We start from the raw sequence: 72089 nt of genomic DNA, 5'->3' as shown, positions 1-72089 counted from the left end.
ATTTAAAGATGTCAAATCTGATTTACCACTCTGCTTACAGTCCGTGACCAAGACTGATTCCTCCACCCTGCCACCACACTTTCCTTGTCTGACGCCTGTCTTCTTCCAACAGCAGGATTTGAGTTTAATGTACCGCAACCCTGTCAGGAGGGGTACTGGCCCCAAGGTCTTATATATAATGTCCGGGTCCGAAGAGGTGTGGCAAAGAAGGTGGACGGACGCAAATGCAAAACTTACAGACACAGGTGTGAGAGTAAAAAAAAGCCATTATCACCAAAAACAGGCTGGGATTCAACACACAGGTGGACAGTCAGAGAAAGAGAGTGTGAACAACACGTGCAAGGGACTTGACACAACACATACACAAGACACAAAGAAGGCACGAAGGCAGTGCACATGTCAGCCACACACACACGAGGTCAGGAGACGGATGGTATATACACACACACACGGACATGTGTGTGGTACACACATGACAATCCAGCAAGGACACACCCACACACATAAACATGTGGAAGGTGCACCCAACAGATGAGGAGAGACACACCCACACAGGAAGCAAGGAGAAGGTGCATGACAGACAAGGGGAGACACACCCGTGCACACACACACACGCACACACCCCAGAGGAATGAGGTGACAACAAATCATAAAGCATAACCATACAGAATAGAGTTGGGTATTGAGAACCGGTTCTTTTCGAGTATTGTTAAGAAATGATTCAATCCACCGATATCAATAGCCTTTTTGCTTAACGATTCCCTTACTGGTCCTTCAGAGCAGCTGTTGTTTTTGAGGGTGTTTGTCTGGAAAATGATGATTCCTCTACTTTGATTACAGACCCTGCAGCGGCTCTAATCAACCGTTTCTGCAGCGCGACACCACTTTAAAGTGTGAACCATTGAATCAATGCTTCAATCCACTAGCTCATTGGTTCTTTGATTCGGTGCTCTTCATAAACGGCAAGTCTGCGTCTTAACCCCTCTCAAAGCCATTAAAATATTGTGAGTCACTTTTATGTGGATTAAAGTAACTAACTGGGACGCTTGTCTTGTTGCAGTCAAGAAACGAGAATCGTCCTCCGTTTCGTTGTCACAGCTCCAAACGCTGCGCGGCTCTCTGCTGAGACAGAGTCCGGTCGGAATTAATAACTTCAAAGCGAATCGGCGCTTTAAATAAAATGACACCTCTTACAAACATTGTAATACAGACAAGAAACTACAATTGCCTAAAATGTTTTTTCTTCCCAAAATGAGACATCCGGCATTCTTTATAAGTTAAACTGATGCTGACGTGAACCGCAGCCAGCTGCAAGAGTTCCGCTCAGATTTATGGAAAGACATTCATGCCAATAATGTCTGAAAGGAAATGCTTTTGACAATAACTACAGATTTTGTTTATTTCTATTTATGTCCAGAGATCAAGGATCCACCATGTAGAGTTTATTATGTACAGTTTATGGATCCAGTGACCAATTTCATATTTATTTACTTTAAGACTCAATAAAATGTTGTTCAATTTCAATTCAATTTAATCAGCTTATAAAGCACCAGATCACAACAAAAGCCATCTCAAGGTGCCTCACATAGAACAGTTCAACATAAAAAATTTAAATGAATAAATAAAAATTTAAAAATTCAAATACATAACTAAAAACAGAAGTAAAAGAATAAAACTGATTAAAAAATAAAAACTAAACATAAGAAAGAGAATAAAAATAGGCTTTAAGTCTTGACTTAAAAATGGCCACGGACTCCAACTGCCTCACGGTCCGACCGTTCCACAGAGTGGGTGCACGATAAGAAAAGGCTCTTTGACCCACTGACACAGACAACCTGTAATGCCTACTTTTAGTACACAAAAAATTCACAAGAGGTATCGAGAAGGGAATTGATAAGGAATCAGATCGATAAAGAATCGGATCGATAAGCGTAATTGATAATGGTCTCGATATCGATAAAATCTTATTGATACCTATCCCTAATACAGAAAACCAAACAACACGAACAGATGGGTGTAACTGCCACATGGGTGGAAATGAGCAATGACAGTTGCATTATGCTCTGTGCTGCTGGTATAAGATCAGGCCCACTGTAATTTATTTTAAAACAAGTACAAAAACACAGTAAAGCCAGTCTTCCATTGCAGATTTTCACCCCAATTGATGATTACAAATATGACGTAATGAAGTCTGATCATCCATAACACCAAAGTTGTGTGTCATACTTTACGCACAAGGTTAGTGCTGATTACAAGTGACTGCGACACGGGACCTACTGGGCATATTCACAATGATACTGTGTACAGTATGCAGTAATGCCTATTGGTTATAACAAAACAACATCTGCAAAGCTACAGTGTATCTGTTAACATCTGGAAACTGCTCTGCTGAAGAGTGCATCATGCCTTTCATGGGATTACAGATGTCCATCCATTTTCTTACGCTTTATCCGGAGTTGGGTCGCGGGGGCAGCAGCTCAAGCAAAGCCGCCCAGACCTCCCGATCCACACACACACCTCCCCCATCTCCTCCAGGGGAACCCCAAGGTGTTCCCAAGCCAGCCGAAAGATGTAGTCCCTCCAGCATGTCCTGGGTCTTCCCCGGGGCCTCCTCCCAATGGGACATGCCCGGAACACCTCTCCAGCGAGGCGTCCAGGGGGCATCCGGAAAAGATGCCCGAGCCACCTCAACTGACTTCTTTCAATGTGGAGGAGCAGCGGCTCGACTCCGAGCTCCTCCCGAGTGACCGAGCTCCTCACCCTATCTCTAAGGGAGCGCCCAGCCACCCTGCGGAGGAAACTCATCTCGGCCGCTTGTACTCGCGATCTCATTCTTTCGGTCATGAGCCAAATCTCATGACCATAGGTGAGGATCGGAACATAGATTGATTGGTAAATCGAGAGCTTTGCCCCCCTACTCAGCTCTCTCTTCACCACAACGGTCCGATACAGCGACCGCATCACTGCAGATGCTGCACCGATCTGTCTATCGATCTCACGCTCCATCCGTCCCTCACTCGTGAACAAGACCCCGAGATACTTAAACTCCTCCACTTGAGGCAAGGACACTCCACCGACCTGAACAGGGCAAAGCACCTTTTTCCGGTCGAGAACCATGGCCTCGGATTTGGAGGTGCTGATTTTCATCCCAGACGCTTCACACTCGGCTGCAAACCGCCCCAGTGCACGCTGAAGGTCCTGATTTGACGAAGCCAACAGAACCACATCGTCTGCAAACAGCAGAGACGAGATTCTGTGGTTCCCAAACCAGACCCCCTCTACACCCTGGCTGCACCTAGAAATTCTGTCCATAAAAATAATGAACAGAACCGGTGAAAAAGGGCAGGCCTGGCGGAGGCCAACGTGCACTGGAAACAGGTTTGACTTAATACCGGCAATATGAACCAAGCTCTTGCTGCGGTCGTACAGGGACCGGATAGCCCTTAGCAAAGGACCCCGGACCCCGTACTCCTGGAGCACTCCCCACAGGGTGCCCCAAGGGACACGGTCGAACGCCTTCTCCAGATCCACAAAACACATGTGGACTGGTTGGGCGAACACCCATGAACCATCGAGCACCTGATGGAGCGTGTAGAGCTGGTCCAGTGTGGTGCGACCAGGACGAAAACCACACTGCTCCTCCTGAATCCAAGGTTCGACCATCGGTCGAATTCTCCTCTCCAGTACTCTGGAATAGACCTTACCGGGGAGGCTGAGGAGTGTGATCCCCCTATAGTTGGAACACACCCTCCGGTCCCCCTTCTTAAACAGAGGGACCACCACCCCGGTCTGCCAATGCAGAGGCACTGTCCCCGATCACCATGCGATGTTGCAGAGGCATGTCAGCCAAGACAGTCCCACAACATCCAGAGACTTAAGGATTTCATCCACCCCAGGAGCCTTGCCACCGAGGAGCTTTCTCACCACCTCAGTGACTTCGGCCTGGGTAATGGATGAGTCCGCCTCTGAGTCCCCAGTCTCTGCTTCCTCTTCGGAAGACGTGACAATGGAATTGAGGAGATTCTTGAAGTACTCCTTCCACCGCCTGACAACATCCCCAGTCAGGGTCAACAGCTCCCCACCCGCACTGTAAACAGTGCGGGTGGAGAGCTGCTTCCGCCTCCTGATGCGTCGGATGGTTTGCCAGAATCTCTTCGAGGCCGACCAATAGTCCTCCTCCATAGCCTCCCCGAACTCCTCCCAGACCTGAGTTTTTGCCTCTGTCAGCTGCCTCTGGGGTCCCACCTACCAACAAAGATAAGTAGGACTCCTTCTTCAGCTTGACGGCATCCCTTACTTCCGGTGTCCACCACCGGGTTCGGGGATTGCCGCCGCGACAGGCACCAGAGACCTTGCGACCACAGCTACGAGCGGCAGCATCGACAATGGAGGTGGAGAACATGGTCCACTCGGACTCCATGTCTCCAACCTCCCCTGGGATCTGGGAGAAGCTCTCCTGGAGGTGGGAGTTAAAGACCTCGCTGACAGAGGGTTCCACCAGTCGTTCCCAGCAGACCCTCATGATACGTTTGGGCCTGCCAGGTCTGACCAGCGTCCTCCCCTCCCAGCGGATCCAACTCACCACCAGGTGGTGATCGGTCGACAGCTCTGCCCCTTTCTTCACTTGAGTGTCCGAGACACGTGGCCGAAGGTCAGATGATACGACTACAAAGTCGATTATTGACCTCCGGCTCAAGGTGTCCTGGTGCCAAGTATACTTATGGACACCGTTGTGCTCGAACATGGTGTTCGTGATGGACAAACTGTGACTAGCACAGAAGTCCAACAACTGAACACCACTCGGGTTCAGATCGGGGAGGCTGTGCTTCCCGATCACCCCCCTCCAGGTCTCACTGTCGCCGCACACGTGGGCGTTGAAATCCCCCGGGAGAACAATGGAGTCCCCAGTCGGAGCGCTATCTAGTACCCCTCTCAGGGACTCCAGGAAGGTCGGGTACTCTGCACTGCTGCTCAGCCCTTAGGCTGAGGCAACGGTGAGAGACCTGTTCCCGACCCGAAGGCATAGGGACGCGACCCTCTCGTTCACTGGAGTGAACTCCAACACATGGCAACTGAGCTGGGGTATTGGCAGATGTATTACATTAATTTCAGACTGTAATTTTAATGCCAGGTTAAAATTACGGTCTGAAATTAATGTAATACATCTGTAATCCTACTAATCTGACTCAGCTCAGTCGGATTACAGATGTATTACATTAATTTCAGACTGTAATTTTAACCTGGCATTAAAGTGACTGCTCATCCAAATCCACATTCAAGCAGGAATAATTTATTTCAAAACGCAGCAACAAAATAAAGACAAAAGCCATCTGTAAAATCAAAGTAGAAGACATATTTCTCACTATGTACACAAATTACATCTGATTGTTTCATTTTCTAATTCACAATTTGTCACAAAGTCACAAATTTTTTTAACATGTTCAGCATATTACCAATTGGTCAATACATTCTACAAAACCATGATTTGCACCAAATACAGTGAGGAAAATAAGTATTTTTTTAACTTTATTTAAACTTTATTAACTTGCTTCTGACAGATTGATTGTTGCTGTGACGCCACTCTGAACTTCACACGGTTGTATACGCTTCTTTTATTTCTGTTTAGCACTCTTCTGGTTATTAATTGTATCGACTCTGAACGTTATTTAACAACAGTCTTGTTGTGAATCGCTAGCAGTTAGCATTCGCTAGCAGTTAGCATTCGCTAGCGGTTAGCTTTCGCTAGCGGTTAGCTTTCGCTAGCTAGGTCGGCACCTCCCCTCTCCGTTGTTACTTTTTATAGCTATTTCTTTTCTACCCGTTTAATACTTCTGTTCGTTTTTCAGTTGAACTGCTGTGTATTTTAAGTAATTTAGGGGATTCTATCACCCGCAAAGTCAGGTTACAGACGCCGGCGGACATTAAATGTTTTCCTGGGGCCAGAGCTCCCGACATTGCATCTCATCTTAGGGTGCTGATGCTGCAGAAGGGAAGACAGACGAAGGAACATGACATGAGATATAGTCACATAGTTATTCACGTTGGCACCAATGATATCAGGATGAAGCACTCAGAGGTCACAAAAATGGACATAGAGAGAACTTGTGACCTTGCCAGAAAGATGTGTCGGCATCGATTAATAGTCTCTGGTCCCCTCCCCTCCCGGGGTACTGATGAGGCGTTTAGCAGTCTGACATCATTAAATAGGTGGCTGGCGCAATTTTGTAGACAGCAAGGCTTTAGCTTTATTGATAACTGGCCTTCGTTCTGGGGCCACCATGGCCTGCTGATGCCAGACGGCCTCCACCCTACTGGGGAAGGTGCCGCCATCTTGTCTGCGAACATAGATAGAGCTCTACAGGGAGGGTAACATTAGGAATCTACAGCAGGCCACAGAGCAGGTGATTAGAGACCCTGCAAGGCTTATGACAAATGTGGGTGTGGAATCCATTATCTTAGCGGGGAAATTAGTGTAGAAAATCCACTATGGTGATAGTGCAGTTTATCTGCCAGGAAGGGAATTTCAACAAGTTGAAACTGTGGCCTGCTCCCGTAGACGTGTCCATAAAAAATCATAGAGGGATATGCTCTGCAAACTTAATACCCATTACTATATTGCATCATGTTGAAATTGAGGATGGCCCAATGGTTGTTCCAGCAATATCAAAGATTTCATGTCTGCTACCTACAACGCGTGTGGAATGTCTCAAACCTAAACCTACTTCTAGGCATCTTATATATGCCACTCGGGAACCACCCCTAAACCCAAACAGCTCAACTGTTAACCCCACTGAGGTCCTTAGACTGGGTCTCATTAACATCAAAATCATTGTTGATTGATTTAATTATTGATCATCACTTAGATATGATTGGGTTATGTGAAACCTGGCTTAAACCTACAGCTGTCCTCCCCTTAAATGAGGCTAGCCCACCAGCATATACATTTAGTCACGTCCCTCGTGATGCGAAGCAAGGGGGGGGGGGGGGGTAGCTCTTATTTATAAATCTAGGTTTAGCTTATTAGCGGTTGGGGGTCACAAATATAACTCATCTGAACATCTGATTCTCCACTCCGCTCAGAATATTACACATTGCTAAGGTCAGAAGAATAAAAATCAGCCGTATTACTTTGTCACTGTATATAGGCCTCCTGGCCCATATTCTGAATTCTTAGATGAATTTGGTGCATTCATTTCTAACTTGTCAACGAGGGCAGATAACATTCTGATCATTGGTGACTTTAATGTTCATATAAATAAGCCTTCTGATCGCCTCTGCAAATCATTTATGGAAATTGTGGAGGCATTCGGATTTCGGCAATGCATTCGGGATTCGGCGCACATTAGTGGAAATACCCTGGATTCTCACATGTGGTATTGCTGTCACGAATACTGACATCATGCCTCTTACATCAGTGGTCTCTGATCACTCGCTTATTAAGTTTACAGTTTCACTGCCGTGTTTAGTGGAACAACAACCTTATTTATCATTACAGCGATGCATCAACTCCTCAACTAAGACTGAACTACAAGCTAGATTGCCTGATGTCTTAGCCTCATTTTTGACAAATACCCAGTCAGTAGACAGACTTGTGGATAGTTTAAACTCAGTGCTCAAAACGACACTTGACATGATTGCACCACCTATGTTGAAACCGCGCTCCCCCAAATCGCAGTCACCTTGGTTCAATGATTACCTGCGTGACCTCAAGCATAAAGCAAGAGGTCTAGAACAGAAATGGCGTCGTTCAACATTAGAAGTATTCCACCTTGCATGGCGTGATGCTATCTTAGACTATAAGAATGCACTATTGGCTACAAAGCAGACCTATTACTCTGATTTGATCAACAAAAACAAGCATAACTCAAAGTTCTTGTTCAACACAGTGGCAACACTTATTCATGGACAACCACCTGTAGTTCGCTCTCCTTTTACAGCACAAGACTTCCTGGATTACTTTGAGAAGAAAATAGATAACATTAGGTTGAACATATCCCAGCATGCCTTAACCCAGCCACTACACCCTGCTATTGAGGTGGGCGCCACTACTGAGGTATTACCTAGATTTACAGAATTTGATGGTATTTCTCTAGATATGCTGACGAAACTCATAATGTCAACAAATAGCACAACCTGTTTATATGATCCTATACCAACAAAACTGTTTAAGGACCTGTGGCCCACTCTTGGGCCAATTGTGCTGGAAATTATTAATCTTTCTTTAACTTCTGGATCTGTTCCTAAATATTTCAAATATGCAGTGATTAAACCATTACTTAAGAAACCTAATCTTGACCCTGGTGTATTGAAAAAATATCGGCCGATATCAAATCTATCATTTTGCTCTAAAATTCTGGAAAAAGTGGTGTCACGGCAGCTTGTAGACTATCTTACTGAGAATAATCTCTTTGAGCCACTGCAGTCTGCTTTTAGAAAATATTCCACAGAAACGGCTCTCACTAAAGTAGTGAATGATCTTCTGCTTACAATGGATTCGGACACCACTACGGTTCTGTTGCTGTTAGATCTCATTGCTGCATTTGATACAGTGGATCATCATATTCTACTTGATAGGCTGGAAAATCATTTTGGGATTACTGGGAGTGCCCTTGCATGGCTGATGTCATACTTGACCAGTTGTTCTCACTGTGTTTTGTACAGTAACACTACCTCTAACCTTAGTGACATGAATTTTGGGGTTCCTCAGGGGTCTGTCTTAGGCACCTTGCTTTTCTCCCTTTATATAGCACCCCTTGGGCACATATTGCGGCATTTTGGGATTACCTTTCACTGCTATGCAGATGATACTCAGTTATATATGCCGATAACTGCTGGTAAGCTTGTTCACATAAAATCCTTAGAAGATTGCCTTGCATCAGTGAGAAGTTGGATGTCTAGAAACTTCCTACTTTTAAACTCTGAAAAGACTGAAATGATGGTTCTTGGTCCAGTAAGATATTGGCATCAATTTGACCAGTTAACACTCAGCCTAGGCTAGTGTGTCATACATCACACTGACAAAGTGAGGAACCTTGGGGTAATTTTTGATCCTTCGTTGTCCTTTGGTCTCCATATTAGAAATATTACTAGGACTGCTTTGTTCTGCCTGCAAAATATAGCGAAGATTCATCCCATCCTGTCTATGGCTGATGCTGAGACCCTGATCCATGCGTTCATCTCTTCTAGATTGGACTACTGCAGTGTTCTATTTTCTGGTTTACCGCAGTCTAGCATTAGGGGTCTCCAATTGGTTCAGCATGCTGCAGCCAGACTTTTGACATGAAGCAGAAAGTTTGACCACATTACACCCATTTTGGCATCTCTTCACTGGCTTCCTGTCCCAGTGAGATCAGATTTGTTGTGAAAGTGTAGTGACACGGACCCACAACAGGGGGCGCAAATGAACGGTCAATAGATGAGCCAAAAAATAACAATTTAATGTTGTGAAGGTGCACAACGAACATACAGACAATCTCAGAATATGATTACAGTCAATCCACAAACGTGACGTGTGGGCAGGCTCGAGGATAGAAGACGTCTGTCCTGAGAAGAGCCGGAACCACACGATTTCCGCCGCCACCGAACCTGGTGAATACTGGAGCCGCCAAGTCCCGAATTCCCAGGTGATCACCGTCCCCGACTTTCGGATCTGGTACTGCTGGCGAAGAACAAAGACAGTCAAGTGTCGGTGTGTGTACACCCCGTAACAACAACGGTGGGAATGCCACCTCCACCTCTCACTCAATATTCTGCAGAGTACCGCAGTGATTCCTCAGGGGAAAAGAGTGCAGTCCTGCACTCACTCAGCTTCCACAGAAAGAGGGACCGGTACTCCTGCAAACACTCACAATATACAGATATATTGCAAAACACAAACGGCTGAGTCTATTACCTCCAAAGAAGTACAATATCTCGGCAATGAGGTGGAGATGACGTCTGGTCTTTATGGAGTGAGATGATGTTGAGTAGATGGGTGACAGCTGTCAAGAGATAATGAGTGACAGCTGTCACCCCCGGCTGTGTCCGTGGCGGCAGCGCCCTCTCGTGCCTGAAGCCTGCACTTCAGGCAGGGCGCCCACTGGTGGTGGGCCAGCAGTACCTCCTCTTCTGGTGGCCCACACAACAAGATTTTAAGGTTCTGCTACTAACCTATAAAATTATTCATGGACTGGCACCTCCCTACCTAGCTGACCTAATTAAACCTTACGTACCGGCCTTTACCTTTACCGGCTTTACGTTCTCAGGGTGCAGGACTACTTTGTGTCCCTAAGGTGAATAAGAAGTCTGCGGGTCACCGAGCTTTCTCTTATCGTGCCCCTGTTCTGCGGATTGATCTCCCTGCATCAATAAAACAATCAGATTCTGTGGAGACTTTCAAGTCCAGACTTAAGAAGCACTTATTTTCCCTTTCATATGGCTAGCATACTGGTGCAGTTTTGTTTTACGCTTTTTACTCTTTTAATTCAATCAATCAATCAATTTTATTTATATAGCGCCAAATCACAACAAACAATTGCCCCAAGGCGCTTTGTATTGTAAGGCAAAAGCCATACAATAATTACAGAAAAACCCCAACGATCAAAACGACCCCCTGTGAGCAAGCACTTGGCGACAGTGGGAAGGAAAAACTCCCATTTAACAGGAACAAACCTCCAGCAGAACCAGGCTCAGGAGGGGCAGTCTTCTGCTGGGACTGGTTGGGGCTGAGGGGAGAGAATCAAGAAAAAGACATGCTGTGTAATTCATGTTATTAGTAATTGAAGTGGGCCGCGGCCTCAACTTCACCTAAATTCTGGGTCTTTTAGTGAAGCTTAGGGCTAGTGTCCGGCGATCACCTTAGTATTTCTTCTGTTTTTCTTGTTGATTAATGCTGGCAAATTATACAGTATTTTGTCTTTCTGATGCCTGATTCTGTTTTTTTTCTGTTTAAGGTGCAGCTCCATCCAGAGATGGGAGTTGTGTTTGTGTTGGCAATCCTCCTGTCCTGTGCACCAACAACAATTCTTGTATATTCGTCTGTGAATTGTTCTGTGAATTATTTCTATAATTTATGTTTGTAGCATGGCCCAAGCAGAGGGTCACCCCTTTGAGTCTGGTCTGCTTGAGGTTTCTTCCTCAGAGGGAGCTTTTCCTTACCACTGTTGCTCTGGGGGTTGGTAAGGTTAGACCTTAACTGTGTGAAGCGCCTTGAGGCAACTCTGTTGTGATTTGGCGCTATATAAAGGAAATAAATTGAATTAAATTGTATTTGAACACCCTGCGGTTTTGCAAGTTCTCCCACTTAGAAATCATGGAGGGGTCTGAAATTTTCATCTTAGGTGCAGGAAATCACAATGTATGATTTTTTTAATAATTTATTTGTATGTTACTGCTGCAAATAAGTATTTGAACACCTACCAACCAGCAAGAATTCTGGCTCACACAGACCTGTTAATTTTTCTTTAAGAAGCCCTCTTATTCTGCACTCTTTACCTGTATTAATTGCACCTGTTTGAACTTGTTACCTGTATAAATGACACCTGTTCACACACTCAATCAATCACACTCCAACCTGTCCACCATAGCCAAGACCAAAGAGCTGTCTAAGGACACCAGGGACAAAACTGTAGACCTGAACAAGACTGGGATGGACTACAGGACAACAGGCAAGCAGTTTGATAGAAGACAACAACTGTTATGATTATTTATTAGAAAGTGGAAGAAACACAAGATGACTGTCAATCTCCCTCGGTCTGGGATTCCATGCAAGATCTCACTTTATGGGGTAAGGATGATTCTGAGAAAGCTCAGAACTACACAGGAGGACCTGGTCAATGATCTGAAGAGAGCTGGGACCACAGTCACAAAGATTACATTAGTAACACATGATGCTGTCATGGTTTAAAATCCTGCAGGGCAGCAAGGTCCCCCTGCTCAAGCCAGCACATGTCCAGGCCCGTTTGAAGTTCACCAGTGACCATCTGGATGATCCAGAGGAGGCATGAGAGAAGGTCATGTGGTCAGATGAGACCAAAATAGAGCTTTTTGGAATCAACTCCACTTACCATGTTTAGAGGATGAGAACAACCCCAAGAAAACCATCCCAACCATGAAGCATGGGGGTGGAAACATTATACTCTGGGGTGCTCTTCTGCAAAGGGGACATGACGATACTGCACCGTATTGAAGGGAGGATGGATGGGGTCATGTATTGCGAGATTTTGGTAAACAACCTCCTTCCCTCAGTAAGAGCATTGAAGATGGGTCATGGCTGGGTCTTCCAGCATGACAATGACCCCAAGCACACAGCCAGGGCAACTAAGGAGGGGCTCCATAAGACGCATTTCAAGGTCACTGCAGGACCTTGAAATGCGCCTGGCCAGTCTCCAGACCTGAACTCAATAGAAAATCTTTGGAGGGAGCTGAAACTCCAAACCTGAATGATTTGGAGAAGATCTGTATGGAGGAGTGGACCAAAATCCCTGCTGCAGTGTGTGAAAACTTGGTCAAGAACTAGAAAATGTTTGACCTCTGTAATTGCAAACAAAGGCTACTGTACCAAATATTAACATTGATTTTCACAGGTGTTCAAATACTTATTTGCAGCAGTAACATAGAAATAAATTCTAAAAAAAAAAAAAAAAAAAAAAAAAAAATCATACATTGTGATTTCTGGAATTTCTTTTTTTAGATTATGTCTCTCACAGTGGACATGCACCTAAGATGAAAATTTCGGACCCCTCACTGTACATATATGTTCATGCCCTGAGTATTTGATTGTTTCATAGCCAAAAACCTAATCGGGTGTCAGACATTGACAAAGAAAGTGAACTTTTGTATGATGTAGATGCACTTAGATCTCTGCATAATTAATATTAAAATGAACGCTTCAGTTACATTTATTTATTTATATATTTATTTATTTGTTGTCACCACAATAATTCTACTGTTTTGCTTTTTACTGAGTGTCTGTTCTGTGGATATGACTCCATCATTTTCTCTTATTGCTGTTTATTCTGGAGCAGCGTTTGTGATTCAAATTAATATTGCCACTTAGTGTTCATGAATTCTAATGAGTAAAATAACCAGTCAATTACAAACATAATAGTCTGTGCTGATTTCAAATTTACCCAGATGTAAATTGTTTACCAGGTTTTATAACCGTTCAGGAGGAAGCTATTAGTTGATCAGATAACATGAAAAATAATCCCATAAATAAAAAATAAAATAATACCCAGGTTTGAAACAGTTGAATCTCATGATCTTAAATAATGAAAACATACAAATCTATTTTAAGATAGTCTCTTATAAATAGACAGCAGCGTACCTCACTGAGCTGCAAGAGCTCTGCCATGTGCTCTGAAGAGTCTAATATAATATGTCTGACTAAAGAATTTATTTTGTAAACATGCTGTTATCTCACAGTCATCACATTAGGTGTACCTCTTATCAGAAACATCCATCAGCTGCAAGTGAAGAAAACAGGAGTAGCTGATGCTTATCACCAAAGGAAAATACAACATTTCTCCCATCGGCAGCATTCTCTCAGATAACATGATTACTTAAGATTCCATATCCTTGTGAAAATAATATTAATGCATAACAAACTGTATCAAATAGCAGCCTAAAACAATCACTGTAATTTTGAGGGAAGGTATGAAGGATTTTTTTTTTTCAGTTTTTATTTTTTTATAATATTGTTATAGCTGCAACATTGCCATGTATAGGGAAGCTGTAATATCATTATGAAGTGAATGATTTTAATTTTGTGCAGCATTAAATTAACCCTTAACAGTATGCAGTATGTGTGTTTTGGTGCAGTTTCCACCAAAATGACACCCAAATGTGAATGTCATGACACTACCAATGTACAGGTTAGTCCAGGTACAGACCGTGTGCTAAATGCAGCTTTTAAACATGAAATTCAAAAACAATGTGATCCTAGTGAATTCATTTTTAATATGTTTCATCTCCAAAGGAAGTAAATCAAATGAAACATTTGTGTAGTGTGGGAATGGAGTGGCTGTGTGCCTGGGTGGTTTCTATCCAAGGGCTGTGGTGTCTTTGATGCAGCAAAGCGCAGACTTACATGCTCCAAGACTTCAAATATGAATTAAGAGTAAATCAGTTGTGCTGCAATGCACCATGGGGGTTCGGGGTTTTGGGGTTTTAAATGTTATTGTGGTTCATGTTAGTTTAACAGTGTTGTCAGTGTTATTGATTAATAAATCAATAACACTAGCAATAATTCCAATTGAACTAAAAGACACAATAGTGTTTTTGTAGTTCAACTGGTCTAGTCAATTTAGTTAAGTGTCATGTTGCCATTACCATGAGTGAGTAAGTATCATGTTGCCATACCATGAGTGAAAAGTGTTGTGCTTTTGATGTCTTCTGCGTGCTTCTACGCATGCGTATAATTTCGATCACAGACAAATTGTGGTTAGCTGACATTTGCCTTTGGTATGCTTAGTTATTTAGGGTCAACAATTCATGCCACCAAAACAGAGTTGATAAGAATAATATTTTGGAGAAACTACGGAGATTAACTAACACCTGAACAATGTGATAATTACATTCTGGACTCACCTGCCTTTCCATCAAGGGGTGATAAATGATCTATATATTAAAAGTATGTGTGTGTGTGTGTGTGGTGTGTGTGTGTGTGTGTGTGTGTGTGTGTGTGTGTGTGTGTGTGTGTGTGTGTGTGTGTGTGTGGTGTGTGTGTGTGTGTGTGTGTGTGTGTGTGTGTGTGATTTTATTTAGTAAGTTCAATGTAAGTACATAATGTAATTGTAAATATGATTAAAAATGCATGGATGACACAAGAAAATAAAAACACTTCTTTTCATTGTGGTCCATTTAAAAATCAAATGACAAAATAGAAGTAATAATAAAATAATAATAATAATAATAATAATAATAATAATAATTAATAATAATAGTGTATAGTATAGGTCCTTTTTATTTTTTTCAAAAACTATATGGATTTCATTCATATGTTTTTACGTCAGACATGCTTGAACCCTCATGCGCATGCGTGAGTTTTTCCATGCCTGTCAGTGACGTCATTCGCCTGTGAGCACTCCTTGTGGGAGGAGTCGTCCAGCCCCTCGTCGGAATTCCTTTGTCTGAGAAGTTGCTGAGAGACTGGCGCTTTGTTTGATCAAAATTTTTTCTAAACCTGTGAGACACATTGAAGTGGACACGGTTCGAAAAATTAAGCTGGTTTTCGGTGAAAATTATAATGACTGATGAAAGATTTTGAGGTGATACTGTTGCTTTAAGGACTTCCCACAGAGCGAGACGTTGTGCAGCGCTCCCAGGCGCCGTCGTCAGCCTGTTTCAAGCTGAAAACCTCCACATTTCAGGCTCTATTGATCCAGGACATCGTGAGAGAACAGAGAAGTTTCAGAAGAAGTCGGTTTCAGCATTTTATCCGGATATTCCACTGTTAAAGGAGATTTTTTTAATGAAAGACGTGCGGACGGGTCCGCGCGTCGGGACGCAGCCGGCGCGGTGCGGCGGCACAGGAAAAACACCTCCGTGTTGATAACCATTTGTAAAATCCAGGCGGCTTTTGATGGCTTTCAGTGGAGTGAGTATATGAGAAATTGTTTAACAGCTGGACATGTTCCAACTTGTCCTTAAGACTTCCAACGGAGTTGTTTTTCCTGTGGCGGAGCGTCGCGGCGGCTGCGAGCCGACGTTGCAATCCGCCCGCACGTCTTTCATTAAAAAAAATCTCCTTTAACAGTGGAATAAGGAGTGCTCACAGGCGAATGACGTCACCGACAGGCATGGAAAAACTCACGCATGCGCCCGAGGGTTCAAGCATGTCTGACGTAAAAACATATGAATGAAATCCATATAGTTTTTGAAAAAAATAAAAAGGACCTATACTTTATGGACAGCCCTCGTATGATAACAAGAACCTAAACAATGTATAAATACATTACGTCAGTAGGCAGCACGATGGCTTAATGGTTAGCATTGTTGCCTTACAGCGAGAATGGGTTCGATTCCCACCCGTGGTCTTTCTGTGTGGAGTTTGTGTGTTCTCCCCATGTTTGTGTGGGTTCTCTCTGGATGCTCTGGCTTGCTCTCACATCCAAAGACATGCAAATTAGGTGCAATGGAAACTTTAAATTGTCCATAGGTGTGTGTGGATGTGTTTGTTTGTCTATATGTGGCCCTGTGACAGATTAGTGTCAGTGTGTACCCTGCCTTCTGCTCTATGACTGCTGGATTAGGCTACAGCCCCCGCGACCCTTAATTGGACTAAGCAGTTGAAGATGAGTAGCTTAAAGCAGATAACCCGTAAGTTGGAGAGGAAATGGCATCTCACTAATTTAGAAGATCTTCACTTAGCCTGGAAAAAGAGTCTGTTGCTCTATAAAAAAGCCCTCCGTAAAGCTAGGACTTCTTTCTACTCATCACTAATTGAAGAAAATAAGAACAACCCCAGGTTTCTTTTCAGCACTGTAGCCAGGCTGACAAAGAGTCAGAGCTCTATTGAGCTGAGTATTCCATTAACTTTAACTAGTAATGACTTCATGACTTTCTTTGCTAACAAAATTTTAACTATTAGAGAAAAAATTACTCATAACCATCCCAAAGACGTATCGTTATCTTTGGCTGCTTTCAGTGATGCCGGTATTTGGTTAGACTCTTTCTCTCTGATTGTTCTGTCTGAGTTATTTTCATTAGTTACTTCATCCAAACCATCAACATGTTTATTAGACCCCATTCCTGCCAGGCTGCTCAAGGAAGCCCTACCATTATTTAATGCTTCGATCTTAAATATGATCAATCTATCTTTGTTAGTTGGCTATGTACCACAGGCTTTTAAGGTGGCAGTAATTAAACCATTACTTAAAAAGCCATCACTTGACCCAGCTATCTTAGCTAATTATAGGCCAATCTCCAACCTTCCCTTTCTCTCAAAAATTCTTGAAAGGGTAGTTGTAAAACAGCTAACTGATCATCTGCAGAGGAATGGTCTATTTGAAGAGTTTCAGTCAGGTTTTAGAATTCATCATAGTACAGAAACAGCATTAGTGAAGGTTACAAATGATCTTCTTATGGCCTCGGACAGTGGACTCATCTCTGTGCTTGTTCTGTTAGACCTCAGTGCTGCTTTTGATACTGTTGACCATAAAATTTTATTACAGAGATTAGAGCATGCCATAGGTATTAAAGGCACCGCGCTGCGGTGGTTTGAATCATATTTGTCTAATAGATTACAATTTGTTCATGTAAATGGGGAATCTTCTTCACAGACTAAAGTTAATTATGGAGTTCCACAAGGTTCTGTGCTAGGACCAATTTTATTCACTTTATACATGCTTCCCTTAGGCAGTATTATTAGACGGTATTGCTTAAATTTTCATTGTTACGCAGATGATACCCAGCTTTATCTATCCATGAAGCCAGAGGACACACACCAATTAGCTAAACTGCAGGATTGTCTTACAGACATAAAGACATGGATGACCTCTAATTTCCTGCTTTTAAACTCAGATAAAACTGAAGTTATTGTACTTGGCCCCACAAATCTTAGAAACATGGTGTCTAACCAGATCCTTACTCTGGATGGCATTACCCTGACCTCTAGTAATACTGTGAGAAATCTTGGAGTCATTTTTGATCAGGATATGTCATTCAAAGCGCATATTAAACAAATATGTAGGACTGCTTTTTTGCATTTACGCAATATCTCTAAAATCAGAAAGGTCTTGTCTCAGAGTGATGCTGAAAAACTAATTCATGCATTTATTTCCTCTAGGCTGGACTATTGTAATTCATTATTATCAGGTTGTCCTAAAAGTTCCCTAAAAAGCCTTCAGTTAATTCAAATGCTGCAGCTAGAGTACTGACGGGGACTAGAAGGAGAGAGCATATCTCACCCATATTGGCCTCTCTTCATTGGCTTCCTGTTAATTCTAGAATAGAATTTAAAATTCTTCTTCTTACTTATAAGGTTTTGAATAATCAGGTCCCATCTTATCTTAGGGACCTCGTAGTACCATATCACCCCAATAGAGCGCTTCGCTCTCAGACTGCAGGCTTACTTGTAGTTCCTAGGGTTTGTAAGAGTAGAATGGGAGGCAGAGCCTTCAGCTTTCAGGCTCCTCTCCTGTGGAACCAGCTCCCAATTCAGATCAGGGAGACAGACACCCTCTCTACTTTTAAGATTAGGCTTAAAACTTTCCTTTTTGCTAAAGCTTATAGTTAGGGCTGGATCAGGTGACCCTGAACCATCCCTTAGTTATGCTGCTATAGACGTAGACTGCTGGGGGGTTCCCATGATGCACTGTTTCTTTCTCTTTTTGCTCTGTATGCACCACTCTGCATTTAATCATTAGTGATCGATCTCTGCTCCCCTCCACAGCATGTCTTTTTCCTGGTTCTCTCCCTCAGCCCCAACCAGTCCCAGCAGAAGACTGCCCCTCCCTGAGCCTGGTTCTGCTGGAGGTTTCTTCCTGTTAAAAGGGAGTTTTTCCTTCCCACTGTCGCCAAGTGCTTGCTCACAGGGGGTCGTTTTGACCGTTGGGGTTTTACATAATTATTGTATGGCCTTGCCTTACAATATAAAGTGCCTTGGGGCAACTGTTTGTTGTGATTTGGCGCTATATAAAAAAATTGATTGATTGATTGATGAGTGTTAAGACAGTAAATTAACATTAAAAAATTATGTATGTAACAATAAAGGGGCTGAGTTCTTCTTCTGAAACTGTTGAGGTTCTAAAAACATTCGGGACTCCCACACCATTCCAACTCATTATAGAAACTTTGTACAAATTATTACCACCCTTTGCCCCTGAGTAGGGGGCAAAGCTCTCGATTTACCAATCGATCTACGTTCCGATCCTCACCTATGGTCATGAGATTTGGCTCATGACCGAAAGAACGAGATCGCGAGTATAAGCGGCCGAGATGAGTTTCCTCCGCAGGGTGGCTGGGCAATCTCTTACAGATAGAGTGAGGAGCTCGGTCACTCGGGAGGAGCTCGGAGTCGAGCCGCTGCTCCTCCACATCGAAAGGAGCCAGTTGAGCTGGCTCGGGCATCTTTTCCGGATGCCCCCTGGACGCCTCGCTGGAGAGGTATTCCGGGCATGTCCTATCGGGAGGAGGCCCTGGGGAAGACCCAGGACACACTGGAGGGACTACGTCTCTCGGCTGGCTTGGGAACGCCTTGGGGTTCCCCTGGAGGAGCTGGTGGAGGTGTGTGTGGATCGGGAGGTCTGGGCGGCTTTGCTTGAGCTGCTGTCCCCGCGGCCCGACTCTGGATAAAGCGTAAGAAAATGGATGGATGGATGGATGGATGGATGGATGGATATATTACCACCCTTGAAAAATGTCAGCTACCTATTTTATAAACAATACACAATCGAGAGTCTGTGGATTCCCACAGGCAACACTCTAGTTTAGTCTTAATTCAGGTTTGGTGCTGCAAAACAGAAGCCTAAAGGTCCACTAAGCCATCAATCAAATCATCTTCTAGTCAGCAGTGAAATTACAGTGAAGGACTTTAAAATATATAGCCCTGTAAGAAGTAACATCATCAGGTTGTAAACAACTTGTGACCTGGGCAACTGTCCTACTGAAATAAGACTCCCATTGACAGATTTTGTAGGTGTTTTATCTTTATAGCCTTTTCTCAACACATTGCAGTTCATAGCTCGCGATTTTAGAAGGTTATCTTCAAACACAATGTCCTTTGCAGCCCACAAAAATTAAAACCATTGCCTTCCCCACATATGAAACTACTTTGGCCTTTTTCGATGGACTTGGAAAGTGTGTTATCACAGCACGAAATGTCTCTTTATGGCTGGCACTTATCCTGCTTTTGGAAATATTCATGTAATTAGACTGGGTTCCAAAGGCTTCAAGTTACTCCTTAACATAATAAACCAAGTGTACTTTGAATAAGGGGTCAGACCACTTGAGATCCACCATGGAGAAACATTTAAAATTCCTAATTCTGTGTACAGAACACAACCGGGAGTGACAGCTGTCACACATCAACTCATGACAGCTGTCACCCTTCATTTCATCACTCCATAAAAGCCGGATGTCATCTCCACCTCGCTGCCGAGATATCATCTACCTGGGAAGGATATTCTCTGCTGTACTGAAAACTGTGTCATAGTCTGAACTCTTTTTGCAGCCGCTTTCCTGTTGTGTGCCTTATCTGCTGGATTGGCATTTGGTGTGAACAGCGACGGCTTCGCTTCACACCCAAACCAGATAAGTGGTTAACAGGAGCTGCACGAGTGTATGATTAGAGGTGGAGGTGACTTTCCACCTTCTGACTGTTTTTGTTACTGGGTGTGCACACACCCACATCTCACTGTTTGTGCTTCTCGCCAGCAGTACCAGATCCGACAGTCGGGGACGGTGATCACCTGGGAATTCGGGACTTGGCAGCTCCAGTATTCACCAGGTTCGGTGGCAGCGGAAATCGTGTGGTTCCGGCTATTCTCAGGACAGACGTCTTCTATCCTCGAGCCTGCCCACACGTCACCTTTGTGTATTGACTGCTATCAGATTCTGAGATTGTCTGTATATTCGTTGTGCACATTCACAACATTAAATTGTTACCTTTTGGCTCATCTATTGACCGTTCATTTGCGCCCCCTGTTGTGGGTCCGTGTCACTACACTTTCCCCAACAGGATATCTCGGCCAACGTCATGGATCCCGAGGGGCATCAACCATCTGTTGGACAGCCAATGGAAGAGCAGGGTGCACAGGCGTCGGCTAGAGGCGTGATTGGTGAGTTGCAGCACATCCTCACCGCCTTTACCGCTCAGATGGACCTGATGACCGAGCAACACATCATCCTTAATGGCAGGATGGAGGCTCTCACCGCGCAGGTGGAAGCGCGCGCTCAGGGCGCTGCTGCAGCTCCTCCTCCTGCCGACCCGGTGCCGAATACAGACATTCCACTGGTCATTCAACAACCCCCCCCACCATCCCCTGAAGCATACATAAGCCCCCCCAGAGCCGTACGGAGGTTGTGTGGAGACGTGTGCGGACTTTCTTATGCAGTGTTCGCTCGTCTTTGCATAACGTCCCGTGATGTACGCGGCTGACGCCAGCAAGGTGGCTTACGTGATTAATTTGCTTTGTGGCAAGGCACGCGCTTGGGCTACAGCGCTTTGGGAACAGAGTTCAAGGCTCCTCGCCTCTTATACTGGGTTTGTGAGGGAGCTCAGAACTGTTTTTGATCACCCTAACAGAGGCGAAACCGCGTCTACCGTGCTGCTGTCAATGAGACAGGGGCGCCGCAGCGCAGCCGAATATGCAGTCGACTTCCGTATCACGGCTGCGAGATCCGGCTGGAATATGACTGTGCTCCGCGCCGCCTTCATAAACGGACTGTCGTCGGTCCTGAAGGAGCACCTGGTGGCTAAGGAGGAACCGCGGGATTTGGCTGAGCTTATCGATTTGGTTATACGATTGGACAATCGGTTAGAAGAACGCTGACGGGAGCGAGGCGAAGGGCGTGGTCAGGCACAAGCCGTCCCTCTTCCTCCCGGGTCCGAAAGAGAGCCGTCTTCCCCACGCTCCACAGCCATAGCGCTCCGTGTGGCTACAGCTCCCCCTGCTGACAGTGCTAGGGACACGAGCAGGGCCACATTCAGACAGAGGAGGCTGGTCCGCGGGGAGTGTTTTGTCTGCGGCTCGAGTGAGCATCAGTAGAGAGACTGCCTCAAACGGTCAAAACACAAACGCCCGCCCTTAGAGACTGGGCTGAGGGGGGGTCAAAACATTCACGTGGGTCATACACATCTGTCAACACGACTCCCAGTTAAAATCCTGAGTGGGGATTTAACCCTTCAAGCCCCAGCACTGGTGGACACGGGGTCAGAAGGGAATCTGCTGGATAGCAGATGGGCAAGGGAGGTAGGGCTCCCTCTGGTGGCGCTTTCTTCACCAGTGAGGGTGCGAGCACTAGATGGCACTCTTCTCCCTTTTATCACACACAAGACACTACCTGTAACCCTGGTAGTGTCTGGGAATCACCGGGAGGAGATTGAGTTTTTTTGTAACTCCTTCTACCTCCCGCGTGATTTTGGGCTTCCCATGGATGATTAAACACAATCCCTGGATTGATTGGTTGTCTGGGGTTGTGACTCAGTGGAGCGAAACCTGCCACCGGAAGTGTTTAGGATCCTCGGTTCCTCCCGGTGTAAATGCTAATGAGGAGGTCAAAGTCCCTCCCAATCTGACGGCGGTGCCGGTTGAGTACCATGACCTTGCTGACGTCTTCAGCAAGGATCTGGCGCTCACCCTTCCCCCGCACCGTCCGTACGATTGTGCCATTGATTTGGTCCCGGGCGCCGAGTACCCGTCCAGCAGGCTGTACAACCTCTCACGACCTGAGCGCAAATCAATGGAAACCTACATCCGGGACTCATTAGCTGCCGGGCTGATCCGGAATTCCACCTCCCCGATGGGTGCAGGTTTCTTTTTTGTGGGCAAGAAAGATGCATTGATTACAGGGGGCTGAACGACATAACGGTTCGTAATCGATACCCTTTACCCCTGTTGGATTCAGTGTTCACGCCCCTGCATGGAGCCCAAATTTTCAGCAAACTGGACCTTAGGAATGCGTATCACCTGGTTCGGATCCGGAAGGGAGACGAATGGAAGACGGCATTTAACACCCCACTAGGTCATTTTGAGTACCTGGTCATGCCGTTCGGACTCACTAACGCCCCCGCGACATTCCAAGCTTTGGTTAATGACATCTTGCGGGACTTCCTGCACCGATTCGTCTTCGTATATCTGGATGACATACTCATCTTTTCCCCGGACCCTGAGACTCATGTCCAGCATGTACGTCAGGTCCTGCAGTGGTTGCTGGAGAACCGGCTGTTTGTGAAGGGCGAGAAGTGTGAGTTTCACCGCACCTCTTTGTCCTTCCTGGGGTTCATCATCTCCTCCAACTCCGTCGCCCCTGATCCGGCCAAGGTTGCGGCGCTGAGAGATTGGCCCCAACCAACAAGCCGTAGGAAGCTGCAACAGTTCCTCGGCTTTGCAAATTTCTACAGGAGGTTCATTAAGGGCTACAGTCAGGTAGTTAGCCCCCTGACAGCCCTGACCTCTTCAAAAGTCCCCTTCACCTGGTCGGATCGGTGTGAAGCCGTGTTCAAGGAGTTGAAACGCCGGTTCTCGTCTGCACCAGTTCTGGTGCAGCCCGACCCTAGCCGCCAGTTCGTGGTTGAAGTGGACGCCTCTGACTCAGGGATAGGAGCCGTGCTATCCCAGAGCGGAGAGACCGATAAGGTTCTTCACCCGTGTGCCTACTTTTCTCGCAGGTTGACCCCAGCTGAACGGAACTATGACGTCGGCAATCGAGAACTCCTTGCGGTGAAAGAGGCTCTTGAGGAGTGGAGACACCTGTTGGAGGGAGCGTCTGTGCCATTCACGGTTTTCACTGACCATCGGAACCTGGAGTATATCAGGACCGCCAGGCGGCTGAACCCCAGGCAAGCCCGCTGGTCACTGTTCTTCGGGCGTTTTGACTTCCGAATCACCTACCGCCCCGGGACCAAGAACCAGAGATCGGATGCCTTGTCCCGGGTGCATGAAGATGAGGTCAAGACTGAGCTGTCGGATCCACCGGAGCCCATCATTCCGGAGTCCACTATCGTGGCCACCCTCACCTGGGATGTGGAGAAGACCGTCCAGGAGGCCCTGGCACGGAGCCCGGACCCCGGAACTGGCCCAAAGAACCGGTTATACGTCCCACCAGAGGCCAGAGCTGCAGTCTTGGACTTTTGTCACGGGTCCAAGCTCTCCTGTCATCCAGGGGTGCGTAGGACCGTGGTAGTTGTCTGGCAGCGCTTCTGGTGGGCGTCCATGGAGGCCGATGTCCGGGAGTATGTCCAGGCCTGCACCACCTGTGCCAGGGGCAAGGCAGACCACTCCAAGACTCAAGGACTTCTGCAACCGCTTCCGGTGCCTCGTCGCCCCTGGTCTCACATTGGCCTGGACTTTGTCACGGGCCTCCCGCCGTCCCAGGGCATGACGACCATCTTCACGATAGTGGACCGTTTCTCCAAGACGGCCCACTTCGTGGCCCTCCCGAAGCTCCCTACAGCCCAGGAGACAGCAGACCTCCTGGTCCACCACGTCGTACGTCTGCATGGGATACCAACTGACATTGTCTCGGACCGTGGTCCTCAGTTCTCCTCACAGGTTTGTAGGAGTTTCTGCAGAGAACTGGGGGCCAACGTGAGCCTCTCGTCCGGGTATCACCCTCAGACGAATGGACAGGCAGAGCTGGCCAACCAAGAACTTGAACAGGCCCTCCGCTGTGTTACATCCGCGCACCCGTCGGCCTGGAGTCACCATCTGGCCTGGATCGAGTACGCCCATAACAGTCAGGTGTCCTCTGTCACCGGCCTCTCCCCATTTGAGGTGTGTCTGGGGTACCAGCCCCCATTGTTCCCAGTGGTGGAGGGAGAGGTCGGTGTGCCCTCGGTCCAGGCCCACCTGCGAAGAGGCCGTCGGGTGTGGCGCACCACCGGTTCTGCCTTGTTGAAGGCCCGGACGAGGGCTAAGGCCCATGCAGACCACCGGCGTTCCCCGGCCCCTGCTTACCAGCCCGGGCAGGAGGTGTGGCTTTCAACAAAGGACATCCCCCTCCAAGTCGACTCACCTAAACTCAAGTACAGGTATATTGGTCCATTCAAGGTCCTCAAAGTCCTCAGTCTGGCCGCAGTGAAGCTCCAGCTCCCAGCTTCACTTCGGGTCCACCCGGTTTTTCATGTTTCCCGGATCAAGCCACACCACACCTCACCCCTCTGTGCTCCCGGACCGGCGCTGCCTCCTGCCCGGATCATCGACGGGGAGCCTGCATGGACGGTTCGCAGGCTCCTGGACGTCCATCGGAAGGGCCAGGGGTTTCAGTATCTGGTGGACTGGGAGGGGTATGGACCTGAAGAACGCTCCTGGATGAAGAGGAGCTTCATCCTGGACCCGGACCTCCTGGCCGACTTCTACTGACGTCACCCGGACAAGCCTGGTCGGGCGCCAGGAGGCGCCCGTTGAGGGGGGGGTCCTGTTGTGTGGGCCGCCAGAAGAGGAGGTACTGCTGGCCCACCACCAGAGGGTGCCCTGCCTGAAGTGCGGGCTTCAGGCACGAGAGGGTGCTGCCACCACGGACACAACCGGGAGTGACAGCTGTCACACATCAACTCATGACAGCTGTCACCTGTCATTTCATCACTCCATAAAAGCCGGATGTCATCTCCACCTCGCTGCCGAGATATCATCTACCTGGGAAGGTAATTCTCTGCTGTACTGAAAACTGTGTCATAGTCTGAACTCTTTTTGCAGCCGCTTTCCTGTTGTGTGCCTTATCTGCTGGATTGGCGTTTGGTGTGAACAGCGACGGCTTCACTTCACACCCAAACCAGATAAGTGGTTAACAGGAGCTGCACGAGTGTGTGATTAGAGGTGGAGGTGACTTTCCACCTTCTGACTGTTTTTGTTACTGGGTGTGCACACACCCACATCTCACTGTTTGTGCTCCTCGCCAGCAGTACCAGATCCGACAGTCGGGGACGGTGATCACCTGGGAATTCGGGACTTGGTGGCTCCAGTATTCACCAGGTTCGGTGGCGGCGGAAATCGTGTGGTTCCGGCTCTTCTCAGGACAGACGTCTTCTATCCTCGAGCCTGCCCACACGTCACCTTTGTGTATTGACTGCTATCAGATTCTGAGATTGTCTGTATATTCGTTGTGCACATTCACAACATTAAATTGTTACCTTTTGGCTCATCTATTGACCGTTCATTTGCGCCCCCTGTTGTGGGTCTGTGTCACTACACTTTCCCCAACAGTTTCGTGTTAATGAAATTAACAACAGGTGCAACACAGGTACAACAATGTGGTGACCACCCCCAAAACAGGAAAAGTTTTACAGGTGGAGGCACCCTCATCTTTTCTGAATTTTCACTAGTTTTGCATTTGGCTAGGGTTAGTGTCACTGCTAGTAGCATGGTGCGGTACCTGGACCCTTCAGAGGTTGCACAGGTAGTCCGGCTCCTCCAGGATGGCACATCAATACGTGCCATGGCCAGAAGGTTTGCTGTGTGGAGGGTGATGGGGAGGTGATAGTCTAGTGGTTAAGGTGTTGGGCTTGAGTCCAGAAGATCATGGGTTCAAATCCCCTGCCTGACTGGAAAATCACTAAGGGCCCTTGGGCAAGGCCTTTAATCCCCTATTGCTCCCGGTGTGTAGCGAGCGCCTTGTATGGCAGCACCTTGACGTCAGGGTGAATGTGAGGCATAATTGTAAAGTGCTTTGAGCGTCTGATGCAGATGGAAAAGCGTCATATAAATGCAGTCCATTTACCATTCACCATTTGTGTCTCAAGAGTATGGAGGAGATTCCAGGAGACAGGCAGCTACTCCAGGACAGCTGGACAGGGCCCATCAGCAAGACCAATATCTGCTTGTTTGTGCAAGGAGGAACAGGTTGAGCACTACCAGAGCCTTACAAAATGACCTCCAGCAGGCCACTGGTGTGAATGTCTTAGACCAAACAATCAGAAACAGACTTCATGGGGGTGGCTTGAGGGCTTGACAGAGTGTAGTGGTCCCTGTGCTTGCTGGCTGGCACTGTGGTGCTCAATTGGCATTTGCCACAGAATACCTGAATCGGCAGGTTCACTACTGACACCCTGTGCTTTTCACAGAGGAGAGCAGGTTCAACCTGAGCACGTGACAGACATGAAAGGGTCTGGAGAAGTTGTGGAGAACATTATGCTGTCTGCAACATTATTCAGCTAACTGATTTGACACTATAACTACCAGAGTGGTGCCAAATGGCACTTCTTCCTTTCATGACCATGGTGGTGCCAAATGGCACGGCTGGGGTAATTTACAATTCATTAGGCCACCTTTTCTTATGTAAATGCAGCCATTAGATTGGAATGTGGGAGTACTAGAGTGACCGGCAGTTGAGCCTGTGAGAATGTTCAGTTTTTTTAAGGCTTGTATTATGGCGAGAAATAAATATGTTTATTTTGTCCCGTATTTGTCCCGTGTCATTTTGACCTGTATTGTTTAAATCCACTCAAAACAGTCAAAAATGAAGTTAAACCAATCAGAACTTTATTTTAGATTATACAAACATTTTGAAGAGGTGAGAAGATGAGATATACAATTCAAACAAAATATCAAAGAACTCCTGTTTTCAATTTTTCCCTGTTCACGAAGACTTTTTTTTTTCATTTAACTTGCCCCATTTTCTCGGATTTTCAGTGTTCAACATTTTCCCCACATGATGGACAGAATGTGACTTTGTGCTTTCTGCAGATGTACTTCTTGCACCTCGCACAACAGTTACTTGTTTTATTGTTATCTTAACCCTGTGGGGTCGACACCGTCGTATACGACGGCTAAGACCAAACTTTACTAAATTATAAATAACTTTTGAATGATATGAGATAGAAACTTACTTTTTTTTTGCTGAAAATTTAAATCCGCGGACTTTCGAGACAGCCATGGGCCATCTTTGTACTCCTCATAGAAGCTGTGTGATCACATGCGCAATGTGAGTGTCCAATTGGAATTGGTTCACCGTCACATGGTTTTCCAAAATCCAATCATAGGGCAGATTTACCTCACGTGAAAAGCCAAAGATCATTTTCAGGAGTGATGTGTTACTAGTTGGCCCATTTGAATAGCCTCCTGGGTGCTCCAATGAGTACATACTATTAGTACATACTCAGTGCACCCTGCACCATTACGCATAGCGATCACTGAAAGCAGGAGCACACGGAGAGCCTCTGATGACAATCTCACATGCTCAAACAGAGTGTGTAACTATCAGGATTGCTCCACTAGTTTGCATGTAAATGTTACTGGATAACTCTGTTGCTTTCTCTGCATAAAGCACTGTTTACCATATCAATGGACAACAAAATGCATAGACCATTTTGTATATATTGTTCAAAATGTGCATTTGTGTTTAGTGTTTGAACCTTTTTGTTGTACAGACTTTCACACAAGACATCATATTACCTTCATAAAGTGTCAGCACAGTTGTTTATTATAGTTTGCTGTGTGTTTTGAATAAATGTGTGTGGAAAATTATTTTTCGCTTTATTTTTTCCTTGCCTATTTTTGATTGTAAACCTTTATTATACTTATAAAACACAACAAAAACATATATACTCTGAAAGCACAGGTTGTCCTGAAAAAAAGAGACATAAAACTTGATTGTGGGATGCAGGGAGAGTTGTTAACAGCAATAATACATACATGTCAGCCTATACGGATTGTCCGTAAATTATATGCAATTTTCCAAGTTTCAGAGTCATACAGACGTACAAATAAAGTCTTACAAATATGCAGGGTTTGGTCTGCAGCGGGTCTGTAATCAACCATTTCTGCAGCGTGACTCCACTTTGATGCGTGAGCCATTGAAGCAATGCTTCGAACCACTTGCTCGTGGTTCTTTGATTTGCTGCTCTTCAGAAGCAGCAAGTTTGCTTCTTAACTCCTCTCAAAGCCATTAAAATATCGTGAGTCACTTTTGTGTGGATTAAAGTCACTAACTGGGACTCTTGTCTTCTTGTAGTCAAGAAACTCCGTAGTCCTCCGTTCCGTTGACACAAAATTGCCGCGTTAAATAAAATGACATCTCTTTCCAAACGCTGTAATTCAGAAAATAAATTACAATCGACTAAAACATTTTTTTTCTTCCCAAAATGAGATGTCCTGTGTTCTTTATGAATTAAACTGATGCTGACATGAAACACAGTGAGCTGCAAGAGCTCAGCTCAGATATATGGAAAGACATTCATGCCAAAATGTCTGAAAGGAAATGCTTTTGACAAAAACTACAGCTTTTGTTTATTCCTATTTATGTCCAGAGATCAAGGATCCACCATGTAGAGTTTATTATGTCCAAAGTTTAAGGTTCCAGTGACCAATTTCATATTTATTTACTTTAAGACTCAATAAAATGTTGTTCAATTCAATTTCAATTTAATCAGCTTATAAAGCGCCAAATCACAACAAAAGCCATCTCAAGGCACCTCACATATAACAGTTCAACATAAAAAATGAAAATAAATAAAAATTTAAAAAATTCAAATACATAATTAAAAACATAAGTAAAAGAATAAAACAGATAAACAAATGAAAACTATTCATAAGAAAGAGAATAAAAATAGGCTTTAAGTCTTGACTTAAAAATGTCCACAGACTCCAACTGCCTCATGGTCGCAGGAAGACCATTCCACATAGCGGGCGCATGATAAGAAAAAGCTCTTTGACCCGCTGACATAGAAAACCTGTAAAGCCTACTTTTAGTACACAAAAAAAAAAAAAAATCACAAGAGGTATCGATAAGGAATCAGCTCGATAAGCGGAATCGATAATGGCATCGATAAAATCTCATCGATACCCATCCCTAATAAACACAGGGGTGAAGTCGAGGATTATCGGCATGCCCATCTGCAACACTGGCACTGGCGAGGCGATTTTTGATACACTTGATGAAGTTCTGAGGTATGTTTTATTTGTTCATTATATTCGATTTATTTTTCATGGTTTTATTTATGTATTTCCACTAGTGACACACAGTTCTTGTTTCTGTAAAAAATAACTAAATTTGACACATTCAGTTCTATAAAATTCAGCTTGCGCATGAATATTAGATCTCTATTGTTTGAAATTCAACTGTGGAGGAAATACTAATGAGCCTGACTTTAATGTCATTGTGGACAAAAACCCAGTTACGTGATACCGCTATGCGGTTGTGTGTACTGTAATAAAACTGGTTTTGGTGCAATTTGGAGGTTATAAGGATTTTGTGCTGATTTTATGGATTTTCTCACATGGTTATACAGGTGGACCCTCAAAGGGGTTGACATGTATGATAATAAAACATTTATGCCAGGTGAGTGAACTGTGCAAAAATGCCCTCGGACCCCAGAGGGTTAAGAGGGACAGATGGCATTTTTTGCGTTTCTTTGCATCTGTATCCAAAGGATCCATTGTGGGTTGGTCAGATGCCATTCCCAGGACCTTTGCAATGAAAGCTGCAGCTGCTGGGGATCGAGCTGGCTTGGCCCGGTTCTGGGTCTTGGGAGTGACGAGTGCTTTGCCTAGTTCTTCCAGGAAAAGTCGATGTCTGTACAGTTTGCCGGTATTCCACTGCTGGTTGATCTCAATCCACAGCACATAGGCATTGTACGCAGACACATCCACAATGTTGTAGAAAACCACCAAGGGCCAACAGGCAGTCTTGCGCTGGTAGCTATATGTTGCGGTGACTTTGTCAAGATTGTCAACTCTTCCTTTGGTGGAGTTGTAATCCAGGATAATCTGCGGCTTTATGTCCTCTGTCCTGCTCAAAGATGCATCTTTGTGCATCGTGCTCATCACAAGAACATTCTTGTTTCTCTTTGGGCAGTAAGAAACAAGTGTTTTCTCTGTGAAAGCAAATTTTGAGGAATGCAGAGGTCTTCCTTGCATCTTGAGACTCTCACGAGGAAGTTCTGTCTTATTTTTTCTGACTGTTCCCAACATAGTCAGCTTTCTCTCCTGAAGTTCATCTCCAAGACAGTAGCTGGTAAAGAAGGTCATATCATGTTATGTTATGACCTCGCAGCCCTTCATTCATCTCCAATACCACACACATTCCCTGATTCTTCTCAGGTGCTCCTCCAGGTGGCTTTCCAGTATATATTTGCAGGTTCCATGCATAACTGGATTTTGCATCACAGGCTGCCCATATTTTGATGCCATATTTCGCAGGCTTGTTTGGCGTATACTGTCAGAAAGGACAGCATCCTCTGAACAGAACGAGGCACTGAAATGCTGATTCAGTATCATCAATTCTTGTTACAACAAATCTTGTCAGAGCAGGAGTCATTTTGATGACATTAGAAGATGACAATCTGCCTCGACTTTGGTGTGGTGATGTTAACCATTTTATTTCACCATCTTTAGATGTCCATGTCCCCTGTGTGGGGACAATAGCATTGTCGTCTGGCTCTGAAGGATCCTCTGTCTCTGAAATCTCTTCCTCTGCATCATATCCCAGTTCATAAGCAAAACGTCTTCAGATGTAAATCATCTGGAGCTCATTTTTCGTGTATTTCTCAAAGAAAGGACATGGAAACAGTGACAAGAACAGGTAAGAGAAAGTCTTCTTCCACCACACCTGGTTCTGAATGGCTATTCAGTGGCAATCAAAATAAAGCAGATCAAAGAGACATGTTTATTTTGGATTTGAACAGCCACTTTGTGTCTGGGTCAAAATGACCCACAACATCATCTTTGTATACAAACTCTGTGCAGACACTCCACAACACATCAAAGCATTCAGATTTTACACAACAGTTCATGACCCTAGATGAGGAAAAGACATAAAATTTCATGGGAAAAAAGTGAGGATAACCTGCACTTTGGCCAACACAAAAACTGAAATGGGTCAAATTGACCTGCAACATAATACAAGGGTTTCAAAAAGTGATGCAGAAGCTTCAATTCAATTTCAATTCAATGTTCAATTTTTTTGGTCATTTTTTTATTTGTATGCATGCATAACAGGGACTTTTCTGACCTTCTCAAAGTCAGAATGCAAGCTTGAGCAGAAAGCTCAAACTGTCAGTCACTCTGGTACTGCCACATCTACCACAATCTAATGGCTGCACTTACATATGAAACATAAGAACAGGTACATAAGAAAAGGTGGCCTAATGAGTTGTAAATTTCCCCAGCAGTGCCATTTGGCACCCTCTGGTCAGAATAGGAGGTGAGAGAAAAGGCTGGGTTTTCGAGTGTTGATGGCTGGTGAGTGATGGTCTAGGGAGGACACACAGACTTCTACGGGTTGAAATCCTTGGACCCATGTCAGACCCGATGCTGGTACAGTGGATCCTGGGTTCCTTCTGGTGCATGACAATGCCCAGCCTCATGTGGCAAGAGTATGTACACAGTTCCTGGACTATGAATGAATTGATACCATTGATTGGCCTCCATCCTCACTTGATCTAAAATCAATAGAACACATTATGTTTTGGCCCATCCGGCGCCGCCAGGTTGCACTTCAGCCTGTCCAGGAACGAACTGATGCCCTTGTCCAGGTCTGGCACCGGTTGTCTCATTAGGAGCATGTCCTAACATTGTCAGGCATTCATACAAGCACATGTGAGCCATACAAACTACTGAGTAAAATTTTGAGTTGCTGCAATGACATTTTTGCAAAATGGAAAAGCCTGCCACATGATTTTTTTTTCACTTTGATTTTCCAGGTGTCTTTAAATTCAAGTCCCCTGTAGGTTGAAATTTTTCATTTTCCATTAAACAATGTGGCATCCTTTCGGTCCTAACACATTCCCATATCAGGAAAAATATCCAGCATGATTTTTCCCATCAGTCAAAATAAACCCATTTAAAATTTTAGATATATTGAACATTTTACATAAACTTGAAATCAGCATGCTCCAGTCATAAGTACAATGTTTTACATCATGTGGCCATGGCACTGTCACAATTTTCAAAGTTCAAAGCACAGAGCTGAGGCAGTGACACATGTTCAAGTTTATTTCATTTATTGCAATAAATTTGTACCATTTAATGCCCAGCTCATAAACTGGAACAATTTTGTAAATGTTATGGATTTCTGTGCTTGTTTTTCTAAGATATTCAAATAAGGAATTGTGTTACTATATATATATATATATATATATATATATATATATATATATATATATACGTATATACACTTTTTATGGATGTCTAGTCAATCTTGAGTAGATACACTGCTCAGAATATTTTTCTAAAGAGATGAGAATACGCTGCTGCCGCGAGTCATGCAGCCACCCCACAAGAAAAAGCATTGGGATTGATGGAACACTGAGAGGTGGTGTCAGGCCCACAGAGACTTAAAAAAAAGTATATTCTGCAATAAATTCATGCAGAGTTCATGCAGTTTTTCTGCCCGAACTCTTAAGAACAGACATCACAGGCTGTGTAAGGATCTGTCTCCATTCTCAGACCTCTCTGTATCCAGCAGCTCCTTGCTTTTACAGCAGTTACAGATGCAGAGAGGTCACAAAAGCGCATCAACAGCTAAACACGATAAATATGGTGTATTTTATTGTGGAGGATGGGGAAATAAAACTTTTGGCCAAACTTGCTTGTTCATTTTCTCTGACAAGCTGCCATCTCACAGAGAGATCTTTGACTTCCAAAGCTTTGCCATACATCAGTGTCACCACAGTTTGATGCCCTTCGAAGTTTTAGGTCTGAGCCAAAAAAAGAGAATTCAAAGCCCTTTTCAAGTTGGTGTAAATTCCTGATCATAGCTAGAGGGGAACTCAGAGGAGCACATACCTTTGTCAGCAGATCTTTCAGTCATATTCACCTGTAATGAGCATGAATATATATTGTGGATGAATGTAACTGGATGTTGTAAGTCAGCTGACCTTATAACCATGGACTTGAGGATTTATGATATGTCATCATATGAATGAATCAAGTCATACATCAATGTTTTTTTTTAATAATAGTAATGTATGTACTAGTGCAAGTGGATACACTGTGCTGACTGTAACTGTTAAACTTAAAATTTAATAACGGGGTAATCCTGTTTCATTCACTAGTGTTTTAATGTTTCAACTGCAAATCAGATGGAAGATTTTGAGGTAAAAGGTTGAAATTACAACCCGGCCAAGATACTGGTTGGCCGATGGCAATATAAGCATATTTGTACTATATCTGTTTCATTTTTGCTGATGTAAGAACTTTTATTTTACTGAATAAACAATGCAGAAAAACACTGGCTGTTGAAATGGTACCACTATGTAGTTTGTCCAGCATAGAGTGCTCCAACAGACGTATTTACAATTCAATCTAGCATGGCTGGGATCGCCATCACCCCTTGATTACATTAGTTACATGAGACAGAGGAAACACAACCAACTGCCATTCATGTTCAATCAGAGTGAGCATTTTACATTTTACTGCACATAACGGTTATGTTGGTTTGGAAACTGATGATTGTACTAAACGTCTTAGTAGGACTAGCTGTTAAAAGATCCCAAATAGTCAGCAAATCAATTGCTGGAGGTACCTTCTTAAATGAGAATGGGATCAATGAGCACAAGGTGCCACCACCACGCCACATCTTCAGTTGTTTGCCCCAGCGTCATTGAGTGTTTCGGCCACTTACAAGACACCCTCTGCTGAGGTTGGCCCATCCCAGGCTGATCAGACCCGGGCGTGCAGCATATGGGGGGGGGGGCACCCGACGGTCACTTGAAAGCCCACGTTGCCTCTTTACGTTTCAGCCATAACCAGTAACTGCTCCGTTCCAAGTGGAGCTCATTAAGGGAAAAATTGATCCAGAAAAAGCCACTATTCTTGCAGAAAATTGCAATTAATTGCTTTAAAAGGGTCATACACACCTCAACGTCATTGTGTGGCCATGGAGTTATGGAGTTGTACAAGCATAAATCAGGCTTTAGGATTTTAAGGTACCACTCTACAGTGGACTTAAAAAAAAGTGTGACTCGAGTAAATGTAATCCTTTTTAATGCACATAATGTCTGGCACTTATTTAAGGCAGGCATTTATTTTTTCGGATGAAGTTTTTACCCGGTCATTAAATGAAGCAGGCCCCTATTCAAGGCCAGGCATTTAATCCAGGAGCGTAATTGGTGTTTGGGATTCCCAGTAAATCATTCGGTGCCTCCTGACTGTACTTACATAATCTGTTACATACAATATAACGGATTTTGTCTGTTGTATAAAAATAGTGGATTTTGTCCATTTTAAATATATAGCGGATTTTGTCTGTTTTATACATACAGCAGATTTTGATTATAATGGACAAAATTTGCTGGTCCACCTGAAACCATTATATGCGAGTTTTACTTAATAAAAGTTATGGCAAGACTAAGCCATAGAGTCTGGAACAACTCCAGCCTCACTGAGAAGACAAAACTGTGTGTCTACCAGACCTGCATATTCAGCACACTCCTCTAAGGTAGCGAGGCATGGACCGCCTACGCCAGACATGAGAAAAAGCTCAACAGCTACCATCTAAGGTGCCTTAGATGAATTCTGCACATCGGATGGCAGGACAAGGTGAAAACACAGAGTTCTTGGAACACCCCAACACGAGCAGCATGTTCACCATTCTTGGCAATATATGCCTTTGTTGGCTTGGCCACATCAGGAGAATGGATCCTGGTCGCATTCCTAATAAAGATCTACTGTACGGTGAGCTGGCAGAGGGCACTCGTTTGGCTGGTTGACCATGCCTACACTTCAAGGATGTCTGCAAGAAGGACATGAAAATATGCAGCATCATTGTCAACATGTGGGAGCAGTATGCAGAGGTCCATGCAGTCGAGTGCCTTACTGTCAGAACAGGTGCACAGAAGGCTGAGCAAAAGAAGAACCAAGGTCTTGCTAAGCAACGAGCTAGGAGGAAGGAGTGACAGCAGCAGCCTCAGCAGGCATCACAGTACATGTGCAACAAATGCAGCAGAGATTGTCACTCGCACATTGGACTGATAAGTAATTCACGCATGTGTAGATAGAAACAAAAGACAAAAATTTCCTGTATATTTGTATTGTCAGCGGTGTCAGTAGCATGGCCCAAGCAGAGGGTCACCCCTTTGAGTCTGGTCTGCTTGACGTTTATTCCTCAAATCATCAGAGGGAGTTTTTCCTTGCTATTGTCACCTGTGTGCTTGCTCTAGGGGCTGGTAAGGTTAGACCTTACTTGTTTCAGGTTTGCTATGATTTGGCGCTATATAAATAAAATAAATTAGAATTGAAGAAGTGTAAAAAAAACAAAACAAAAAAGCAAAAAGCAAACTGGACACTACACCATCATCTCCCGCAGAAGCATGGATGCCAGGATTCAATGAAACAAGTCTCAACTACATTTCTTTGTCATAAGGGTTTAATAGTGAAGTGCCATTTTCTATGTATGCATCAACAGATATATCAGTATTGTAAATCTTTTACTCCATAATATCGGTATCAGCATCAGTGCCCAAAAAAATCTATATTGTTTGGGCTCAAGATTGACTCATTTGTCAGACTTTAATAGAAAACTTTGTCATTGTATAAAATGTGAGATAAGAAGTGCTACTGATGGCCAGTGCAGGAATATAAACAGTAACAAAATAATATTATATAACAGCTGAGTGGCTCCTTGTCATTTGATTTGTGCTTTGTATGTCACATGACATGGATTAATTCATCCCATTTGTGTTGCGTTGCATTTAGAGTGCAGTTTGGTTCCATTTAGAGTGCAAATTTGGTTCCATAGGTTTGGTACCATTGCACTCTGCACACATTCACACACACACACACACACACACACACACACACACACACACACACACACACACACACACACATTTCATAACACTTCTCAAACCTCCTAAAACCCTGTAAGAACATGATATCTAAAAAAAAAAATGGAGTTTTAGTGTTCATTTGCTTTAAGAATTGTGTTGTCATGGCTAATATTAGCAAAGATATTTAAGTCTAAAGAATGTGCACTTACCGTCAAATATCGCCTATTCAGCAGATCATCATGGCAATCCTAGGAGTGAAACCTATTAATGGCTGCTGTACAGTATAGCTAAATAAATAATGAATTTTTATACAATTTGTGTTGTTTTCTTATATTGTTTTCATGCAAATATAGCGTATTTAAGTTCCTTTCAGCGTTTGATGCCAATATCAACAGCATTTAGTTAAGTTGTCTTTACAACAACCGGACAGAATGGCAATAACAAAAAGTCAAGTTTCTTTATTTTCCATAATATTGTTAAGATTAGATCAAGCTAAATAGCATTCCCAAAATAAATATTGTGTAGTTAAGGTCATTTTATTTATTTGCAGTTGATGACCTGAAAATCCAACATGGACCAGCCTCCATCCAAGCAGAGGCGTGAGGGCAGTGGTGCCTCCATCAAACCTGTGTGTATTGTTCACATCCAGGGATTAAAATACTCTGACATTCATATGTTCTCCAATGACAAAGATCCTGCCAAGAAACTGGAAAAGCTGAAGGAAATAAAGACTCTTCGATTAGGCCAACCACCTGGATCAAGCCACAGAATGAAAGAGTCATGCAATCTTATCCCTGACATCATTTGGGACAACCATGGTTTTCATTAGGAGTGCTACAAAAGATTCACAATGAACTTGGACCGCTTACAGTACCAGTGCCTTCTGAGGTATCAGCAAAGTAAAGCCTGTGAAGTGTCTCCTGTGTCTGTGAGAGTACGTTAGCACTGAGCAGTCTAGGGGATTCCTGGGACATATCGGATGATGTGATAGAACAGCTTGAATCCTTCACCTCTGCACTGTAGGGCCGTGCTGCCCGGGTTTCAAGATATGATGACCTACGACTCATTCGTATCAATGAAACCTGCACAAAAGAGAACTGCCGTATTCCGTCCACCAGTGTTGATATGGGAAGTCAAAGACTTGCTGTGCTGTATCAGAGACTTGCAAACAGTCTCTGATACTGCACATCCATAGAGTCAACTACCAAGTAGATATTTGGAAGAGGGCACACATTCCAAATCCAGACACACCCAAAGCATTCCATGGTCACAGATGGAAGATGGAGTACAGACTCTTGCAACCTGTTTGGTATGCGGGACTGATGCTTCCGCAAGAGCTTGCTGACATACCACTTGACACTATGGACAGTACACCAAAAGAAGATAGTGACTCTGATACAGATGAATTCATAAACATTGAAATAGAGTTTGATCCTCTATACAGTGACAAAAGTGACAATGAATAGTATGTTGAAAACATTTGATGGTGTTTTTCTAAATTCTTCGATAACAAAATGGTAGCTAAGATTTGATATGTATAAACAGAATTGTTGACATGGAATTGTAATTGTGTGAATTTATTGGGAAATATTGGTCACTCTGGATGTTAAGGAGAGTTTTGAATATTCTGTTGTTCTTTGAAAATTATCTGATACAAGTTTCTGGACATGAAACCACTGGTCACCAATGATATATAATGAACGTTGTTATGAAAGATTTCATATATTGTTAATTCTGGCAAACTTTTATTCCATACGGTTAGATTGAAAAGAGTGACCAATAACATTTCATATTTCATATAACAAAATGCAGCTTTTATGCAAATGTTATTTGTTGTATGAAATAGGTTTAATTGTAACTGGGCTAATTGCTTATCACTTCATCATATCTTGATATCAACCCGCGAGCACATGCTTGTCAGTGAAACACATTCTTTAAACTGACATATTTTCATTAATATTCGTTAAGAACTCAATATGTATATCATATGAAAGCTGAAACTGTGTTCTTTCCAGATGTTATATACATAGACAGTTCTAGAAGGTATTTGAGCCGCAATGAAAATGAATAGAAAAAAGAAGCATTTTACATTTTATCAATTTTGTAACACTGAGGACCATGCATTTTAGGTTCATATAGCATTACACATAAAAATCCATAAAGAATAAAATTAGTTCCAAAATGTTGCTGAGATAAAAAGCTTTCATTTGATACATAATGTGTATTTTCTGTTCAAAGAATTGCATGTTTAAGTGATTGTTTAGTGTCGTTTAATTTTTATGTTTAATCACGAGCGAAGAAACCGCGTTTGTGAGCTAGGTCAACAAACATACTGATAACCCTTACTGAGTCCCAATATTTTCACTGTTACCACTTAGATTCATGATGCAGCCATCCCAAACTTTCCAAAAACACCCATTTTGTTGAGTTGTGGAGGGGGAGTGCACATGGGACCCCTGTATCCCATGGCCTATTTACTATTCTTATGGTCCAGGTACAAGCTGTTCATGAATCTGGTGGTGTGGGTTCTCATGGACATGTAGCACCTGCCAGAGGGCAACAGGATGAACCATTGGTGTGCAGAGTGTGCACAGTCTGACAGTCTGGACTCTAGAGAGGCAGCAGGTGCTCGAAATGTCCACTAGGGAGACCAGAGGCAGCCAGTCACTTTTCCTCCTAAGTTCATGTCTCTCTGAAAGACTTTCCTGTCTGAATCTGAGTCCGGGGTGTACCACACTGTAAAACAGTACACCAGAATGCTTTCAACGGCAGAGTGACAGAAGACTACCAGTAACATATTTTCCAACTTGTTTCATCTCAGCACTCTCAGGAAGTAGAGTTGCTTCTGTTCAATCTTCACAATGGCCAGGGTGTTTGTGGACCAGGTGAGGTTCTCCATAAAATGTACTTTGAGGAACTTGAAGGACAACATCCTTTCCACACAGTTCCCATGGATGTAAAGTGGCACATGGTCAGTGGTGGGCACAGTTCAGCTAATCCGATAGCAGATAATTATCGAAGCTAATGGTTTTGCTATCGGATTAGCTTTTCAGATCGGTTTTAAAACCATCATCGGACCAATTATCTTACGATAAATTTAGTTCAGATAACATTTTTTTTTTTTTGCTGGTAAAGTGAGCAAAGTTTAACGGTAAAAAACATTTGTAAACCCTAAAAATCCACCATTTTAGTCCATCTGTTGTGTGTTTGTAGCAGACTGGCTGCCTGTTGCTTGCTGATGACATCATCATTAAGCGCAAAACGTGATTGGCTGGTCGGCGCAGGGAGCATTGTGGGTAGTGTAGGTCAGGTTCACTTTGGATGTTACACTGAGTCATCGGCTCGCCACAACAACAAAACAGACCAATTTTAACATTATTTTATTTTATTTCTTTGTGGTTGTAATTTAATCACCAAGGCTCGTTGGGGGAGAGGAGCTCTCATGGCACAGCTCTGTACAGAAGGACTTTTCTTCACATTTAGACACTGTTTTGGATTAAGAAAAAAAAGGATGCTTTATGTGGATTATTTATTCAGATGAATCCCACTGAAACTAACAGGTAAGAATTTATATTTACTACGTGTATTTTACTCTGCCAATCAATGCATTAATGGACTTATTTCAGTTGTTTAAGCTGCAGGGTTCAAAGCATGTGAAAAAAGCGGCAGCTTTTAGCTCGTAAATGATGATGTATCTAATACTAAGATAAACTGTAACTTCTAATGCTGTGTTTTGCTGCTTTTGAAAGATGATGACAGTGTTTGGGTTTTATTTTTTTATTTATTAATTTTTTGTGTGTTCTTTGTGTTTGTGATCCTTGAATTTACCCAGCAGCCCCTGCAGCGCTTAAAGTGAAACTGGTTTATCAGAAGCCAACAGTGTAAACTGATGTGGCCGCATCCAAATCAGTACTAATAGTTGTCAGTTATTGGTTGGTTAGTTATTGGTTACCAGTTTATCATTTCGTCATCATAAAAGATAACTTTTCAGTTATCTGCTTAATGGTTAGCTGTGTCCACCACTGAGCATGGTTCACTTTACGTTTCCTGAAGGCAATGATGATAAATTGTAAGCTGAACTCAACATGGTCAATCTCTAGACCTCATCTCTGTATACTGACTCATCTCGGTGTGAAATGAGCCCAACCACAGTGGTGCTATTGTCACATTTGGTGATGATATTGGTGGGATAGAAAAAGTACAGTCATAGGTGTACAGGATGTAAAGAAGTGGACACTGCATAAATACTTTTGAAAAGCTGGTGATGAGTTTGAGGAGAGGTAGGAACCCAGGTTGATAAATGGAGAAGGGTTGTGAGGACGTTTTGTACCTTGGCACAAGAGGCAGGGGAGGTTTAAGTCCAAGAGTTTGCTGAGTCCGATGACCAGGACAGTGGTGTTAAAAGCTCGGCTGCAGTCTGTGAAGACCATTCTTACATAACTGTCCTGGCATTGGAGGTGGCCCTTTGCAGAAGGCATAACCAGGGGACCAGTTTGAGCAGACAAACTGATGTGGATCAAAGGTGGGCGGCGCCGGTCTTGATGTGCCGTGAAACCAGTGTCTAAAAACATTTAATCACCTTGTGAGATCAATCGGCCTGTAGTTTTCGAGGCAGTTAATGACTAGCTTTTCTGAGACAGAGATGAGGGTAACAGACTTCAGGCAGAGTGGGATGAAAGCTTGAGTTCAGGAGAGATTGAAAATTGGGAGTTAATCATCTGGCCCAACAACACTTTGACACTCAACTGCAATTGCAGGTCAAATCCATAGCCCTTTGATTTGTGGACAACCTACTGAATGAGCTTGAGTCACCAAAATCCAAATGTTCCACCTCACCACAAGCATCACAATTTTCTGTTGAGGCAATTGAGACGTAAGACTTGACACAAAATCCATGCAGATACACTTGTCTCATTAGGCACACAATATTTTCACACAAAGTCATGAAAAACTACCGCCAGAAACAACCTGGAACCAATTTATCTGAATGATATTGAGCCAGGGTCTACACTCATCTGTGGAAAAAGCTAACTAAACAAAAGCAAAATGGCACTTTTAAGTGGTGAAAACATTGGTAGGAGATAGACAGCAGGAAAACATCGATATTTCATTGTGACCTGGGAGTTTAAAGAAATATTGTGACTGCTTGTTAGAAGAGTTTGTACAATATGTGTACCCCTTTGGGGAAGAAAAATACACACATGCAAAAAAATAACACCAAACTTTACCTGTTTTTGCCCTCAAGAACCCATTTTGAATTATGCTGTGGAAATGTGGGCTTTGGAAAAAAACACACACACACTGAAGCTTACCCACAAGGCATGATTACTCTTTGAAAGAACTGTTTTGTTGTGCAGGTCCATTTGTAGAGAAACAAGTCTTATGACCAGAACAAAATGAATAGACACAGGGAAAATTCCCTGTCGTTGACAGAGACAATGTATTTGGTGGCTGTAAATGGTTCTCTGGACCATTAGGAGAGGTTTCATTTATGCTGCCTGGGGGTTTGCACAAGACCTAGATATGCTTAATGATACTCCCATTCTACGCTCACGCTGAGAATTTTAGGCCCATCTATGCCAAGGAAATTGGGGTTTTAGTTATTACTCATGCCCTACTTCACTTATATCTTCCTGGTCGCAGTAGCAAAAAAAAGAAAATGGTTAAAAAAAAGACAGAAAATAAAAAATGTCATAAAATAAAAACATGCCACAGGTGTGAGATGGAGCATGACTTTTGACAATAGACTGTGTACATAATGGGTAAACTCTTCATGATGTCACCCATCGGTTTTTTGAGGAGTGGATTTGAAGCTCAAATGGGTCGGCTTTGGATGTCACTATCTTGGCAGTGTCTCACTCTGGTGAACTCTGGACCAACACATAAATGGGTAAAGCTGAGGAGTGTGGGTAAATCCATCATCCTTTTGTCTGACTTAGTGCTTAGCTCAGATAAGATAATTGTAGTGGGCGATTTTAACATCCACACAGATGCTGAGAATGACAGCCTCAACACTGCATTTAATCTATTATTAGACTCTATTGGCTTTGCTCAAAAAGTAATGAGTCCACCCACCACTTTAATCATATTTGGATCTTGTTCTGACTTATGGTATGGAAATAGAGGACTATAACAGTATTCCCTGAAAACTCCCTTCTGTGTGATCATTTTTAATAACATTTACATTTACCCTGATGGACTACCAGCAGTGGGGAATAAGTTTCATTACACTAGAAGTCTTTCAGAAAGCGCTGTAACTAGGTTTAGGATATGATTCCTTCTTTATGTTCTCTAATGTCATAGACCAACACAGAGCAGAGTAGCTACCTAAACTCTGTAAGGGCGCTAGAGTATCTCGTCAATAGTTTTACATCCTCATTGAAGACAACTTTGGATGCTGTAGCTCCTCTGAAAACGAGAGCTTTAAATCAGAAGTGTCTGACCTCCGTGGTATAAACTCACAACTCGTAGCTTAAAGCAGATAACCCGTAAGTTGGAGAGGAAATGGCGTCTCACTAATTTAGAAGATCTTCACTTAGCCGGAAAAAAGAGTTTTGTTGCTCTATAAAAGCCCTCCGTGAAGCTAGGACATCTTTCTACTCATCACTAATTGAAGAAAATAAGAACAACCCCCAGGTTTCTTTTCAGCACTGTAGCCAGGCTGGACAAAGAGTCAGAGCTCTATTGATCTGAGTATTCCATTAACTTTAACTAGTGATGACTTCATGACTTTCTTTGCTAACAAATTTTGACTATTAGAGAAAAAATTACTCATAACCATCCCAAAGATGTATCGTATCTTTGGCTGCTTTCAGTGATGCCGGTATATGGTTAGACTCTTTCTCTCCGATTGTTCTGTCTGAGTTATTTTCATTAGTTACTTCATCCAAACCCATCAACATGCTTATTAGACCCCATTCCTGCCAGGCTGCTCAAGGAAGTCCTACCATTATTTAATGCTTCAATCTTAAATATGATCAATCTATCTTTGTTAGTTGGTTATGTACCACAGGCCTTTAAGGTGGCAGTAATTAAACCATTACTTAAAAAGCCATCACTTGACCCAGCTATCTTAGCTAATTATAGGCCAATCTCCAACCTTCCTTTTCTCTCAAAGATTCTTGAGAGGGTAGTTGTAAAACAGCTAACTGATCACCTGCAGAGGAATGGTCTATTTGAAGAGTTTCAGTCAGGTTTTAGAATTCATCATAGTACAGAAACAGCATTAGTGAAGGTTACAAATGATCTTCTTATGGCTTCGGACAGTGGACTTATCTCTGTGCTTGTTCTGTTGGACCTCAGTGCTGCTTTTGATACTGTTGACCATAAAATTTTATTACAGAGATTAGAGCATGTCATAGGTATTAAAGGCACTGCGCTGCGGTGGTTTGAATCATATTTGTCTAATAGATTACAGTTTGTTCATGTAAATGGGGAATCTTCTTCACAGACTAAAGTTAATTATGGAGTTCCACAAGGTTCTGTGCTAGGACCAATTTTATTCACTTTATACATGCTTCCCTTGGGCAGTATTATTAGACGGTATTGCTTAAATTTTCATTGTTACGCAGATGATACCCAGCTTTATCTATCCATGAAGCCAGAGGATACACACCAATTAGCTAAACTGCAGGATTGTCTTACAGACATAAAGACATGGATGACCTCTAATTTCCTGCTTTTAAACTCAGATAAAACTGAAGTTATTGTACTTGGCCCCACAAATCTTAGAAGCATGGTGTCTAACCAGATCGTTACTCTGGATGGCATTTCCCTGATCTCTAGTAATACTGTGAGAAATCTTGGAGTTATTTTTGATCAGGATATGTCATTCAAAGCGCATATTAAACAAATATGTAGGACTGCCTTTTTGCATTTACGCAATATCTCTAAAATCAGAAAGGTCTTGTCTCAGAGTGATGCTGAAAAACTAATTCATGCATTTATTTCCTCTAGGCTGGACTATTGTAATTCATTATTATCAGGTTGTCCTAAAAGTTCCCTAAAAAGCCTTCAGTTGGTTCAGAATGCTGCAGCTAGAGTACTGACGGGGACTAGCAGGAGAGAGCATATCTCACCCATATTGGCCTCTCTTCATTGGCTTCCTGTTAATTCTAGAATAGAATTTAAAATTCTTCTTCTTACTTATAAGGTTTTGAATAATCAGGTCCCATCCTATCTTAGGGACCTCGTAGTACCATATTACCCCATTAGAGCGCTTCGCTCTCAGACTGCGGGCTTACTTGTAGTTCCTAGGGTTTGTAAGAGTAGAATGGGAGGCAGAGCCTTTAGCTTTCAGGCTCCTCTCCTGTGGAACCAGCTCCCAATTCAGATCAGGGAGACAGATACCCTCTCTACTTTTAAGATTAGGCTTAAAACTTTCCTTTTCGCTAAGGCTTATAGTTAGGGCTGGATCGGGTGACCCTGGACCATCCCTTGGTTATGTTGCTTTAGACGTAGACTGTGGGGGGGTTCCCATGATGCACTGTTTCTTTCTTTTTTTGCTCCGTATGCATCACTCTGCATTTAATCATTAGTGATCGATCTCTGCCCCCCTTCTCGGCATGTCTTTTTCCTGGTTCTTTCCCTCAGCCCCAACCAGTCTCAGCAGAAGACTGCCCCTCCCTGAGCCTGGTTCTGCTGGAGGTTTCTTCCTGTTAAAAGGGAGTTTTTCCTTCCCACTGTGGCCAAGTGCTTGCTCATAGGGGGTCGTTTTGACCGTTGGGGTTTTTCATGGTTATTGTATGGCCTTGCCTTGCAATATGGAGCGCCTTGGGGCAACTGTTTGTTGTGATTTGGCGCTATATAAGAAAAAAGTTGATTGGTTGATTGATTGATCATGATCTGGGTGAGATGAATGAAGCCCAAATCTACAAGTTACCATGTCACCTAAGGTGAACAGGTTAGATGAATTTGGGTGATTGATTAATACTTTTTGTGGACTGGGTAGCAGTTCTTATAAGGAATAGCTGAATTGCTTGTCTTCTTGCTGCCAGGGTCTTGCTACAGCAGATCAGGACACATCTATATTGTGATTTGGCATAGGTATTCTGGTGGATGCTGTTCCTGACACAACTCATTCTACCTGGAAACATATTCACAGACTCATAAACACACACATGCACCCCGGTCTTCCCAAGTGCTCTCCCAGCCCAGCGCTAATCAGGACCTACTCTGCTCCACCTCGACATCTGACGGGATCAGGTGTACACAGAGGACACTGGCTGCTTGATATCAGATGGCTTGGGTGTACGTACTAAAATCTCATACTAGCATATTGTCTCTGTAACACGACACTACCACTGTAGGTCACATCACCAAGCAATTGATACCTGCTAACAGATGCTAGCATACAAATTTAATAATTCCAAAATTTCAAATAATGGAAATACTAGGGTACAGACATCTTACATGGTCTGTTACTACAATTAACCACCCAGTAAGCTGTATTCTGTCAGATATTTGTAATCAAATGCTTAAGAAAGGTAAACCTGGTTGACTCCACACCAGCTAGCAGCCATTACTGGACCTGGGACACTAGCTGGCTCTCAAAGCGACCACACCCCTTATTATTCTTAACTGTTTTTTAAGCAGGTTGAAAAAATATACATCTAGCCGAGTTTTTGGCCGTCTTAAGGATCATGTTGGGAAAGTGTAAGTACACGGACCCACAACAGGGGGCGCAAATGAACGGACAATGGATGAGGTCAAATAACAACACTTTACTGTTGCGAACGTGCACAACAAACACAACAGATTACATAATAGATCAGAGGTCAAATTACAAGGTGTCGTGTGGGCAGGCTCGAAGATAGGAGACGCCTGTCCAAAGCAGAACCGGAACCACACGATTTCCTCCGCCACCAGACCCCGGGAATACTGGAGCCGCCAAGTCCCGAACTCCCAGGTGGCCACTGCCTCCGCGTGTCGGACCTGGTACTGCTGGCGAGGAACAAAAACACAATTAAATGTGGGTGCATCTGCACCCAGCAATCTGCACGGCAGGGAAGCTACCTCCACCTCTCGTTGGAGAAAAAGTCTGTTATCACTCACAAAAATCACAAAAAGGGCTTTCTATCAAGCAGTCAGGCTGAGGATATTACCTTTCAGGTAGAACGATATCTCGGCAAAGAGGTGGAGATGACGTCTTGCTGATATACCGATGCAGATCAGATGAGTGGTGACAGCTGTCACAGGTGATGAGTGTCAGCTGTCACCCCGGCTGCTCCTGTGAGGCGTCAGCGCCCTCTGGTGCCTGGAGCCCACACTCCAGGCAGGGTGCCCTCTGGTGGTGGTGGGCCAGCAGTACCTCCTCTTCAGCGGCCCACACAACAGATCAAACGCCATTGTTAATGCCAGAACTAGGGGGCGTGGCTTAGTTCCGGCTTTACCGGGAATCGTTGAAAAAATTATTCAACATGTCGAATAATTCCGGGAGCGCTCCCGGAGAATTCGCGTCACGACGGAGACAACACGAACAACGGCTTTTGATACTTTTTAATCGCCGTTTCATTCTGCCCCTTCCTGTAGTGCCGCAGTTTACACCGCCATAATTGGCGGCCGGCATTGTATCCATAATCAACGGCGTGTAAAACGGCGATAGAGCTACATCGGCGTCTTTAAGGGCGTTTTAACCGGCGACAGAGGCAGACAAAACGGCGGCGCTAGCGGACAGTTCGCCGTTCTAAACGCCACCTCCCAGTCATTAACGGTGTTCCAAACGGCCGATAGGCGGCAGTCAGTATAAAAACGCTAGCGCGCTGCATGCAGGCCTCTCACTCGCGGCCAGCTCCAGATATTTTTGCAGAGAAGCTCCAGTATGCCTCCTAAAAGAAAATTGGCAGCAGCAAGGGCTTACCAAGAGGTCTGGTTCAGAAGCAGAGGGGAGGTGGAGACGGAGCAACACGTTGAGGAGGTGGAAAAGGAAAGGAGAAAAAAAGGCTGAGGATGATCTCCCTCTCTCTGCAGTGACAGAGGCATATTTCCTGCTGCTTCAGCCTATTATACTCTGGGGGCGGTGCCTATATGCAAAAGTTCCTGGAGTAACGCAGGATTTGCCTGGATAAAACCAGCGGTACACAGGGCATTATCGGTGGCAGCAGAACACCGCCATTCTCACGCGCGTCTTAACCTGCGATTGTAAAGGGTAGAACTTGGTATTAACCCCCGTTGCCTGACGTGTGCTGAATGCTACGGCGTCAAAACGCCGCTTTATTCGGCGGATTTAGCGGCGTTTTATCCGCGTATTTGCGGATAGTACGGCGGCAAAAACGCCGGCGAAATGCTCTGCCCCTTTCCACTGTGAGAACAGCCGGAACTACCGCGAACTTCGGTCTACATACTGCCCACCGACAAAACCGTCTATGTGTAAACTAGGCTTAAGGATCTTGTACAGTTCATTTTAGTATTGGAGAATTTGTTTTTGTAGTTGGTGCAGTTGATGGTGACGCACTGGCTGCCTTTTTTCCTCTCATTTCGCTTCTGTTTAACAGGCTCTCTCTCCACCCTTAGTAATGGCCGACATGTGGCACGCCGCTAGTCATGTGACGTCCATTCCAGGTCTCTATTTCCATGCCATAAACCACAGAAATAGAGACCTGGAATGGACGTCACGTGACTAGCGGCGTGCCACATGTCGGCCATTACTAAGGGTGGAGAGAGAGCCTGTTAAACAGAAGTGAAATAAGGGGAAAAAAGGCAGCCAGTGCTTCACCATCAACTGCACCAACTACAAAAAAAAATTCTCGAATACTAAAATGAACTGTACAATAGCCTTAATGTAATTATGTAAAACAAATGTCTATTTTAAAGTTGTTATGTCGCAATTTAATATCGATATACTGAGACTATAACTCAACGCCATAAGTTATTTGTCGATTAAGCTGCGTTCACATTGCATACAGATATGAAACACAAAATGTTTACATATATTTATGTCTACATATTACTTGCAGTTGTTGTTAATATGTACATGGTGGTCACAGGCGGCATTTAAATTTTAACAGTGTGGTTGGAGGGGATGGAGGAGGTAACTTTTACCCTGACTGAGGGTCAAAAGTCATAAATTCTGAATGGCTTTATTCTACTTGAATAAAATGTTAGTAAAAAATCATATAGATGTGTCATTAAAAGACTAGCGTAATATTACAGTGGAAAAAGCAGCAAGGTAATGACCACAATGGCAAGGGCATACTTCAGATATATGTTTTAATACATAAGGATTTTTATCCAGGCATGTATGGGTTCATTAGAGCTTTTAATCAGCTTGAATACACTTACAAGGCTTCATTTATAAAATCCATCGAGAATTATGATGACAGGAAAAAAAAAAACCATCACAGTAAATTGAACAGAATGGCATATTTATCCGCTAACAAAAGCATTAGCTTCGATAATTATCGGTTATCAGATTAGCTGAACAGTGCCCTCCACTGTGAAATGTCCCTATGCATAACTTATCTGTGCAGAGAAGCCAAATTTGTATGGGATCTATTCAAAATGTTCATTTGGAGTAAAGAGTTTTAGTGAGGAGCAACGTTAGGAGGAAACCCTTTGTGAATCTCTCTCACACACACACACACACATACTGCTTTGTGATTTTTTTCTGTTTTTTTCTGAAAAAGAAAAGAAAAAAAACAACAACCGACAGCAAGTTATAACTATGCCTGAATGTTAATGGGGTTCTAAGTGCTTCTGTTGAAAATGTGTTCTGTCACCTCCATGTTTACATTCACTCTGTGCGCCTTTCTGCTCTCGCACAGTGGAAGTGAAAGGAAGGGTGTGCTTGAATAGTGAGATTGATGCTTTGCCAGAAGCTATGCTCCCACGTACTGACCTGATTTTTTTTTTCCTTTGTTTCTTTATTGACATCGAGCAGCGGTTTATGTCCTCTATGTGTGGTGGACGGTGCCTTCACATGAACTTATACATCTCATCTACCTTTAACCAAATGTCAATACTATTAACATTAGTGTCAATTTTGTAAAATTATCATCCCACAAACATTGTATAACATGCACTTCTGAATGCCCAACTCTACATATTCTCAGATATATTCCTTTTTGCGGTTAATTCACTGCTGTTATTCTGAAAGGTTAAATTAAAATACTGTCAGCTTATATTTCTATACTTTCTATGCTATCTTACCTTTTTATAAGATGTGGCAAAAAGAAGTATTTTCTGAAAAGAGGTGTGAAATTTAAACTACACTTCACCAGAAGGAACATGGGAGATTTGAGCTGGCCTTTTGTATGAAAATTCTTCTTTTTCAGCCACTCCACCATGAAGCTGTATGACTGAAGCCTATCCAGCAGTTCTCTGGTGAGAGGCAGGGTACACCCTGGACAGGACTCCAGTCTATCACAGGCACTTGTAGAGAGACAAACTCATTCACACCTTGTTTAATTTAACGTTCCCAAATTCATCTAACCTGCTATCTATGAAGTGGGAAGGAAGCCAGAGGGAACCCATGCAAACACATGGAGAACATCCCAACTCCACAATGAAAGAACCAAGTAGCTATCCCAGGACCTTCTTGCTGTCCAGTGCTATCCACTAAGCCACCACGCCATCCAGGTAAAATTTAATGATTGATATATATACACTCAACAAAAATATAAATGCAACACTTTTGGTTTTGCTCCCATTTTGTATGAGATGAACTCAAAGATCTAAAACTTTTTCCACATACACAATATCACCATTTCCTTCAAATATTGTGCACAAACCAGTCTAAATCTGTGATAGTGAGCACTTCTCCTTTGCTGAGATAATCCATCCCACCTCACAGGTGTGCCATATCAAGATGCTGATTAGACACCATGATTAGTGCACAGGTGTGCCTTAGACTGCCCACAATAAAAGGCCACTCTGAAAGGTGCAGTTTTGTTTTACTGGGGGGGATACCAGTCAGTATCTGGTGTGACCACCATTTGCCTCATGCAGTGCAACACATCTCCGTCGCATAGAGTTGATCAGGTTGTCAATTGTGGCCTATGGAATGTTGGTCCACTCCTCTTCAATGGCTGTGCGAAGTTGCTGGATATTGGCAGGAACTGGTACACGCTGTCGTATACCCCGGTCCAGAGCATCCCAAACATGCTCAATGGGTGACATGTCCGGTGAGTATGCCGACCATGCAAGAACTGGGACATTTTCAGCTTCCAAGAATTGTGTACAGATCCTTGCAACATGGGGCCGTGCATTATCCTGCTGCAACATGAGGTGATGTTCTTGGATGTATGGCACAACAATGGGCCTCAGGATCTCATCACGGTATATCTATGCATTTAAAATGCCATCAATAAAATTCACCTGTGTTCTTCATCCATAGCAGACGCCTGTCCATACCATAACCCCACCGCCACCATGGGCCACTCGATCCACAACATTGACATCAGAAAACCGCTCACCCACACGACGCCACACACGCTGTCTGCCATCTGCCCTGGACAGTGTGAACCGGGATTCATCCGTGAAGAGAACACCTCTCCAACGTGCCAAACGCCAGCGAATGTGAGCATTTGCCCACTCAAGTCGGTTACGATGACGAACTGGAGTCAGGTCGAGACCCCGATGAGGACGACGAGCATGCAGATGAGCTTCCCTGAGACGGTTTCTGACAGTTTGTGCAGAAATTCTTTGGTTATGCAAACCGATTGTTTCAGCAGCTGTCCCAGTGGCTGGTCTCAGATGATCTTGGATGTGAACATGCTGGATGTGGAGGTCCTGGGCTGGTGTGGTTACACGTGGCCTGCGGTTGTGAGGCTGATTGGATGTACTGCCAAATTCTCTGAAACGCCTTTGGAGATGGCTTATGGTAGAGAAATGAACATTCAATACACGAGCAACAGCTCTGGTTGACATTCCTGCTGTCAGCATGCCAATTGCACGCTCCCTCAAATCTTGCGACATCTGTGGCATTGTGCTGTGTGATAAAACTGCACCTTTCAGAGTGGCCTTTTATTGTGGGCAGTCTAAGGCACACCTTTGCACTAATCATGGTGTCTAATCAGCATCTTGATATGGCACACCTGTGAGGCGGGATGGATTATCTCAGCAAAGGGGAAGTGCTTACTATCACAGATTTAGACTGGTTTGTGAACAATATTTGAGGGAAATGGTGATATTGTGTATGTGGAAAAAGTTTTAGATCTTTGAGTTCATCTCATACAAAATGGGAGCAAAACCAAAAGTGTTGCGTTTATATTTTTGTTGAGTGTATATATATATTTCCAAATTTGAGACTCAAAAAGCATACTTATATTTGACCGACTTCAAAGATGTCTAGAAGTCCATCGTTTCCCAAAATCAGAAAAAAATATAGCAGTGTCCAGAGAGCAGAGTGATAATGCAGAAGATTAACAGACGTTTCACAGGTTGACAAGTGTATCAGTGGAAATCATCATCATCAAACCAGTCGGTTTGTAGAGTGCATTGTTAACCATCTGGATAATCTGTTTTGAATAAGAACTTGATTGGACACACACAATACAGGAGTTTGTTAATTTCAGCCAGATTGTTTTGAGAGTGTGCAACAAATTAATTTTATGTCTGTAGTTTTTATTTCACAAAATGAAAACCTTGTGTTTCAGTAGCACTGAAGATTTTAATAAATTTCCTATTATAATTTTTTGGTATTTATTTCTGAACTTATTTAAAATTTTTAGAACTGTCATAGATGAATATGGATCAAACATACAGAGTCATTTTTGCAGAGTAAAATATAGTCTGCCAGGACTACATTTGGTCCCAGTCCAAATAGTGTTAAATATACTCTATCACAGTGCTAAATCGATTCTATCACAGTGTAAAATCAACTTTATCATGCTGTGAATGACCTATTGGAGTTGAAAAACTTGATTTGACAAGAGGGTAGAGCTGATTTCACTCTATAATGCACTGTATTTATTGCTTGTATGCAAAGGTTTTGGCACCCCTGATCATTTTCATGATTTTCTCTTTATAAATCATTGGTGTCTGGATCAGAAATTTCAGTTAAATATATCATATAGCACACGAACACACTAATATTTGATAAGTGAAATGAAGTTTCTAGTATTTACAGAAAGTGTACAATAATTATTTAAACAAAATTAGGCAGGTACATCATTTTGGGCACCCTTGTCATTTTATGGATTTGAATACACTGAGCACTAATTATTTGAACACAAAATTGGTTTGGTAAGCTCATTGACATAACGCGTCCTGATTGGGATTTGGAGGGCTCTCTGTTGGGACTGTTTACACAGAGACTGCTACCTGCTGCTTTGGACTTGAACTAACAGTCTTTTTGAAGACTTTTTTACTTTTTTTACTTTTTTACTTTTTAATTTTTTTTAACTTTTTGCTGTGCTCCAACGCCTAAGGAAGACCTCTAACGGTCGAAACATCGCGACGGAGCACTTTTATCAGCTAACTTTTATTAGCGTTGGCAGGCTAACTAGCTTGCTAACGCTTTCGTTTTTATTTTTTTTATTTTTATTTTATTTTAGCACCGTTGTCGTGCGTTGCCTGTGCTGCTTCATGGCCTGTTTGGTGCCTTGATTGGGGCACTCCTTCTGCTGAATCACCTTTGGATTATTTGCACATTATTTACTTTGTGTGTTTTTGGGAATCCGCTAGCTTAGCGTAGCTACTAGCTCTTAGCCGATTTAGCATGGCGGCTTCTCCTGTCTCTCCCGCACTTTTCTGCTCTGGGTGTGAAATGTTTAGTTATTCCTCGGCCTCCTTTAGCAGTAACGGTACTTGTAATAAGTGCAGCTTATTCGTAGCTTTGGAGGCCAGGCTGGGCGAAGTGGAGGCTCGGCTCCGCACCGTGGAAAATTCTACAGCTAGCCAGGCCCCTGTAGTCGGTGCGGACCAAGGTAGCTTAGCCGCCGTTAGTTCCCCTCTGGCAGATCCCGTGCAGTCGGGAAAGCAGGCTGACTGGGTGACTGTGAGGAGGAAGCGTAGCCCTAAACAGAAGCCCCGTGTACACCGTCAACCCGTTCACATCTCTAACCGTTTTTCCCCACTCGACGACACACCCGCCGAGGATCAAACTCTGGTTATTGGCGACTCTGTTTTGAGAAATGTGAAGTTAGCGACACCAGCAACCATTGTCAATTGTCTTCCGGGGGCCAGAGCAGGCGACATCGAAGGACATTTGAAATTGCTGGCTAAGGCTAAGCGTAAATTTGGTAAGATTGTAATTCACGTCGGCAGTAATGACACTCGGTTACGCCAATCGGAGGTCACTAAAATTAACATTAAATCAGTGTGTAACTTTGCAAAAACAATGTCGGACTCTGTTGTTTTCTCTGGGCCCCTCCCCAATCAGACCGGGAGTGACATGTTTAGCCGCATGTTCTCCTTGAATTGCTGGCTGTCTGAGTGGTGTCCAAAAAATGAGGTGGGCTTCATTGATAATTGGCAAAGCTTCTGGGGAAAACCTGGTCTTGTTAGGAGAGACGGCATCCATCCCACTTTAGAGGGAGCAGCTCTCATTTCTAGAAATCTGGCCAATTTTTTTGGATCCTCCAAACTGTGACTGTCTAGCGTTGGGACCAGGAGGCAGAGCTGTGGTCTTATACACCTCTCTGCAGCTTCTCTCCCCCTGCCATCCCCTTATTACCCCATCCCCGTAGAGACGGTGCCTGCTCCCAGACCACCAATAACTAGCAAAAATCTATTTAAGCATAAAAATTCAAAAAGAAAAAATAATATAGCACCTTCAATTGCACCACAGACTAAAACAGTTAAATGTGGTCTATTAAACATTAGGTCTCTTTCTTCTAAGTCCCTGTTGGTAAATTATATAATAATTGATCAACGTATTGATTTATTCTGCCTAACAGAAACTTGGTTACAGCAGGATGAATATGTTAGTTTAAATGAGTCAACACCCCCGAGTCACACTAACTGTCAGAATGCTCGTAGCACGGGCCGGGGCGGAGGATTAGCAGCAATCTTCCATTCCAGCTTATTAATTAATCAAAAACCTAGACAGAGCTTTAATTCATTTGAAAGCTTGTCTCTTAGTCTTGTCCATCCAAATTGGAAGTCCCAAAAACCAGTTTTATTTGTTATTATCTATCGTCCACCTGGTCGTTACTGTGAGTTTCTCTGTGAATTTTCAGACCTTTTGTCTGACTTAGTGCTTAGCTCACATAAGATAATTATAGTGGGCGATTTTAACATCCACACAGATGCTGAGAATGACAGCCTCAACACTGCATTTAATCTATTATTAGACTCTATCGGCTTTGCTCAAAAAGTAAATGAGTCCACCCACCACTTTAATCATATTTTAGATCTTGTTCTGACTTATGGTATGGAAATAGAAGACTTAACAGTATTCCCTGAAAACTCCCTTCTGTCTGATCATTTTTTAATAACATTTACATTTACCCTGATGGACTACCCTGCAGTGGGGAATAAGTTTCATTACACTAGAAGTCTTTCAGAAAGTGCTGCAACTAGGTTTAAGGATATGATTCCTTCTTTATGTTCTCTAATGTCATATACCAACACAGAGCAGAGTAGCTACCTAAACTCTGTAAGGGAGCTAGAGTATCTCGTCAATAGTTTTACATCCTCATTGAAGACAACTTTGGATGCTGTAGCTCCTCTGAAAAAGAGAGCTTTAAATCAGAAGTGTCTGACTCCGTGGTATAACTCACAAACTCGTAGCTTAAAGCAGATAACCCGTAAGTTGGAGAGGAAATGGCGTCTCACTAATTTAGAAGATCTTCACTCATTCCTGCCAGGCTGCTCAAGGAAGTCCTACCATTATTTAATGCTTCAATCTTAAATATGATCAATCTATCTTTGTTAGTTGGTTATGTACCACAGGCCTTTAAGGTGGCAGTAATTAAACCATTACTTAAAAAGCCATCACTTGACCCAGCTATCTTAGCTAATTATAGGCCAATCTCCAACCTTCCTTTTCTCTCAAAGATTCTTGAGAGGGTAGTTGTAAAACAGCTAACTGATCACCTGCAGAGGAATGGTCTATTTGAAGAGTTTCAGTCAGGTTTTAGAATTCATCATAGTACAGAAACAGCATTAGTGAAGGTTACAAATGATCTTCTTATGGCTTCGGACAGTGGACTTATCTCTGTGCTTGTTCTGTTGGACCTCAGTGCTGCTTTTGATACTGTTGACCATAAAATTTTATTACAGAGATTAGAGCATGTCATAGGTATTAAAGGCACTGCGCTGTGGTGGTTTGAATCATATTTGTCTAATAGATTACAGTTTGTTCATGTAAATGGGGAATCTTCTTCACAGACTAAAGTTAATTATGGAGTTCCACAAGGTTCTGTGCTAGGACCAATTTTATTCACTTTATACATGCTTCCCTTGGGCAGTATTATTAGACGGTATTGCTTAAATTTTCATTGTTACGCAGATGATACCCAGCTTTATCTATCCATGAAGCCAGAGGATACACACCAATTAGCTAAACTGCAGGATTGTCTTACAGACATAAAGACATGGATGACCTCTAATTTCCTGCTTTTAAACTCAGATAAAACTGAAGTTATTGTACTTGGCCCCACAAATCTTAGAAGCATGGTGTCTAACCAGATCGTTACTCTGGATGGCATTTCCCTGATCTGTGAGAAATCTTGGAGTTATTTTTGATCAGGATATGTCATTCAAAGCGCATATTAAACAAATATGTAGGACTGCCTTTTTGCATTTACGCAATATCTCTAAAATCAGAAAGGTCTTGTCTCAGAGTGATGCTGAAAAACTAATTCATGCATTTATTTCCTCTAGGCTGGACTATTGTAATTCATTATTATCAGGTTGTCCTAAAAGTTCCCTAAAAAGCCTTCAGTTGGTTCAGAATGCTGCAGCTAGAGTACTGACGGGGACTAGCAGGAGAGAGCATATCTCACCCGTGTTGGCCTCTCTTCATTGGCTTCCTGTTAATTCTAGAATAGAATTTAAAATTCTTCTTCTTACTTATAAGGTTTTGAATAATCAGGTCCCATCTTATCTTAGGGACCTCGTAGTACCATATTACCCCATTAGAGCGCTTCGCTCTCAGACTGCGGGCTTACTTGTGGTTCCTAGGGTTTGTAAGAGTAGAATGGGAGGCAGAGCCTTCAGCTTTCAGGCTCCTCTCCTGTGGAACCAGCTCCCAATTCAGATCAGGGAGACAGATACCCTCTCTACTTTTAAGATTAGGCTTAAAACTTTCCTTTTCGCTAAGGCTTATAGTTAGGGCTGGATCGGGTGACCCTGGACCATCCCTTGGTTATGTTGCTTTAGACGTAGACTGTGGGGGGTTCCCATGATGCACTGTTTCTTTCTTTTTTTGCTCCGTATGCATCACTCTGCATTTAATCATTAGTGATCGATCTCTGCCCCCCTTCTCGGCATGTCTTTTTCCTGGTTCTTTCCCTCAGCCCCAACCAGTCTCAGCAGAAGACTGCCCCTCCCTGAGCCTGGTTCTGCTGGAGGTTTCTTCCTGTTAAAAGGGAGTTTTTCCTTCCCACTGTGGCCAAGTGCTTGCTCATAGGGGGTCGTTTTGACCGTTGGGGTTTTTCATGGTTATTGTATGGCCTTGCCTTGCAATATGGAGCACCTTGGGGCAACTGTTTGTTGTGATTTGGCGCTATATAAGAAAAAAGTTGATTGATTGATTGATTGACCCTTGACCTCCTTACACAGGTGAATCCAATCATGTGAAAGGGTATTTAAGATGGCCATTTGCAAATGTTTCCCCTCTTTGCATCTCTTTTAATAAGTGGCAACATGGGAGCCGCTAAACAATTCTCAAATGACCTGAAAAAAGATTGTTCATCATCATGGTTTAGGGGAAAGATACAAAAAGCTATCTCAGAGATTTCAGCTGTCAGTTTCCACTGTGAGGAACATAGTGAGGAAATGGAAGACTGCAGACGCAGTACTAGTTAAGGCCTGAAGTGGCAGGCCAAGAAAAATCTCAAAAAGTCCATAAGCTGAAGTGAAGGATGGTGAGAACAGTCATAGTCAACCTTCAGACGTGCTCCAAAGACTTACAACATGATCTTGCTGCAGATAGTGTCTCTTTGCACAAAGAGATGCTGTATGATGCTGTAATGCCTTTTCTGGAAGCCTTTTCTGTGTACTGTGAACTCATACATGGCTAAAGCATGCAAAACAATACAACTGACAGATAAGATACCTACAGGGGCCAGACTACAATGACAAGTAACACAAGGATACAAGACAGACATGGGACAGACCACAACAATTCTCTGCAGTAGTTTTGAGCTGTGAAGTGAGTGCATATTGCCCAATTTACCTTCACGAGAGATATAAGCTGTTTTCAAAGTATACTTTGAATAACTCGCTGAATAAAGCATAGGTGTCAAATTGATTTTGAGCAGATAGGATGAGTTCATCAATGAAAACACCAAATCAGTGTTGCTGTAGATGCTACAAAGTGCAATCTGTCCAAATACTGTACATCAGTTAGAGAAGTTTTTACTTTGTGACAGACTCTTTCATGGCACCTAATTCACTAACTTTAGTAAAAATGCAGTAACTCATTCATTGAACAGCTATAACAACTCAGCGTGTGTTCCCCATGTTATCTTAACTTGTTGCTGTGTGAGATACTTTATTTTTCATTTATTTAACCATTTGTTTTACATCCTTCACTGAAGCTCTCCAAGGCTTTGCAGAAGTGATGAGATTTATGCTCCCTGAGCTCAAGGTAGAACTTCTTCCTAGGCTTGGTGGTGTTTTAGTGCTGTACTCATTCTCTTGGTTGTGGGGTATAATACTTTACAAACCACAATCAGGACATAAAATCCCACAGATTGAATACTGTATATCTGTGCATATGCAGTACTTTAGCTCTGACTAATGCATGTGTTCTGTGTGTCTGTGAGCTATACCTTAGACATAGATCTAACATTGCCGGTATGTTAATATAACTTCCAACAGATCTTTTCAATGCCTATTTTTGCTGAGAGCTGCTTACCGCGGGTGTGTAACATGTGAGACACAATCCGTGCCTGACACACATTTCACACATGCAGTGTACATGCTCTCATGTGGTAATATGGGCACTAAAAAGTCCGTCTCTTGCATATGTGCAACAGGCTCGTGGCACATTTCTAACTATTTTTAGAGGGAAATACTTGCCATATAACTGTGTATCAACACCACCACACCTGCAGTGTTTAAGCAGTTTGTAATGAGAGAAAATTGCAGTAATTGTAATTGTACAAGCCCGAATCAGAAAAACATTGGGAGACTATATTGTTTGTTCAACTTCATTTGACTTGTAAATATACCGTACATCCATTCTTGCATTTCAGGCTGACAATGCCCTCCCAAAAAATTTGGAAAGGAGGCAATTTAGGGCAAGTAATGAGGTAAAAATATACAAAAATAAATAAATAATTCATGTAACCGATTTACATATTTCTCCCTCTACAGGGCATAATATCATTGAAAGATTCAAGAATTCATTACAAAGGCATGACTGCAGAAGGAAAGGGTACAGGCACTGAACTGGCCAGTGTGTAGTCCTGACCCGTCCACAGTAGAGAACGTGTGGAGAATTTTATAACAAAAAAATGCAACAATGACAAAATAACACCAAAAAACGCTTCACTGTTTGGCATCTCCGCAATGCCGAAATGTATTTTAAGTGTTGTTAGAAGGAATGGCACCTTTACAAAGAGGAAAATGCTTCACTGTCCCAACTTTTTTGGAATGTATTGCAGGCCTTAATTGCAGGAATGGATTTTATTAGCAAATGAAATGAAGCCGAACAGACAAAACAGGAAGTACCTCAGATTGGTGCCAAGTGGCTACTGGACTTATTTCCAGAATAGAAGGTTCTTGGTTCGAGGCCACTTCCACCCATTTTGTGTGTAATGTGGCATTGTGTCAGGAAGGACATAAATCTGTGCCAAATCAACATGCAGCTCTGTATTGGCCCTGCTGTGGTGACTCCACGTGAAAAAGGGAGATGCTGAAAGACCTTCCAATATCCCCTGCAATGAATAAAAAGTTAAGAATCACTGTTTGTTTGGACTTTCATTTTTCATATTGTCCCGGATTGTTTTGGATTTGGAGTTGTACTTAGCGATTGTGAGTCTGAGGAAAATACATTGTCACTTTGAGAATCGTTCATTCAAGTGCAAGAAAGGAGTGTAAACAACTGAGGAAACTGAAGTTTATCCTTGTATGATTTTCTACAGTATTTAATTTTATCTGAATAAAATGCTACATTTTCCTGTTTTCTGTTCTTTGATTCTTAATTGGACAGAACATTCTCAATGGTGCCATGTGTGGGTTTTTGTTTTTCTTTTAATTGTAAAATGACTGACTGCTACAACTGATCATTTCTGTTCTAGTTCTATTATAACACAGACAAGGAAACTCCAGCATACTGCTGTCAAAGCTTCTCTGTAGAGGCTCCCTGTAGATGTGAGATCAGATTTCATGATTTATTTTTTTTTATTAACATAGTGAATGTTATTGCACCATGTTGCCTTGCAGACTGTGTGTATCATTGTGGGCCTTCCTGTGCTCTGAGTTCATTTGTGTTCCAAAGGTGAGAAAAAAGTCAGTCAACAAATCTTTATTATCCCATTGCATTTCAAAGGAACAACTTCCTGCTTAGGTAAGATGTTCAAAATTTACTTAGCACTTCAAATCCAGATCTTAAAAACTTATATTCTTTGTGTCTTACCAGCAGAAGCACTCATTGGTCAGAATGCAAAATGCAGAAGATAAAAAAATTTAATGTAGTGACCATATCATATTAGTCAGAGAATGAACTGTGTGAAAAAGTCAATGAGTGCTGTGATATATATATATATATATATATATATATATATATATATATATATATATAAAGACAAAGACTTTGTTGCTAATCTAGATTGGCTAGTGTTTATAAAATTGGTACCTGACGATTTTCAAGGGTGGTAAGAAATTATGCAAAGTTTTGATAATGATTTGGAATGGTGTGTGAGTCCAGAATATAATGATCAATGTCCATGGTTCATTGTTGTTCGGCAATATCCCTAGTTTCTCAAAAAATATTAGTCCTATCAACTTTCCATTTTCACGCTATTCATCCTTGACCCAAAATACATAAGCATACCAAATGGCAAATGCCAGCTCTCCCCAGTTTGTCCGTGATCAAAGCCATACACATGTACACAAGCATGCATACACATATGTACACAGGGGCTACTTGGCTCTTAAAAATATATATATATATACAATGAAGTGGTATAGAGGAGGATTTTCTTAAAAGACCTGACAGTTCACCTACAATTTGCCAGAACATACACCTGAGATTCAAGCCTAGATTTGATGTTTTGGTGGGAGAAAATCCTCTTTTATACCACTTCATCATCAAGCTGTATAACTGGGGATACAAAATGCAAAACATGCACTATGCCCAATTTCTCCAGTCACAGCCAGGGAAGCTTTTAACTTCTTCTGGGTTGTCTGGGTGTTTTGGTGGCTATCCTAAGTCTTCTCCTTCTTGCACAGTCACTCAGTTTTTGAGAACTGTCTACTCCACACAGATGCCATACTGTTTGTATTTCTTCATAGTTGGTGTAAATAACATCCAAGACATATTCAGTGACTTGAAAATGTTCAAGAAAATAAAAAATGTATTTTTTTATTTTCTATTTTATGTGCTCAAAATAAAGACATATTTTATACATTCATACTTTTTTGAAAAAATTTATTACATTTATAGTGATGTGAAAAATGTTTGTGCACCCTTGAGCTTTTAAATGTTTGAATTTTGTATGACAAGAAAAGAAAGAAAATAATTCAGGCTTTTCTATTACAATTTGGGAAATGATGCCCTTTAAACCCTCCATCAATCTCTGCATCATGAATTAAAAGAAATAAAAATCTAAAAGCTAAAATGATGGTTGTGAATAAGTAAGGAGACCCTTACATATAACCCATCATTTTTACAGACAGTTTTCTTCAGACAAGTCAGGGGATGGATACATGAACATTTCCAAGATACGGATTGTCTTTTGGCCTTCATTTACCTCAATTAGTATGAAATACAAACAGTATGTTACTGTATGATAAATCTGTCCGGAAGCAGCAGTTCACAAAAGAAGGTGCAAGAAGGTGACTAATGAGGAAAGCCACCAAGATGACAAGGCAACCCTGAAGATTTTAATTGGCTGATGTGCATGCGGCTGGAGAAATTGTACAATATGCAAGTTTTACATTTTGCGTCACCAGTTATTCAGCTTCATCGTGAAATGGTATAGAGCAGGATATCCTTAAAAAGAAGAATTGAAAGTTCAGCTACAGTTTGCCAGATGAGCGATTCAAGCCTTGATTTGATTTGTTATGTTGTATGAAAATCCTTCTCTGTTCAACTGCACTATCAATCTGTGACTATGAAGTCCTTGACTGTGCTGTGGTCTGTTTTCCTGAGACCGTGCTCTTCACCTCTTGGCTGTCTTTTCTCATCCATTGTTGCGGTCGCTGGACTTATGGTATCTTAGTCACAATTACAGAGTCACTTAAAGGACATGGCTCATGTTTTTTAACATCCCAGTTAGTAAGACAATGTAAAAGTACTCATGATTGTTAGTGTCTTTGCACACATGTGCTAAAATGTATTTTATTCCTCTCACTCTGAGCGTTAGCAGGTGCATTTCCGGAAAAGTTTTCACTTAGCAGTTTTCGGCATTTTTCAGTGTGTGACGCATTTATAAGCAAAACAAAAACATTCCAAAGACTGACAGACAGAGGGAAAAGAACCTGCTCTGTCCAAAAACAAAGTTTCTGAGCTGCTGTTCGAACGTTATGGCTCGGATTTACAGAGAGCAGACGACATGCTTCACCCCAAGACTAGTAACTTTTTCAGAGTGTCGGATTTTGGAGCCTAAATTGTGGAAATGCGCTGTTTGTGTGGATGCTGGTTTACTGAAGCTGTGTACATGGACGTGGGGACATCTGACACTGTTTTTAAGCAGCCCAGTCTCACGTTTTTTTTTTTTTTTTTGTGCTCCCGTGATAAAATAAATCAAATTTTCATGACGGGGTTTTTTTTAACTCACTATTCCTAACGCTAATCCTACCTCCCGACCCTAACCTTAACCATAACCTAATCTTACTCTTTCACCCCCACCCTAACATAACCACCCCCGACCCCCCCGCTTCACTTTTAATTTCGTGCAGACATCACGGAATGAATTAGAATGAATTCATGCTGCTGTGACGAAAATGAGGCAGTTTTCATCACAATATCACAAACCAATAGATTAATGTATATTTTGTGCTGCTGAATCATGACTTGCTGTGAGACCAGGTTGTTTTAACAGACTGCCTGGACACGGAGATGTATTTGTTACATTGGAAAAAGTCAGAATACATTATTTCCAGGAATTCATGGAAGTTATTTTACGTGCCACACTCGAGAGAGAGGCAGAGCTGCAGCCGACAATCTCACGCGCGCACGTTTCTTTAATTACGTGAAGTTTACATTTGGAAATGAATCCACAACACGACGGTGAATGTGGCATGTTCCCCTTTTGTGTTTTGTGGCTAGATTTCTTTTTTTTACTGTGAGAGAGTGTAAATTTGGAGCTGTGTATGTGTGCTGCAAAGCTCGCTGTGTGTGTGTGTGCATGCTGAGCAGCTAACGAGACACTCGTTTTTCCCCAGCAGCAGATGTATTTTTTTAGACTTTATTGATAACAACGCTCATAATTAATCATGCACAAAGCTATCCTGGAACAGAGATGGTTAGTGACAGGCTGCGTTTATGACTCATGGCCGTGCAGGTGCACATAAACCTTCTTGGAACCGCAGATTTTACCGTGACTAGTTCAAAATTAACAGGTTTCACTTAAAAACGAGTCATCATAACATGACATCACACTTATGTCAAGTTTGGAATTAATCTGTGCTCCGTTCTTAACGTTATCAGCTGCATTCCATTGAAGCGCACACTGGGACGCTTCTAGTTGCGACGTCACTTGTTGGAAACACAGAGTACTCACGAGTACTTTGCTTTCAGACTTCTCCATAGCTGTTTGTTGTGAATACCATATCCGGAAGTGCACAAACTAATCCTGGTGGATCATCGGATGGTCACTAACAGCTTAAATCTAAATTGTTATGATTTTTGGTGCGACGTGTCCTTTAAGGTGAATCGAACGCTCAATCAAATAGCTAAAGCTGCTCTCGCTTTTGAGGTACAAGCTATTTTATTAACACATTTGGACTGCCGTCCATACATCTGTGAATATATTAGGACCCAGTGACAGTAAATTAGCAAACAAGCTGCATGATGTACAACCTAATGTTGGCTTGTGGAAATGCCCCTGTTGAAATGTCTTGAAAACAAAGTTATTCTGACTAGTTCCTCTATTTTCCACAGTTGTTTCATACATTCCATTTGATTAATAGGTGAACTTGCTCAAGAATGCATCTTCTGTAGTTGACTTTTATCAGTTCAGCATCTCTTGTGTAAATGTGGCGACCTTGCCATCATTTGCCAACTTTACCTTGGTGCCTATATGTTCTTTGACAGAATTTATGTGCTGGTCAGATTTTATCTTTTTTTTTTTTAAACAGCTGGTCTTCTGTTGTTTTATTCATTAGATTTTCAAAAAACTGTGATGGTTTTAAATTTGGCTTTTACTTATCTTTTTCTGTACTTTCTCTTGTTGTGACTATGGCCTCTGCATGCTGGCATGGGATGAAACTGCTCTCATTCACTCACTGCTTAGTTGCAAAATTTCTGTCTTTGCATGTTTAACAATTCCTTGTTGTGCTTTTGTTTTATCTTGTTTTGTTTTTATTAGTGTGACCACTGCTTAGTTGCAAATTTTCTGGTTTTGCATGTTTAACAATTCCTTGTTGTGCTTTTGTTTTATCTTGTTTTGTTTCATTGGCTTCCTGTTAATTCTAGAATAGAATTTAAAATTCTTCTTCTTACTTATAAGGTTTTGAATAATCAGGTCCCATCTTATCTTAGGGACCTCATAGTACCATATCACCCCAATAGAGCGCTTCGCTCTCAGACTGCAGGCTTACTTGTAGTTCCTAGGGTTTGTAAGAGTAGAATGGGAGGCAGAGCCTTCAGCTTTCAGGCTCCTCTCCTGTGGAACCAGCTCCCAATTCAGATCAGGGAGACAGACACCCTCTCTACTTTTAAGATTAGGCTTAAAACTTTCCTTTTTGCTAAAGCTTATAGTTAGGGCTGGATCAGGTGACCCTGAACCATCCCTTAGTTATGCTGCTATAGACTTAGACTGCTGGGGGGTTCCCATGATGCACTGAGTGTTTCTTTCTCTTTTTGCTCTGTATGCACCACTCTGCATTTAATCATTAGTGATTGATCTCTGCTCCCCTCCACAGCATGTCTTTTTCCTGGTTCTCTCCCTCAGCCCCAACCAGTCCCAGCAGAAGACTGCCCCTCCCTGAGCCTGGTTCTGCTGGAGGTTTCTTCCTGTTAAAAGGGAGTTTTTCCTTCCCACTGTCGCCAAGTGCTTGCTCACAGGGGGTTGTTTTGACCGTTGGGGTTTTTACGTAATTATTGTATGGCCTTGCCTTACAATATAAAGTGCCTTGGGGCAACTGTTTGTTGTGATTTGGCGCTATATAAATAAAATTGATTGATTGATTGATTGATTGATTTCTATTAATGTGACCAAAGCAGATGGTCACCCCTGTGAGTCTGGTCTGCTTGAGGTTTTGTCCTATAATAAAAAACACACTTGAGGGAGATTTTCAGTACCACAGGTGCAACTGTGCTTCTACGTGGGTGGTTAAGTTTGCACCTTGGGGTGACGTATGTTGAATAAATTTTAAAAATATTGAACTTGAATTGATATTGGGAGTGAAGCCTGGCTATATAACAACTACTCAAAGCCAATATGACAACTACTCAAAGTGATCTTGGATCACTGAAGACCAGGAAGTTGAAGACATCTTGCCCCACCAAGAACAGTCTACCTCTTTATTAGGGGTAGCCAATGTTATTCATTGTAATTACACGCCATATGGTTCTACAACAAATATTTGCCACCATTCAGAAGTCTTCAAATATTTAAGGTAATGATGTATTCAAAGCAGCTGAAGAAAGATACTTTGAGAGTCAGACAGTTGACTTCTACTGTAGAACTTTGCAGACCTCCTCAAAGGCATGGAAAGAAGCTATATGAAATCAAACTCTTATATATGTAGTCTGTCCCAATCATGCTCAAACATTTCTGGACTCCCCTCACAGGTTAAATGTTGGAGCAGCTAATACCAAAAGCTTTCGTTACTTTCCCTTTCAGTTTGTGTTCTCAGATTAGAAAACTTTCAGAACAGTTAAGGATTATGGTGAGTGGAATAAAATGCATTTTAAAATAGTTATTCAGCCTATTTTTCTGGTATTGCTATGTAATTTTCCCTGACTGATAGCTCAGAAGTGTATCATTGACTTGTGATTTGAGGCTTGACAATTGCAGGCTGTGCTGACCTATCAGGCAGCTGAGAGAAAGAACACCAAATATTCTCGAAATGGTGTGCGTATGTCTGATTAAAGAAGACTGGCTGACACATTTAAAAGTAAAGAATTGTTCTTTTTAGTCATTCACAGTCATACAAATGTGCATGTAAAATGTTTGGAAATTTTGCAGATGTTCGTAAGACTATTAGAATGATGTGGGATTGTATATGTGCTGATCTGTCTTATGTATATTAATGTGATATCATAAGTTCATTAAGTGTCAGTATAATGGGGCATCTGTGACATAAAGTGCTTCCAAGATGCAGTAAATCTGTTTAGTGAATGAAATGAAATGTGAATGAAATGTAGATAAGATTAACAATGTAAATAATTCTGACATAAAGCAGTGTGCACTTCTTACATAATAGCAGCCTCAACTGTTATATCCTTACAAAAAAAAAGGTAAAACAGAAAAGAGGCAGTCTTAAATATTATGCCGCACACTGCTTTGCTATGGGAAAAAAAATTGTATTTATATCCAAATGGGCTAAGTTGTTGATAATGAAAGGCTTCAATGGTGAGATTCATATCGTATTTCATATAACATTTTGGGACATCCTATCATTACACCACTTATTTCATTTGCTTACAAATTCTATACAGATTGATAAAAGTTTGATGTTGTCTCTCAGCTCTGTCAGTTCTAGAGCTGCCATTTATCAAACTGTGCATACAAAAGTATCTAAATGCTGCCATATCAAATAAATTCATTTTGTCTCCAAGTACAAAAAAATCTGCATTTATCAAACAAGTTCACTGCATTCGTATGCACATCAGTAAGTAGAAGCTGCTGATAAATCATGTTGTGCATGTTTAAGGCCATTTGCATTCAGAAACATTCTCAAACATACATGGTTACAAAATAGAATTTGTGTTAAATTTTGAACCCAGCATTTGTAACAACCATTCACTCACATGTCATGCTGTATATCACTGATTTCTTAGTTTCTTATTTGTAATAAATTTGCAAATTTTTTCATGTTGTCATTATGGGGTGTTGTGAGTAGAATTTTGAGGGGAAAAACAAATTTACTCCATTTTAGAAAAAGGCTGTAACATAAAATGTGGAAAAATAGAAGTGCTGTGAATACTTTCTGGATGCACCGTAGCATCTGTAACATCAACACAAATTTAAAGTTTTTATGTTGCCTTTTTATTTTTTACATTATCATGATTTTCCACATTGTAGTGATTATTAATCAACTATTGCCTTACCATCAGTCAAAATATTACACTGACATTCTCAATGACGTGACATGACATGATATTGTCTTTAGTTCTGTGTTAAATTGTAGCACACAGAAAAACTCAAGTCTTTACATCTTTATAATAGTGTGTGTTCAGTGGTGTCAAAAGTACACACATTTGTTACTTAAGTAGAAGTATAGATACTGCAGTTTAAAAACACTCTGATAAAAGTCGAAGTATCAACTTGACCTCTTTACTCAAGTAAAAGTGAAAAAGTATGTGCTCCAAAACCTACTTAAAGTATAAAAGTATAAAGTAACCTTTAAAAAAAAAAAAGGTAGATGTCACTATATAAATTGAAAGTTTAATTTAAAAACTGATTCATTCTACAAGACCCCAAACCCAAAATTACCCCCCAACACCAACTGCACGAAAATGTTTCAATTCTAGAAGCTCTGAAATGCAATCTGGGACTATTCCAGACAATAAACTGCAGTGAGTGCAGCATCCATTTAGTGAAGGAAGAAAAAAAAAAAAACCCACAACTTTCCTTATTCAAATTCATTCCAGTAGTATTCTGCTCTTACTAGGATGCAGCAGTTTTCTAGTTTGGCAGATAGTTCTGGAGAAAATCACTGAAGAAATTAAATTGAAATATGGTTTGACCGAAACAAACTGTTATTAAATAAGACAGGGATGAAATGGAGGTGTAAGAGTCACTAGGTGTTCACAGGAAACACTTATGTACGAGGTCTGTCCATAAAGTATAGGTCCTTTTTATTTTTTTCAAAAACTATATGGATTTCATTCATATGTTTTAACGTCAGACATGCTTGAACCCTCGTGCGCATGCGTGAGTTTTTCCACACCTGTCGGTGACGTCATTCGCCTGTGAGCACTCCTTGTGGGAGGAGTCGTCCAGCCCCTCGTCGGAATTCCTTTGTCTGAGAAGTTGCTGAGAGACTGGCGCTTTGTTTGATCAAAATTTTTTCTAAACCTGTGAGGCACATCGAAGTGGACATGGTTCGAAAAATTAAGCTGGTTTTCAGTGAAAATTTTAACAGCTGATGAGAGATTTTGAGGTGATACTGACGCTTTAAGGACTTCCCACGGTGCGAGACGTCGCTCAGCGCTCTCAGGCGCCGTCATCAGCCTGTTTCAAGCTGAAAACCTCCACATTTCAGGCTCTATTGATCCAGGACATCGTGAGAGAACAGAGAAGTTTCAGAAGAAGTCGGTTTCAGCATTTTATCCGGATATTCCACTGTTAAAGGAGATTTTTTTAATGAAAGACGTGCGGACGGGTCCGCGCGTCGGGACGCAGCCGGCGCGGTGCAGCGGCACAGGAAAAACACCTCCGTGTTGATAACCATTTGTAAAATCCAGGCAGCTTTTGATGGCTTTCAGTGGAGTGAGTATATGCGAAATTGTTTAACAGCTGGACATGTTCCAACTTGCCCTTAAGGCTTCCAACAGAGGTGTTTTTCCTGTGCCGCCGCACCGCATTGGCTGCGTCCCGACGTGCGGACCCGTCCTCACATCTTTCATTAAAAAAATCTCCTTTAACAGTGGAATATCCGGATAAAATGCTGAAACCGACTTCTTCTGAAACTTCTCTGTTCTCTCACGACGTCCTGGATCAATAGAGCCTGAAATGTGGAGGTTTTTAGCTTGAAACAGGCTGATGATGCCACCTGAGAGCGCTGAGCGACGTCTCGCTCCGTGGGAAGTCCTTAAAGCGACAGAATCACCTCAAAATCTCTCATCAGCCGTTAAAATTTTCACTGAAAACCAGCTTAATTTTTCGAACCATGTCCACTTCGATGTGTCTCACAGGTTTAGAAAAAATTTTGATCAAACAAAGCACCAGTCTCTCAGCAACTTCTCAGACAAAGGAATTCCGACGAGGGGCTGGACGACTCCTCCCACAAGGAGTGCTCACAGGCGAATGACGTTCCGACAGGCGTGGAAAAACTCACGCATGCACACGAGGGTTCAAGCATGTCTGACGTAAAAACATATGAATGAAATCCATATAGTTTTTGAAAAAAATAAAAAGGACCTATACTTTATGGACAGCCCTCGTATGTATGTATGTTCATTGTTAGTTGCTTTTATATTTTCTGTTGTGTTTCTATTCAGCTTCTTTTTGCCTCTTTCTCTAAAATTGTATATAATAATCATTAGATTATTAATATATAAACAAAAATAAATTTAAGAAATATTACAATTTGAAAACAAATGCACCCGAACGTGATGAGAGCTGCAATTGCTTAATGCTAAGTTTTAACATTGAAAATGCCATAGATATGCTAACGCATTAGCGTCGCTCCCGTTTTTAAGTTATAAAATACATCTATCAACTGTTTCAGAAGACCATAACAGGTCGGTTTAACATAGAAAATGTAAATAATACTCACAGAAGTATGCTCTTTAGGGTTTTAGCGGGAGAAAATTAAGCAAAAGAAACAAAGAATAAACGAAGCAATAGGTCGAAGCATTGCTTCAATCTGCGAACCACTGCTTCGAATGGTTCACGGTTCAAAGCAAAGCCGTGCTGCAGAAAAGTTGATTACTGGCGCACATGACGTGAAATATATATATATATATATATATATATATATATATATATATACGAGGTCTATTAGAAAAGTATCCGACCTTATTATTTTTTTCAAAAACCATATGGATTTGAATCACGTGTGATTACATCAGACATGCTTGAACCCTCGTGGGCATGCGAGAGTTTTTTCACGCCTGTCGGTTACGTCATTCGCCTGTGGGCAGTCTTTGAGTGAGGAGTCGCCCACCCTCTCGTCGATTTTTTCATTGTTTAGGAATGGCTCAGAGACTGGTGCTTTGTTTGATCAAAATTTTTTCAAAACTGTAAGGCACAACTGAGTGGACACCATTCGATAAATTCAGCTGGTTTTTGGTAAAAAATTTTAACGGCTGATGAGAGATTTTGGTGTGGTAGTGTCGCTTTAAGGACGGCCCACGGCGCCTGACGGCGATCTGCGCTTCAGGCGGCAGCGTCTCGCCGTTTCAAGTTGAAAACTTCCACATTTCAGGCTCTGTTGACGCAGTAAGTCGTCAGAGAACAGAGAACTTTCAGAAGAAGTCGGCATGAGGAGTTTATTCAGACATTCCATTGTTAACGGACATTTTGTAATGAAAGAACGTGCGGGCAGAGTCGCATGTCGGGCCGGACCCGACCGCGGGGGGTCGCGACAGGAAAAACACCTCCGTTGGAAACCTTAACGGGCAAGTTGGAACATGCCCAAGCTGTTAAACAATTTCTCAGTTACTCACTTGTTGAAAGCCATCAAAAGCCGCCTGAATTCTACAAATGGTTTTCAACACGGAGGTGTTTTTCCTGTCGCGGCGCACACAGATTCACCGAGTCGTCACAGAAACGACTCGGCGAATTTGCGCGCACGTCTTTCATTACAAAATGTCCTTAAACAGTGGAATGTCCGCATAAACTCCTCATGCTGGCCTCTTCTGAATCTTCTCTGTTCTCTCACGACGTCCTGGGTCAACAGAGCCTTAAATTAGGATGATTTCAGCTTGAAACAGGCCAACGACGGAGCCTGGAAGCGCTGCAGGACGTCCCGTTCCGTGGGAAGTCCTTACAGTGACAGAAACACCCCATAATCTCTCATCAGCCATTAAACTTTTCACCGAAAACCATCTGAATTTCTCGAATACTGTCCACTCGGATATTCCTCACAGGTCCAGAAAAAAGTTTGATAAAGCAACGCGCGCCGCCTCGGGCAGCGTGTGAAACAAAGGAATTCAGCCAAGAGGGCGGGACCACATCTCACTCAAGGCCTGCCCACAGGGAAATGACATCACCGACACGCGTGAAAAAACTCACGCATGCGCACGAGGGTTCAAGCATGATTGGTGTAATCGCACGTCAATCAAATCCATATAGTTTTTTTTTTATAAAACTGCCAGTTAGTTTTATAAGATACCTCGTATATATATATATATATATATATATATATATATATATATATATATATATATATATATATATATAAACATTAAACTGAAGCCAAGAATAACGAGGCTGTTTGTTTTAAAAATGTAAGGAATAGAAAGTACAGATACTTGTGTGAAAATGTAATGAGTAGAAGTCAGAAGTAGGCAGAAAAATAAGTAATGGAGTAAAGTATAGATACCTAAAAAGTGTACTTAAGTACAGTACAGTAACGAAGTATTTGTACCTCGTTACTTGACACCTCTGTGTGTGTTTGAAAAACAAACTTCAAATGCTTCCAAACTGTCTTGATAGTTTGACTGAAGTTACATGAAGTATATTGTGTTTGATTATGGAATGTCTTATAAATTATCCATCAATAATTTCTGTGGACACTTTCTGTGTTCTAGCTGTTGTGAGTAGCCAGTGTGTGGTTTTGGTGTCAGAATCAGCAGAGGGATTCTCTCAGGATTTCAGTTCTATTATTTCAGATGACAAGAATGTATGTGTGAAATACAACACTTTCATTGTCAACTATTTCAGCTATGTCGGTAAATGGAAAAAAGGCCCTGTGCATTTCCAGAACACATCACAGCTCGGCTATACAGACTCCATGAAGCACAAAGCTAACGCACTGAGTTTGTGGGGGGGGAGCATGCCAGATATGCTGGATTCCAATACTTTGTGTGTTCAGTACCATGGTCTTTACAGTGTATCACAAATAATTTCTTTCATTCTTTGTACTTTCAAAGAATGGTCACAGAACGCCACCACACTGATCTTTCTTTATAATACCTATTCTTTTCAACTGGAAAAACCTATTGCTTTTGTGATTACTCTGAATCTACAAAGCAACTGGAACGTATTCACAGCACTTCAGTTTTTACACATTTTGTTATGTTACAGCGTTACTACAAAAGGGAGTAAATTTGTTTTCTTCCCTCAACATTCTACTCACAACACCTCATAATGACAACATGAATGTTGTGTCACAGATGTAGTTCAAATATTGCCAAAGGAAGCTGATGGCGTTGCCGCAATGAACTTTATTACAAAGCTTACAC

The 72089-nt window shown here is 42.4% G+C and overlaps 1 long non-coding RNA gene across 1 annotated transcript; it reads right to left on the bottom strand.

Annotated features, from left to right (window-relative positions):
• Positions 1-27211: 27211 nt before the first annotated feature.
• On the bottom strand, positions 27212-53679 carry LOC117522839. Its single transcript, XR_004564348.1, has 3 exons — positions 53669-53679; positions 40449-40455; positions 27212-27353 (listed from the first exon to the last, which is right to left on the bottom strand). It is a non-coding gene; the product is annotated as an uncharacterized LOC117522839 (long non-coding RNA).
• Positions 53680-72089: the final 18410 nt, after the last annotated feature.

The sequence above is a fragment of the Thalassophryne amazonica genome, chromosome 13 (assembly GCF_902500255.1).
Source record: "Thalassophryne amazonica chromosome 13, fThaAma1.1, whole genome shotgun sequence".
Taxonomy (NCBI): domain Eukaryota; kingdom Metazoa; phylum Chordata; class Actinopteri; order Batrachoidiformes; family Batrachoididae; genus Thalassophryne; species Thalassophryne amazonica.
This window is presented reverse-complemented; position numbering and strand designations above follow the sequence as displayed.